The following is a 72,089-nucleotide window of genomic DNA, read 5'->3' as shown; positions in this document are numbered from 1 at the left end:
AAGATACAACCACATTTTATAAATCTATGGCATTTGTATCTTGCTCATAGTGGTTTTGACAAGATCATTCTCTGCAAAGAGTTAATATGCCTATATCCACTGAAAGTAATTTCATCTCATTCGTAGATGGATGTACATTCAGGGGTGGATATGAGTTTTCGTTGTATTCTTAAAACGATCACTCTAGATTTTACCTTATGCAAAAGAAATTTGAAATGTTTGAAAAATTTCATGAATTTCTAGCAATGGAAAGTGGTTAAAGATCTTGCGAACTGATAGGGGTGGAGAAAAAGTTAGTAGATATGCAGTTCAAAGATCATTAATTTGGTTTTTGAATTATATCCAAACTTACCTCCCCAGAAATTCGAGTTGCATATTGATGATTAGTTACTAGTAGTTGCCTAAATCCTTCTATGGAAATAAAATTTCAGAATAATGCAATGGTTGTATACTTAATGTAAATCATTACTAGATTCATGGATGACCTAATCGAAATCTTAAGAAAAGCTAGAAATGCTAACCCTGGTTTGCATGTTTGTTAGCTATTCTAAGTGATTAGGGGTGGAGCATCCCATAGTCATTAGATAAGAAAGTGTTTGTTTAAACAAATACCACCTTTTCTAAGAAAATGACTAAGTCTGAAAATAAAGTAGCAAATAAAGGAGATATTTTTTCTTGATTCAAAAAGTGTTCTATCATCTTATTTTACAAGATGATCCCACTGCCTCTGTTGTCTTAACACAACCGAAGAGGTCAATACCATTTAGTTTTCTTAGACATAGTTCACGGTACCTTGTGGTAGTGGGAGAGTTTCTAGGAACTCACCTTCTCATGACTTGGAAGACACTAGTGATTAAAATCCATTGTGAGTTTAAACAAGTAATGGATTGTCAAGATAAGAAACTAAGAAGAAAGCCAATAGAACTATGGTTTGATCCATTCACATGGAGTAACCTAAAGTTTTCTATTACAAGGACATGAAAGGAAATTTTTCATAAGTCTATTCAATGGACTTAACAAAACTTCCTGTTCCTAGTATTATAGGTTTGAGTTTATCTAAACCTATGGCTTGTGGTATACCTGGTAATTACTTACTCTAATGCAAGCATAAGATGCTAGAGCATTTTCTTTCCAATGGCAATCTATAGAAGCTTCACAACTTCTAAGCATAGATTTTATTTATCTAAGGAAAAGTCTCAGCTATTCCTGAAAAGATAAAGCCATCAACAGTGAGAGGTCTAAGATATGCTTTTGTATGCCTTAGACCAGACACCTGCTGTTGAGTGGGAGTAATGAGTAAGTATCGGATTAATCCAGGAGAAGAACATTGGAAGACAATCAAGTAAATTTTAAGATTAAGAAGAGGAACTATATGTTAGTCAATAAGGGTGGTTTTGAAACTCTTAGACTACACCACATCAGATTTTGAGCTTGCCTGTGTGCTAAAAAGTCTGCTGATGAGATGGTGATTACTTTGGGGGTGGAGTAGTGATTTTGGAGAAGTGTAAAAACCTATCTGAAATCTCTTGGTCTACCAGAGAGAGACTGAATGTTAAAAGTTGCAGGAAAGATACTTATTCAGTCTAAGGAAAGTTCTATACTTTTGTGGCACCGTTCCAACTTGCCTTAACTACTAGGGTTACTTCCTGAATAACCAAAGAGTAGTTGCCCAAAAGTATAGAATCCAGTATCCCAAGAGAGTAGACATATAGAGAGGAATTTTACATTATCAAGGATTTTGTGATTAAGGAAGAGTAATGGTGGAGAAGAGGTTGTGTTTAATTCAACCTGTCAGATCCTATTACGAGGAGTTTACTACTATTACACTTGATTGGTATATCAAGTTGTTAATGATTATTTGAAATGCACTTTTTGTTTTATATTAGTGCAAGTGGGAGTTTGTTGGGTTTTATGCCCTAAATAAAACTGATTTCATATAATCAGATTTACTTATTAATAAAGATCAGAAATAACATTTTATGTTGCATGGTTCACATGATTTATTTCATGATTATATGTATATAATGTATGAATTCTTTTTAAGTCCAGAACATATGAGTTGGTTAAAGATTATAGTGTTGTCAGCACAGTGGAATATAATCTTAATCATATGTTCAAAAGTTTATTCCCTGATTTGTCAGAACATTAGATTTAGACTGACATGGTATAATCAGCGATAGGTATTCTTACACCTTGGAAAAATGTTATGTCCTTTCCAGGACATTGGCAAAGTTTACCAGTATCGGATGTATGGAGTATACATCGGAAGGGACCGATATTGAACTTTGATTAGATATGTTAAAATTTACCGTAATATCTATTCAATTCAATATCACCTGTTGATCCTAGATCAAATGATCTTAATCTTGATATGGTTAGGTTCAATCTCAAGAGTGTTATTCGTGTTCTTTGATTTGTTAGTTAAGCCTTCTTCAGGGTCAAGGTAATACGTACATTTTGGGAACACGGTAGTGCAATTGAGTGGCAGCGCTAACATAAATATGGAATCTATAGCTTCTATTTGGCAAATAGAAGTAAAGGATGATTTCCTTCGAGCTTAACCAAACGAAGATAAATGGTGGAGATCTCATTTCACTTAGCTGAAATATCATTTATACAGGGTTAAGTGTTTTAAGGATAAAATACATTGAAGGTGTAGCGGTAACAATAGTGCCTTTTCAATGTAGATCATCTATATAGAGGATCATTGATCACATTAGGGTTATAACAATGGATAACTAATGACGTGTCTATATCGTGGAACATATAGAGCGTTCTATATGACTGAGAGTGCAATTCCAAGTTCTAAGTGTGGATTCAATGAGGAATTAATAAGTTAGGGAATTTACTTGGTAAATTCGGTTCGACTTATTGGAAGCTCGGTTATATAGATCCATGGTCCCCATACTAGTTGAAACCATACTGCTTGTAAGACTCAGTTAATTGATTTTAATTAATCAATTATAATTCTAAAAGTTAGACTTTGTCTACTTTATGAATTCTCACAGTTCAAGGATGAAATCGTAAAGAAAAGGGTTTCTAGGTTTAATTATTAATTGAGAGACTTTGTATGTCTAATTAATAATTATTTTAAATGACAATATTATTTAATAATCTATTTTAGTTATCAAATAATTAGTTTTGGCATTTAAATGATTAGAATTGGAAAAATGGCGTTTTTGGAGAAATAGAAATAAAATTGAGGAAACTGCAAAATCCAAGTGAGGCCCATTTCCCCCTATGGCCGGCCACATGGTTTGAGTTTCCCAATTATTATTTTCATTTTTAATTGCCATGTAATTGCTAATCAAAGCCTAGCAATAATAGGAAAGTGGTGGATCACACTAAATAAGGCAGTTAATCAATTACACAGTAAAAGAGGAAACTGTTTTATTTGGAAAGTTGTGCTCTCCCTTTTCCCTATAAAAAGCAACCTTTGTTCTCTTCTCTTGTAAGCCATAAGCCACGAAATTCAAGAGAGAAAAAGAGAGAAAAATTCGAAATCCTTGTGAGATGAGTAGTACCCACACACATCAAGTGGTATCTCAATCATAGTATGTAAGACTATGGAAAATCTGCATCAGAGAAGGAGAAAAGAAGATCCAGGTTCAGATCTTGGTGATGCTCTGCTACAGAAAGGAATCAAAGGCTAGAGATTTGAACGGAAGGAGTCATATTATTTCGCTGCACCCACTGTAAGGTTTTCTAACTTTATATGTGTTTATTTTCATTGTTTTAGAATTCATATTAGGTTGTTAATCCAACATACTTGTTAGTAAATCTAGATCCTGGTAAAATAATTTCCAACATTATACATGTTCTTTGATTTGTTAGTTAAGCCTACTTTTTGGTCAGGGTGATACGTACATTTTGGGAACATGATAGTATAATTGAGTAGGAGCGCTCACATAGATATGGAATTTATAACTTCTATAGGTATTTAGAAGTGAAACGATGATTTTCTTTGAGCTTGGTTAAACAGAGATAAATGGTTGAGTACTCATTTCACTTTGCTGAAATATTATTTATACGCAGCTAAGTGTTTTAAGGATAAAATAAATTGAAGGGTGTAACGTTAATTTGATCCCTATACAATGTAGATCATCTATTAGAGGATCATGTTGGAAATTATTTTACCAGGATCTTAGATCTACTTACAAGTATGTTGATTAACATCCTAAATATGAACTTCTAAAACGATTATAAAATAAACACATATAAAGTATGAGAAACCTTACATTGGGTGCAGCGGAATATTATGTCTCCTTCCGTTCAGATCTCTAACCCTTGTATCCTTTTTGTCGCAGAGTATTATCAAGATTTGAACCTGGGTCTCTTTCTCTCCTTCCTCTAATGTTGAATCTCCTTCTTGTTGAATGTCTTTCTTCACGATCTTCCTCACTATGATTGAGGTATCACTTGCTGTGTGTGGGCACTATTCTAACACTAAGAGGTTCGAAATTATTCAAGGAAGAAGAATAGTATGAAGGTGGCGGCTAGGGTTTAGAAAGAGAAGGCTCAGGTTTTTCTCTGAAGGAAACGAGAAGTAAAAGTGTTAATTTCCTGAAGCCTTCACTATCTATTTATAGCATTCCACATAGGGTTAGGTTTGAATTATTTGGCATTAAAATAATGAAAATATCAGATGATAAAGCCTATAAAGTGGCCGGCCATGGCTATATGGATTTGGGACTCACTTTTTGCAATTTTGCAGTTTTATCATTTCTACATCTCATTTTCTCAAAAATGCCAATTTTCAAATTCAACCATTTAAATGCCAATTGTAACTATTTAATAATTATAAATAATTATTAAATAATATTGTCATTTATCATATTTATTAATTGAACCATACAAAGTATCATAATTAACAAATATGCCCTAAAAACTCTTTCTTTACAATTTCGCCCTTACTTAGTGAAAAATTCACAAATAGACATAGTCTAATTTGAGAATTATAATTGATTAATCAAAACCAATTAAATGAGTCTTACAAGTAATATTGTCTCAACTAGTGGGGGGGACCATGGGTCTATATAACCGAGCTTCCAATAAGCAGATCAAGAATTTATAACCTAAATTCACTGACTTATTAATTCTTCGTTGAATCCACGCATAGAACTTAGAATTGCACTCTCAGTATATAGAACGCTCTATACGTTCCACCATATAGACACGTCATTAGTTATCCATTGTTATAATCCTAATTTGATCAATGATCCTCTATATGAATGATCTACACTGTAAAGGGATTAGATTACCGTAACACCCTACAATGTATTTTATCCTTAAAACACTTAACCCTGTATAAATGATATTTCAGCTATGTGAAATGAGTACTCCACCATTTATTTTCGTTTGGTCAAGCTCAAAGGAGATCATCCTTTACTTTCTATTCGCCAGATAGAAGCTATAGATTCCATATTTATGTTAGCGCTCCCACTCAATTGCACTACCGTGTTCCCAAAATGTGTGTATCACCCTGACCCAAAAGTAGGCTTAACTAACAAATCAAAGAACACGAATAACACTCTTGAGATTGAGCCTAATCACATCAGGATTAAGATCATTTGATTTAGGATCAACTAGGCGATATTGACTTGAATAGATATTACGGTAAGTTTGATAAATCTATGTCAAAGTTCAATATCGGTCCCTTCCGATGCATACTCCATGCACCCAACCTGAGCTTTACTTTAACCAATGCTTTGGAAAGAACATAGCATTTCTCCAAATGCAAGTAAACTCTGTTGTAGATTATCATATCAGTAAAACCCTGTGTCTGATAAATCTAGGAATCTTTATTCACATAGTCATGTTTACTTTCCAATGTGTTGACAGCACAATAAACAGAATCAAGTACGTGAAAAGGGTTTCAGATGAATTTATAAATCAAAAAGACAAGCAATTTATAAGATGAACCAAAACATACACAAATGAATGAAAGATACTTCTGTTTCTTTATTGATGTTGAATAAAATGGATTACATTGAAATGAACTTTTATTTAGGGCATAAAACCCAACAGATCATTGATCAAATTAGGATTATAACAATGGATAATTAATAGCGTATCTATATCGTGGAACATATAGAGCGTTCTATATAACTGAGAGTGCAATTCCAAGTTCTATGCGTGGATTCAACAAGGAATTAATAAGTTAGTGGATTTACTTGGTAAATTCTTGATCTGCTTATTGGAAGCTCGGTTATATAGGCCCATGGTCCCCATACTAGTTGAGACCATACTGCTTGTAAGACTCAATTAATTTATTTTAATTAATAAATTATAATTCTAAAGTTAGACTATGTCTAGTTTATGAATTTTCACTAAGCAAGGGCAAAATTTTGAAGAAAATAGATTCTAGGTTTTATTTGTTAATTAAGAGAATTCGTATGTCTAATTAATAAATATATTAAATGACAATATTATTTAATAATTAATTTTTAGTTATTAAATAATTGGAATTGGCATTTAAGTGGTTCAATTGGAAAATTGACGTTTTTGAGAAAATGGGATGGAAAAATGACAAAATAGCGAAATTGCAAAGTGGGGCCCAATCCACATCCTATGGCCAGCCACACTAAGCAATTACCATTTATTTTTCTATTATTTTAATCCCAAATAATTCTAACCTAACCTAGGTGGTTACCTATAAATAGATATTGATGGCTTAAGAGAAAGTGATTGATCAGACATCACATTCCTTCAGTAAAATTTTAAGCCTTCTTTCTCTATAGCCGAAACCATTCCCTTCTCTTTTCTTCTTCAACAATTTCGAACCTTGAGTGAATGAGTGAGTGCCCACACACATCAAGTGGTATCTCAATCATAGTGTGGAAGATTGTGAAGAATCCAACCAACAAGAAGGAGAATCAGCATCAAGGAAGGAGAGAAAGAGATCCAGGTTCAGATCTTGGTGATGCTCTGCTACAGAAGGAATCAAGGGCTAGAGATCTGAACGGAAGGAGTCATTATATTCCGCTGCACCCAATGTAAGGTTTTCTAAACTTTATATGTGTTTATTTCATTGTTTTAGAATTCATATTAGGATGTTAATAAAACATACTTGTTAGTAAATCTAGATCCTGGTAAAATATTTCCAACATTTGGATGGGAAGTTTATTGTATGTGTGTGGAAAAAAGTGTGAAAATAGAGAGAATATAAAAAAAAAATTAGATTGACAACAACTTGAAAAGAAAAAAAAAAAGAAAAATCTGACAACCAGTGTCAAATTCAAAAAAAAAAATATAAAATTGTTGCAATCTTGTTGAAAAAAAAAAACAAAAAATTCTCTCATGTGATTAGAAAAGGGAAATTAGGATTGTGTGTGAAAAATTTCTTTTGGGTAACATGATTGGAGAAGCTTATGGTATAGGAAAGCCTAAATGACCATTTCAACTACCCTTACCTAAGCCTAACATTACAAGCCTAAAAAGATCTTCTGATTCTTGGTTTTGCATTAATTTATATTAGTGGAGAATAGTGATTACTGCAAGCATATGAAATTTTGAGTTAGTGGATTGATGGTTGTAATTGACATGCATAAATTGATTCAATTGTTAGTTAATTGTGTTCTATGGTTTCATGAGCTGGATGAAATTAAATTGAAGTTTGTCAAGGGCGCAATGAAAATGAAATTCTAGATTGCATAAGTGAAAATGTTTCATAACACTATAAGAAAACATGCTTTTGTCGGTGCATTTTTGCGCCGATAAAAGTACAAGAAAATGTCAGTGAATCTTGGTCGGTAAAGGACTTTTTACCGACGCGTTAGTGAAATGCGCCGGTAAAACTACTTTTACCGGTGACAAATTGCGCCGGCAAAAGTGAATCGCCATTGTAAAAGGATACCCTTATCTGCTCTGAACCTCCTTTTATAATTTTTTGCCGGCGCAATAATGCGTCGGTAAAAAGGTTCGCGTTATTTCTCAGATTGGCGCGAGCAGTATTCCCACCTACCAACATTTTTCACGCGAGAATTTTTCCCCCCAATTTCTTGTAGGCGGTCAAGATTCCCACCAAAAATTTGTACACTTTTACCAGCGCATAACTGCGCCGGCAAAAGCCTTATAGATGTGGAAACGCCCTCGCGCCATTTGGCAGATCATTTTGAATCTTTCACCGGCGCATATGTAATAATACGCCGGTATTGACTTCCTTTGTGCCGGAAAAATTAAATGCTGAATCAAAGTGGAAATTCAACATTTTATTTATTCTAATAACTTTTACCGGGGCAATTGACCAATTGCGCCAGTAAAAGTAAGTTTTCAGTATTCTTTTCTTCTCTATTCTCTTCTCTTTTCTTTAAATTAATATGTGTGAATTTGCTACAATGAACATGAGTAGCTAAACATTTAATTAGGCTCTAGATGAATATTGTTTGACATTGTTTTATGGTTCTAATATGATTTAATTTTCTCTCTATTTCTATGGATTCTATTTCATTCGTACTTAATTACTTTTAATTGCCGGATCACCAATTAACTGCTTATGATATTTTGATGCGCCTGAGAAGTGGGTGTGAATTATGCTATTGTGAAATAGAACTGAATTTTGATATAGGACGAGAGTACCTGTATGGTTTAGATAGCTTATAGAGTTTGTATGTTTAATGCCTGTTCATGTTTAATTTATCATCGAGAGTAGAAAATTTGCATGTAATTGAGATTTATATATTTGAGAAGACTATAAATTACCTTAATAAACCTTCTATTGCATAGAAATTTGTAACAAGAAGATAATCATATTAGGTCATAATCAATAGATATAATTGAAATCAAAGCCCTAACTTTAATCATTGTTAATTTCTATTTCGAATTATTTTCTTTCTAATTTCACCGTCTTTTTAGTGTTATTAAATTTACTTTTCTCTTAATTTTGAATCTCCCAAATAAAAATAGAGATTTCATTTTAAAGTAATTAACTACAATCTCTGTGAGATGGATCTCACTCTTGGCGAGTTTACTACTTGTTACGATACGTACACTTGCGTGTGCAAAAATACCACAATATTGGCGTTTGGTTGGAGGTAATGAAATGGAATAGAATGGAAAGGAAACAATTTTCATTCCATTCCTTTGTTTGGTTGCATTTTAAAGTATTGGAATGACATTCCAATGGAATGCTCTTTCCACCATTTTGGTGGAATGGCTATTCCATTTTAAAAAAAAAAAAAGGAATGACCATTCCAATGTAACAAGAAAAAAAAAATTAATGATTTTTTTATCAATTTTTTTTATGCATTTTAAATTTTATTCCATTCCATTCCTATATCCTATTCCCATTCCCATTCCTATTCCTATATTTTCATTCCTCCCAACCAAACGCCTCAATTTTTTTTTTGATGAATCAGCAAGATTATCATTACTGACTCCAAATATCCAATTACAACTTAACAACATCTCCAATGAGACTTGAAAAATAATCTATACAACTTTTCAAACCATATTCTATTCTTGGCACTAATTTTCTTAGACCATACATTACAGTACTATTAAATTGCAGTAATTATTATGAATCAATCTAGCACGTAGGTAAATCTAATTATTATAGTGTTCTATATTATATACAAGATTATTAATTTTTTCTAACAGTACCATCATATAAAAAATTGAGAATACGTATTCAGTTATAAAAAAAATAATAGAGTGCATCGGGACATTCATTTATGGGACGAATTTTTTATTTTATTTTTAATTTACCTTTACAATATAATTGAAGAGAGAACATTAGCATAATAATTAATTGTGGAGTAAAATTTGAATTAATAAAGTTGAATATTGAAATATTTGAATTAATAAAATTCAGAAAAGGAAAACAAACCTAGTACAGTTTTAAAAAGAAAATCTCATTATATTTATTACTAAGTTTACATACAAAAATAAAAATTTGTAAGGACGCCATTTCTCTGCATTAGTATTGCTAAACTACATACTCATCCTTAAATATGTCCTCCTTCACAATATTCTTTAGTGTTTTAGAACACCTCTCCAATGAGTTGTCCTTAATTAGGGCACTGATCTTGACTTTCATACTCTTTTCCTTGACCTTCAATGGGTCCTTGCCAATTGGAATGGTCCTTTTAGTCCTCTGCAAATTAATAAAATCAACACAATCATGATCATGATTATTTTTTAAGGTACATAAATTTTTAAGATAAGAGAGGTAGGTATAAGTAGGTACCTCTTTTGGAAGAGGTGGGTTCCAAGCTCCATTATTCCATTCCCTATGAAGCCTTAAATTGCGGTGTAGACATACATTTGCAATTGATCGAGTTGAATCGTGCAACCTAACAGTGTACCTCAACTTCTCCTCATTCATACTCACAACCACACCACGAAACCATCTGTTCCGAAAGAAAAACTCCACATCATCGCCTGCGTTGAAAACAAGCTGCTCGGCCCGCAACAATTGCCTAACATTGTTGGCATTGACTATTTCCCTAAGGGGATTCTCCACTGGATGAGGAGATCCGTACTCAACGTAGAGGATATGGTAACATCGGTCTTCATCTTGACCGGAGAACGGATAACGGTGGCCGGAAAGTAAGGGCCGGTGGATGCATGGCCGGGTTAGTGAACCTCTACTCGATCTCCCAGTTTGATGGAACGTGAGAAGGGCGCCATTAATATTTGAAGGTATTTGTTTTGAAATGGAAATAACAAAATTAATGAATGTGAAGTCTCACGTTTATAACTTATTTATAGGTTGTATAGTTCTACTTGTAGTATTAGTAATTTACAATTATTTAATTGAAATTCATAATAAATATAAAAATACTCCTTACAATTAAACATGTCTAATTTAATTCAAATATTAGATGAGTCGGTCAATCCTAGTTCTAATAGTAATAGGACAAGAATTACAGATATAATGATATATGTATTTCTCTTTTTTTTTTTTTTTTTTTTTTCTGAAACAGAAATATTTATTTTTAAATTGTAAATGTGTAATATTTCAAAAATATAAATTCACTTCTATATTCTATATTTGAAATGGTACATGCATGCAATTTTAGTTGATATTTTTTTTTACAATATATCATTTTGACATTATTATTGAGTTTTATAAAATTAATACAAGATAATTACGAAAAGAATTACAAAAATTAATAATTTTTCCTTTTTTGAAATATAATTATTTTAAAATTCAAAAAAGTAAATATAATACTCAAAATTAAAAATTCACTTACCGCTAAAAAAACTAATGACGTCGCAGTTTCATTTCCATATTATGTGAAATAGAATTTTCTAAAATTTAAAGTGTGGTTCTCCTAACTAACTAACTAACTAACGTATAAAAATATAAAATATATATATATATTTATATATATATATAAAAAAAAACGTATATACATAAAAAAATATAGACTAAAAAATAATTCTCTTTATCTCAACAAAATAATTCTCTTGAATGCCTAAACAATTAAGATCTGTATTTGAAACAAATGATGTGATTGCATCTTTGATGTGATAAATTAGTCATGTATTGCTAATTATAAGGCAACTCCAGTGGGGAAAGCCAAATTGAATGTTAAATCAAAACTAAAATGATACTATTTCAACATTATTTTTTTTTTCAATTCCAACCATAACACTAAAAATTACACTAAAAAATATTCTCTATTATTATATTACTTTATTAAATTATATCTCACACTATAATATATATAAAAATATAAAATTTAATCATAAACATATTATTTTAATATTAAAAAAAGAAAAAAAAAATTAGTGTGATCTATAGTGTCCCACTAAAAATAGTGGGACACTATACATATATAGGATAACATTTAATGTTCCATTAGAGTAATTTTGTGTCATAACTCTACTTTTTTTAAAATTTAAGTGTCCCATTGGAGAAGCCCTAATTTACTAGTAAACAATTCTTACTTCGTGGTGGATTTTAACAAAAATATAAAATTATTTACATGAAATAAATTATATCTTTTATTTAATGATAACTAAGTCCTAAAATTGTTTAAGATTTTAATATTACTAATGGAACTCATAGAAGCTTTCACGTCACCACCCTATGTTTCATCCTTTATATATGTATATAGATACAGATTACTAAAATTAACACAATGGTAAATACTATTTTAGATCTTGTGTTTTACAAAAATTACCGATTGAAACCTTTTATTTTATTAAATGACGAAATGGACCCTATGTTTTTCAAAATAGTTAAATTAGGAGTATTTCGTTAAATTTTTCAAAAAAAATAAGGACGACCCTAATATGATATCTTGCCCATGGCTACTGTATGAAAATTTTAAATTATCAAAAAACTAACATATTAATTTACTCTTATGCTGTAGTGTGATGGTAAGACTGATATACAATGGATGATATTAATATTGTGCGTGAAGAATGAGACGACTACTATACTGAGTATTTTCCAGCATACTTTTACTATTTTTTTTTTCTAGCAAGTATATATAATCTTAGCTAGATTTAAGTTAGAATATGTAGTTGTTGTTAGGTTATTTTTAGCATTATTTTTAGGTTAATTTTTAGTGTGTTTTTATTTTTCAGCATACTTTTACTATTTTTTTTTTCTAGCAAGTATATATAATCTTAGCTAGATTTAAGTTAGAATATGTAGTTGTTGTTAGGTTATTTTTAGCATTATTTTTAGGTTAATTTTTAGTGTGTTTTTATTTTAGTTTTACTATTGTTTGGAGCAATTTTACGCTTTTTATCTTTTATTCTTGCAGATTTAAAATAGAAGAAGATTAAAAAATATTAAAGGAATAAGATGGAAAAAAAGATAAAAAAAATCTCACAAAAAGATGATATATATAAAATAGAGAAAATTGTCCAAGAAAATAAAGCTGAAACTTCATGCTTGAATTCGACTATGTTCTGATTAGATTTTGGAAAAAGTCAAAACATAAAAGTTCTAGATCTCTCTTTTATCTTTCCAGAACATCTTGAATCGTCTTATTTTGAGCAATGTAGAGAGAAATGGCCAAAATACTATCAGTCAACGCAGCAGAAAAGTCACCTCCTCTTCTAATCTTAAGTAGAATAGGTTTTCTAATGATCCTAAGAAGAATAGGTTTGTTTTCTTCAGTGCATTTTATTTTATTTTATTATTTTTTGGGCATAAAATGGACTTCAATAATTTTGGGGGAATCAATTCGGAGGGAAATAACAGCAGAATATAGAGCACGAATTTCAGAGATCAACTACAATAGTAGAGGCATTCTTCAGAGGGTTTTCGACATTCTTTTCTTCTCTATATTCCTCTCCTTTCTTAAAGTTAATATGCATGATTTTGCTTTCATAAACATGAGTAACTAAACACTTAATTAGGGTTAGATGGATATTGTTTGATATTTCCCCCAATTTCTATGTATTATATATAATTCGTGCTTAACTATTTTTAATTGCCTTATCACCAATTAACTGTCTATGATTTTGATGTAAGATCTGAGAAGTTAGTGTCAATTATGCTATAGTGAAATAGAACTGAATTTTGATATAGGACGAGAGTACCGATATGGGTTAGATAGCTTATAGGATTTCTGTGTTTAATGCCTATTGCATGTTAAATTTATCACAAGAGTAGAAAGTTTGCATGTGATTGATATTTATATATCTTAAAAGACTATAAATTACCTTAGTAAACCTGCTATTGCATAGAAATTGATAATAGGAAGATAATCATATTAGACCATAATCAATAGAAACAGTTGAAGTCGAAGCCCTAGTTTTAATTAACCGTTAATTTCCTTATTAGTTTAATTACTTATTCTTGCACTGTTTTTATTTTCCTATTTTAATATTTTCTTAATTTTTATCCAACCAAATAGAAGTAGAAGTTTAATTTTAACGTACTTAACTACAATCCTTGTGGGATCGACCTCACTCTTGGTGAGTTTACTACTTGTAACGATACGTGCACTTGCGTGTGCAAAATATCACAGCAAGGATAATTGACACTCACTTCTCAGATCTCGCATCAAAATCATAGACAGTTAATTGGTGATCAGGCAATTAAAAGTAGTTAAGCACGAATGAAATAAAATACATAAAAATTGGGGGAAAATAAATCTTATTAACACCATAAAGCAATATCAAATAATATATCCATCTAACTCTAATTAAGTGTTTAGCTACTCATGTTTATGAAAGCAAAATCACACATATTAACTTTAAGAAAAATGAAGAAAAGAATGTTGAAAACCCAATGAAGAATGCCTCCAGTATTGCAGTTGATCTCTAAAATTTGTGCTCTATATTCTGCTGTTATTTCCCTCCGAATTGCTTCCCCCAAAACTATTGAAGTCTACTTCTTTTATAGCCAAAAAATGATAAAATAAAATAAAATTCGCTGAAGAAAAAAAACCTATTCTCCTTAGGATTAGACAACCTATTCTGCTTAGGATTAGAAGAAGATGTGAGTTTTCTGCTGCGTTGACTGATAGTATTTTGGCCGTAACTCTCTCTATATTACTTGGAATTGGACGATTCAAGATGTTTAGTGAAGATAAAAGAGAGATCTAAAACTTTTATGTTTTGACTTTTTTCAAAATCTAATCAGAACATAGTTGAATTGAAGCATGAAGTTTCAACTTTATTTTCTTGTATAATTTTTTCTATTTTATATATCATCTTTTTGTGAGATTTTTTTTATCTTTTTTTTCCATCTTATTCCTTTGATATTTTCTAATCTTCTTCTATTTTAAATCTGCAAGAATAAAAGATAAAAAACGTAAAATTGCTAAAAACATACTAAAAATTAACCTAAAAATAATGCTAAAAATAACCTAACAACAATTACATATTCTAAGATTATACTTGCTAGCAAAAAAAAAAAAAAAACAATAGTAAAACTATGCTGGAAAATACTCAATATAGTAGTTGACTCATTCTTCACGCACACAGTATTAATATCATCCATTTTCACACATTAGACATGGACAAGATATCATATTAGGGTCGTCCCTATTTTTTATGGAAAATTTCATTAAATACTCAACAGTCTCTTCATATCCCTTAGACAATCTATTTTCTTTAATCTATTTTTTCTCCATATCTAACTAAAATAACTTAAAACAATTAAATCACATTATAAGTAAGCTAAACGATCAATCTACTGAGTTTTCAAATTAATTTTTTGATTTGAGTACTAGTTATTTTAAAAAAATTAGAGTTTTAAAATTTCGGTAGAGTTAGATTTTATCATGGTAAAACACTTAGGTCAAATGTGACCTTTAACACCACAAAAATGACATGTGGAAAATGAATTTTTTTCTTCTTTTATAAAAATTTTCATTGGTATCTGATTGCTCCTTTTCTTTAAGAACATAAGGCTCATATATAGAAACAAATTCCTACAGTGTTAGATCAGAAAAACTAGAAGGCAATGTTCAGATTTAACAAATTTAGTATCCAATTTAGATTGATATTCAACACATTCCAATCGAACATGATTTATTTAACCTATATCCTGAACCTGTTCAAAAATTGAAGAACTTGGATTTACCATAGTTGCATTATTCTCAATATGGTCAAGTTTATTGGATAATCGTTTAATTTTTTTATTTTTATTTTTCTCAACAATATCATTTTCAAAAATTTTAACATTTAGTTCAAGCTCTTCATTGCGTTGAGAAAGAGATTTAATATCTTTTGTCAATAAACGATACTTCGAACACCATTTCAACCACTCACCATACATACTTGTGTATGCTTCTTTCAAAGAATCCTCATCCAAATCTGTTTCATCACAATTTGTCCCTAAACCATCATCAACATCTTTATTTACCAAAATAGTAATGTCAAGACATACAAAGTTCTTATTTTCCTACAAATGACATGGAACACTAGAAAACACAAATGTTAATGCAATATTATTAGATTCATGTTCATCACTACTTTTAGAGTAAGTACTATTCTAACTTTTTTGGTTTTTGCACATTCAGATTGCATGTATCCAAAATTATGACATTTTCTGCATTGTACACCATTTTATTGTTGGATGTAAAATATTTTGAAAAAATATAACCTCTCGATGACTTAGACATGCCTTTCTTGTTGCCAACCTTTGAAGAACGAGATATAGAGCCACTTTTTTTGCAAAGAACGACATTTGCACAGAAAACACAAGAAAATGTTAAAGGACCACACTAACACTAAGAGTTTAGTGTCTCGCTCTGATACCAATTAAAAAATTATGTTTTTGCAAATGTCAATATATAATTTTCTTTAATAACATGAGTAAAGAAAAAAAAAAGAAATAACAGTGCAAAATTTAAAACTTGACCCAAGAGAATTGTACGTGGTATCAGTGTTCTTTCAAAAAATTGTAGTCAATGGGGCCACGCCCAGAGAATGAAATCAATTAGTAAAGTATCAATGATTACAAAAGCAATTGACTTAAACAAATTTAGACTCCCTCTAATGATTTGTCGCAACCCTTTGTATTCCACCTTGCTAATCTGATCTCTGAAACACACCAAGTAGTGAACTCTCTTCAACTATTGATGTGTGCTTACTTCCTCCCGAAGTAAGACTTAAATAAATCTTCTCCCGAAGATATATGCTCACTTCCTCCCGAAATGAGACTTGGAAAAGTCTTCTCATGCACGCGAGGACCCACACTTGTTCGAAGTTTCTCTTCAATCTATTTTATGAATAGTATGAGATATTCATAACAAGAAAACCAAAACCTAGTTGAACACTCTAGGTTTTTAGAAATAAAACACTCTTCTTACAAGGAAAGATATGAAAATATGAGACTAGAAGAGATAAAATCGTTTGGATGCTCTCTAGGTCCTATTTATAGAACATAGCAACTCTAGAGACAGCCACAAAAATAATTTCCCTGTTGTAGAAAACTTTTTTAAAAATTTCCTAATTTGCAGTATCAAAATCGAGCTCTACAGCAGCAGATCAGGATGAGAAAGGAAACTTTCCAAAATAGACCAACATAACGAATTTGGACTTCAAACCTGCAAAATGAAATTTATTTGATCTATTCTAATAAAGGAAAAACCGAAATCATCAATTAAAAAAAGAGAAAGTCAAGTTTTCCAAAATTAGACAACTTTCCATGAGAAAATTTCTTCTCTTACAACAAGTTTTCTAAACCAAAACAGACCATCTGTGAAAGAATCTTTCCTTAGAAGAAAAGAGTAATTAGAGGAACAAAATTAATGTAATAAAACCAATTTAAATGCTAAATAAAAAATGTATATTAATTAAAAATATATTTTGACAATTAAATTGCCAAAAAAAAAAGGCCTAACATATTTAATTGTAATAATGAGACAAAAATATATAGATTGAATTTAAAGTGTAAATCAACCACTATACAAAACATATTAGTTTCAACTTTATATTTTTATAAATAATCATATAAATTATATGATATATAAATGTGTATAATAAAAACATATCTTTATATATTAAAAGTGCCTATCTAACGGCAATTCTTGGTTTAACGATTCTTTTTGGTTTATCTGTTTATTTTAACAGAATATACCATTCCTTAACAGAATATCCATAATTTATTTATATTATTTTATATATTATTCTAATAAAAAAAACTTAAAATTATAAATATTCTTCACAATCGTATAAAAAATATTTCACTGGTCTTTATTTACAGGGTCACACATTATTGAGAAACCTAAATCCCCAAATTCGTTCTATTGCTTTCAAAGCATTAAGAGTGGAGTTTCCTCGTCGATCTTCTTCTTCTCCTTTATCAGACACCATGCCTCAACAAGATTTCCAAAGTAGATCTTCAACTCTGTAGTGGCAGCAATTGATTATCTTTCTTTGGCTTCTTCGATTTCTCTATTCGAAACCTCAATCGTGGTCTATCTTTGATTTTAGTATGTTTCTATCTTCCTTTGAATATTGTTGCAGATACAAGTCTTTGTTTTGGATAATTAATCTATATCTTCTTTATTATGCTTTCTAGGGTTGAGAATTCTCACTTCAAAAGATATTGAGTTTGCATTTTGTATAAAAGATAGAAGAAGGAAGAAAGTATTGGCTTCGATATGATCAGGTATGAAAGATGACTTCCCCTTCGAGAAAGGACTTCCTTTGATCTTTATGACAATCTTTTATTATTTGCTTTATTCATGATTCAACTCTTGTCTCATACGTATGAAAGCGGTGCGATAGTCATTTTCACTTTCATTTCTACTTTAGTTATTTAATCGTTTTGCCATTTTGATTTCGTTATTGTGTTTTAGTTCTCTTTGTTGAATGTTTCGGTGTTCTTCTTCTTTAAATGCTAGATTTCTTTACTCTGAAATACATAGAATCTCAGGTTTTTTTTTTAATTGACTTATTGTTCTTCTATTTCATTTTTAATTTATTTATGTATGTGTTTATTTTATTTTGTTTGGTTAAATTATCTAATGATTTGTTTATTTCATGGATGTTCCAATTTCACAATTCTTTTATTTGTCTCAATATATGTTTTTTTGCTGTTTTTCTTTTCAATGTTAGAATTCAGACCATTTTTTTAAAATGTGTGAACCCATACCCAACTTAGGGAAAAATGAACACTGCCATATATATGTTCCTGACTAATTACTTGCTTTTCACCTTTAGTTTAACTCTAATGCAGGGAGGAAGTAGGTATCTTCAATTTATTTATATATTTGCTGTTCTAATTAAACAACTACGTACCTCCTATATATATTAGTTTTATTTTATTTGGTTTTATCTCAATATATATTTTTTCTGTTTTTCTTTTAAAAATTGGAATTTAGACCATTTTCTAAGGTAAGCTTTTTTCGTTCTAGCTTTTACATTTACAAGCTTTATGTATAATTTATTTTTTAAGAATGGGTGAATACTAATGTATGTGTGAGAAGGTCTTCACATTCAATTTATCTATTCTAATGCAGGAAGGAAGGAGGTAGCTTCCATGGCATGAAACAAGCAGTGTTGGTGGTGTTAGATTGTAATTTCGTTCGTTATAATAGTATTCGCGGTTGGTTTACACTTTTGTTTTGTTTATTTAGTTTACAAGCAATGTTTGAGTGTTCTTCTTCTTTAAATGCTAGATTTCTTTACTCTGAAATACATTCTCTATGTCCATGTGCAGGAGGTACTTGTTGTAATTTTATGTCTTAATTTCAGTTGCTGATTACTTTCAACAGAAGTATAGAATCAGATTGAGATATGTGACATGGCCTGCTCTACAAGCAGGAAGTGCAAACAAGCTTATTTACTGATTACGTGTTGGTTGCTCAACTTTTTATAATTATTTAGGTGATTTTGTCCTAGAAATTAATAAATATCAGTTAGCCTTATTTCTGTACCATTCTATCTTTACAAAAGCATAAGATCAAGCATTATTTTGGGATCGATAATGCCTGACTCTTTTTCTGATGCGTTGGATCCAGCTCATCATGGTGTACTTCATAGTGCTGCACCAGCAGAGTTAAAAGGTTAAGATTTCAGATTATTCCAATGACTTTGAGAATAGTTTGTATTCGTCCTACTTTATCATACTATGTCTAGGTTTTTGACATAAGAGTTAGTGCAACTTAATGCGAGCTTTAAAATTGTTCTAACTCGGTTCATCACCTTGTGAAAATTCCCATAACACATACTTGCTTACAATTATACAAAGATTTTAGATAAAGTTATATTTTTTGGGGAGTTATTTGTTACACACTAATGTTTCTAGCTTTCGGGATTCTTTAGGAATGATCACAAAAGCGCAGCCATTGAGAGTACTTACTATAGCATGGAAAGTTATGCTTATGGCTCTTTTTTTTTTCTTGATGCAGGACCTGGAAAAGTTGAAGCCTGTAATTTGAATTGGTGATCTAAACTGCGCTCATCAAGAAATAGACATATTTAACCTTGCAGTAAGTGCGATTTTCTTTTTCTTGTAATTCCTTATTGTCTGATAGATAATTTAACCTTTGGAATGGGAAGTCTACATGCTAAGAAATTTGAAAACTTGTTAAATAAAGTTAAGGACTTGAGTCTTTGGTTGCCACATTCACATTATTCTTTTTTATTTCTTGAGCCACATTTGTTCTCGTCGAAGAGAAAAAAAAAATACTCGGATAGAGAGACATTGAGAATGTTTAAAGGGCTAAAGTAAACTGTTTTTTATATATGTTTACAGCTTTGATCCAAATATGATTTGCATTTCAGGTTTGTTAAAATATAATTTTGCACAGAGCAAGATAAATGATGGCTCTAATTTTATGTTTCACAGAGCAGATAATGTGAAAAATGATGTGATATCCATTTCTTTGCATGGACTAATATCAGTGGTGTGAAAGTTATATAAAGAACAAGGGAATTAGAGGAACAACAAGCCAAAAGGTAGGTTCCATCCTTTTTTTTTTATTTTATGGATTATTTGGTGATTTATTTATCGTATTTGTTTTCTTTATTGATCTTTGTGTTATTTGCCGGATAAGGAATGAGACTTTGTATAGTACTTCATGATAATTTTCCTCTGTTCTATTTGACATTGTTTTTATTTGGCCTTTTCAGTAAAATATTTGATTTGATTCAGCCTGTCTATAACAGGCTATTTATTTTGGTTGATGATTTAATTGATGTTAGTTAAATTTTATTTGATTGTATAAATAGGTGAGGCCAGGGCAATAGAGTTTTTGGGCAGAAAGTTAGAAGGAAAATTCGAGGGGAAGCTCTTGAATCAACTACCCATTGTACTGTGTCGTTCTCAAGATTGACATTTCCTACTACTTTATAGAGGAATTTCAAATCTGTTTGTAGTTTTCCTGCTCAGTTCTTATTGGAATATATTCTCAATAAACGAAGGCAAACAATCTAGCAATATTAAAATCATATATTGTTAGCTACTTTATCGGTTGTTATTGGAATTTCAAATCGGTTTGTAGTTTTCTTGCTCGGTTCTTATTGGAATATATTCTCAATAAATAAAGGCAAACAATGTATAAATGTTAAAATCATATATTGTTATGATTTATTATAAATTATTTCTTTACATTAAGGATAATAATAAGTATGTATATATTGAGATTAACGTACTTTTTATTATTAAAAACAGACATATAGTTTACTTTTATAAAACAAATCGTTCAAATAATCATGCCACTTTAGTTACAAAAATCTTAAAAAGAAAATAAAACCTCAAATAAAACTATCAATACGTGGTTCGCCACGTAACATTCACCTAGTAAATATATATATATATAAAAAAATCCTTTTAATCGGATTGGTCGGGTTAGTTTAAGTTAATTGGGCAGATCATTGGTATTATTTTCAACCCGCCCAATATAATGATTGGGTAGGTTATAATTTTGTCGAGTTTTTGGATTTGTATTTTTCGTCTAGTTATCTCGGTTTGGTTTAGACAAGTTATTCGGGTTGAGCAGTTAACAAAAATTTATGTACAACCTTATTATGAATGACGAGAAGAATATCGCAGTAGAGCAATGACCACTAGATAATGCATCAACAAAATTAATGAAGAATGAGTTCGAGAGTATAACCATCAATCTCGATTACTTGTTAGCAGATCCAAATTTACAAAAAAATTTAGATCTAATTTTTTAGAATTAATGAAAGCGCTCATAAACATAATAAATTCCATATTGCCAGTAACAACTTATCCTTTACCAAAAATATTAAATCAAAATCATAAACCATATATAACAGAATTAATTGCGTTTCTTTTCTCTTTATATTAATTCCAATCCTTAATTAAACCATGTAATGATTTTAGAATAGAGTAATATGAAATTGTGAGCACTATAGTATCATTACGGTGGTGTTTTTGCACCTACTGATCTCTATCATTACGGTGGTTATGGTGTTAACAGATGAGGTGTACTTATCTATGGGAACTCATCTCAGAAATTTGTTTGGGACCAAATTGAGTGATGTGAATTTGAAGATGAACGAGCTGAGGATAGAAGTTGCTTTGCTGTTGTCCAAAGTCATAAAGATGAAAATAAACTGGATTTTATGAAGGAAACAATGGGTTTAGAAGTTCAAAACATATGGAACAAACTTGAGCTTTAAGTAGTCATAAAGATGCGAATTAATACGAGTTTTTTTTTTTGTATGTATGAATTTTATTCAAGTTTGCATTTGTCTTTTGACTAATTAATTATTTTTTCTCAACAAATCCCAAAGTGATCAAGACATATTATTAAGAGTAATTTGCGGCATAACCTCCCTAAGTAGCGAAGTTTTTGCAACTAACCTAAACTCAAGTTCTATTAACACTTAGCCATTTTCATCTATTTTTTGGTGTTAAGTGTGAGGTTAGAATGTCCACGTATACACAGCGTACACGTAGCACAGTTTAATTAGTACACGTAATAAATATTTAAAATTAAAATTAAAAAATTAATTATTTTAAAAATAAAAAAATAAAAAAAAATCTTTTTCTTTAAAAATTAAAAAGTTTAAAATTAAAAAAATAATATTTATATTTTTTTTCTTTTCTTTTTCTTTTCTTTCTCTTTTCTTTCTTCTTTTTCTATCCTCATGCCTTCTTCTTCTTCTCTCCCTAACTTTTCATCTTTGAAACCCTAATTCCATGACTTCACTTGCCTCTGAAATATGCAACCAGATATCCTCCATATTCTCCAAATCCAGTTCCCACCCACCAGTCTTGGACATCTTAGTCAACGAGATCTCTTCCACCGTCGCCAAAAACGGTCGAGTCTTTCTGTACGGAGTAGTGCGCGAGGGCTTAATGCACAAGGCCCTATGTATGCACCTCTTCCACCTTGGCGTCTCCGCAGCGACGCTTTTCTTGGTTTGATTTCTGGGACGATTGTTGCCGCTTAGGTTTGTCCTCGTATTCTTTGTGCTTCGTGTTTTGAGATTTTCTTTTTCTGGTTGTGGTTTGGTTTGTAAACCTTTAAATTCCTTTTAGGTTGGGGACTTTTATTGTTATTTTCTGATTGGCGGTGGTTTCGAGCTCCAAATTAAGGCACCAGGACGCTAATTAGGGCTGTGGTAGAGGTGTTGGTTGTTGTTTGGTGCGAGTCAAGGAATGAGAGATTGGATGATCGTGATGATGTGGTAGTTTTCATGTCGTTGGTGAGTTTGGAGACTGGGAAGGATATTGATAATGGGGACGATGATGGGGTTGATTTTGGGGGTTAGGGTTTCAAAGATGAAGAAGTTAGAGAGAGAAGAAGAAGGAGGTGTGAGGATAGAAGAAGAAGAAAGAAAAGAGAAAGAAAAGAAAAAGAAAATAAATATAAAAATAAATTTTTTTAATTTTAATTTTTTTTAATTTTTAAAGAAAAAGAAATTTTTTATTTTTCTATTTTTTATTTTTAAAATAATTAATTTTTTTATTTTAATTTTAAATATTTATTACGTGGACTAATTAAATTGTGCCACGTGTACACTGTGTACACGTAGACATTCCAACCTGGCACTTAACTCCAAAAAATGGATGAAGATGGCTAAGTGCTAACAGAACTTAAGTTTAGGAGGTTTTATCACCAAAATTTTAGAATTCGAGATTAGTTACAAAAATATCGCCACTTAATGAGGTTATGCCGCAAATTACTCTATTATTAAATATATAAACGGCATTTGACCGTAAAAATCGAAAAATAACACTACAGTTAATGTAAAAGAAAGAAAGGTTAAAAACAAACGACATGTCGTTTAGTAAATGATGATTCAATATACACATCAGCATATGACGTGACTAATCATATAAAACAGAAATAACTTACCCTTAAACCCTCTCTCTAAGGGCCTTTTGACTCTCTCTTTCCCTCTCTCACTAGAAAGAATTACAGAAGAAATTGAAGAAGTTGAAAGTGGCATGCATGGCAGAAATGAAAGATAATAATCTTGCAATGGATTTAGCAATGAGATATGTCATAAAAAAGAGTCCCAAGAAGTTCATAGAACTGGAAAACTCAGAATATTCTCAGTACTTTTTGGAAATAGCAAATGAATATAGGTCCTTGCTTGCTGCTGCATTAGCCCTTTTGGGGAATAATAATGAAGATGATCATCTGGAATTCAAACTCAAATTCCTAGACATGACGAATCAAGCCAAGTGTCTTACCAGACGCGTCGATGAGTTTCAGGACAAACACTTCAAGTACAACATTCCATATCTTGATCATCGTTCTTTCAAGGATTACTTGAAAGATTTAGAAGAGTTCATGACAATTTGGCGTAAAGAAACCAAAAAGGGAAGAAGAAAAGGCGAAAAGAGTTTGATTAAGTGGATGCAACAGCTTGATCAATCTCAAAGAAAGACTACTTTTGAGGAAATGAAGAAAGTGGTGATTGGTCTTGGCACAAATATCTCTTGGATTATCATTGATTTTCTTTTTGTGGTGATGATTTTGGGTGATAGGATAAACATAATGAAGAATCTTGATTATTTCAAGGCTATGATAAAACTCTTAAACGTTGAGAAAAATAGTAATGATTCCATTGTGATCAAGACTTTCTTATGTGTAATTCAATTAGTAGAAAAAACAATGAGAAAGAACAAGCAGAGTTTGATTGTGAACAGAACAGCAAAGAATGATGATGGCATAGAATTCGAGCTCCTTCGAATGATCCTCAAAGAAGTCTTGCGCCTTGAAGTTGCTCTTTGTTGTCCCGACTTGCCAATGGTGTTGACAGATGAGGTGTCCTTATCGATGGGTAATCACCTCACAAATTTCTTTGAGACCAAATTGAGTGATGTAAACTTGAAGATGAATGAGCTGAGGATGGAAGCTCTTTCGTTGCATGTTGTCCGAAACCATAAAGAGGCAATGAAATTGAATTTTGCTAAGCAAACAGTAGCTATTGGGACTCGAAAGATATGGAATAAACTTGACCTTTGATGAATTATGCTAATTAAGATGGTGATTGTATCAAACTATTGTTTTCTTTTCCTTTGATTAGTGATCTTCAAATTTTATATTTAGTTGAGTAATTGACTGATTTGTAATTCTATAAAGAAAACATTTGAACAAATATCCTTAAGACTTAACCAAAAAACCAAATCCTTTGGATAATCCTCATCTTCATCTTGCACTCGAATACTCGATGTTGAGTTAAGATCAATTTTGTTCCATATGTTTCAAATTCCTTCATCTATGTTTCTTCAAGAATTTTTGTTTTCTTTATATCAAGCAGACACCGAAAACATTTGCACTATCAACTCATTCATCTTCAAATCAAAAGAGTTCATTTTGTTCCACAAGTAATCATCAAGATAGGATCCTTATGATATGTATTGATCATCTATAAAAAGCACATTCATCTCAGGATAACAAAAAGTAACTTCATGAAGCAGCTCAAATTCTATGTCCCCATTATAACTCAAAAAGTAACTCCTTTGTATAAAAACTTAGAGCATGTTTAGTGCATGTTTGGCATCATAACTAAAAAACTATTTTTTGTTTTTAAAAACAGAAAATTGTTTTTGAAAACAATTTGGCATGTTTGGCCTTGTTTTTTTAAAACAGTTTTCAAAAAACAAAGTTACAAAAAACAAGAATTTTGAAAACAACAAAATGTTGTTTTCTGTTTTAAAAACGAATTCACTTTTAGTCAATATTGTTTTTAAAAAATACTAACCAAACATGACTTGTTTTTAAAAACTTCAAAAACTATTTTTTGTTCTCATTTTTAAAAACATTTTTTTGAAAACAAAAAACAAAAAGCAATACCAAACATGCTTTAGTATTGTTTTCTGTTTTTTGTAACTTTGTTTTTTGAAAACTGTTTTCAAAAAACAATACCAAACAAGTCAAATTGTTTTCAAAAAACAAGGCCAAACAAGTCAAATTGTTTTCAAAAAATAATTTTCTATTTTTAAAAACAAAAAACAGTTTTTTAGTTATGATGTCAAACATGCACTCTTTTTCACTATTGTTTTTGTTAATTGGATCACAGATACAAAATAATGAAATTTGAGTTATTCTCATCATCATCCAAACTTAGTAGTTTCACCGTAGTCTTGAAATTTTCAAGATTCTTCATTACTCTTTTCCAATCACCCAAAATCACAATTATCAAAATAAAATCACTAATGACTTCAAACAAATATGTACCAAACGAAGTAAACGAAAATAAACAAAAAATCTTCCTAATTTTGAGTAATTTAGTAAACGAAGTGTCGTTCATTTCATCTTTAATAATTAATTAAACAATTATTTAAGAATATTTTGAGACAATAGATATAAAGGTTACTTTTTTAGTAATGTATGTTAGTAACTACGTGTAGTTTTGGTGAAATCTCTACACTTACAAATGAGTTCAACTGAATACAAATTAAAAGGAAAACAATAAATGCTAGTGGCTAGTGGAGTAGACAATTATTTTTGAAAGCATGAACATTCAGGATTTTATAAAGAGTACATATAAATATTTGCAACTGCTCAAAAGAAGTTGAAGTGCTGCTATGGAAGATGAAGTGTGGAAAAGATTGTAAAAAATCAAAGTTCCTGCCAAAGTACTACACTTTATGTGGAAAGCCCTTACAAGTTGCTTGCCCACGAGGTTGCAACTTCAGTCCAAGCATGTCCTAGTTCCGGTGTCGTGTGTCTTCTGCCAAACACACGAAGAATCAATTTACCATGTTCTGGTTGATTGCTGGTTTGCTCAAAGCTGTTGGGTTTGGTTTGGTGTGAGCTCTACATCTGCTGTTTGCAGTGATTTTAATCTCTAGTTTGAGAATCTTCTTCATAAAGGGCGGTCGAGTCTTTTTGAGGAAAGCTTAATGATGGCATGGTCCCTTTGGGAAGCCCGAAATGAGGTGTTATGGAAAGGTAGTAGAGTGCGCACTGCTGCTGCTAAAGTTGTCACTAGTGCTCGTTTTGTCCTTTGTAAAGTCCTTTTTTAGCAAGTTAGTTGACAAAATAATTTTTCCACTTATGGTAAGATTGTTGAGCATTCATTTTCAGATTCTTATCTTATAAATTCGATTTTTAGTTGCCCTTTTCCTTGTTAGGAAAGTTGCACTTTCAGCTGAACTTTCCTTTGTTGAAAACTTCTTAAAAGAGAAGAAATTCTCTTTTGGAAAGTTGTCTTTTTTAGGGAAACTTTGATTATTGCCTTTTCCTTATTGATTTCGATTGTATCTTGATACAATCAGAATATCTAATCTGTTTTTGGCAGGAATCAAGCTTTGATAGAGGATCGGACCCGATTTTACCAAGTTTCCTGTTTCTGGTCAGATCTGCTGCGTCAGCATCCGAATCTGATGTAGCAGATCGTGTTTCTTTTGGAAAGTTTTTGTACAGCTGTAGATTGGAACTTGTGGTTGCCTCTTTGGTTTCTATGTTCTATAAATAGAGCGTAGAGAGCAACCATTCGAATTACCTCTTCCATTATTCATTTTTTGCATTTATCTTTTGAGAGAAGAGAGTGTTTCTTTGTTTTGTGAGAGCCTAGTTGTTCATCTAGGTTCTAGTTGTTTATTTCTGTTCTTACTCTGTCCTAGAGGTTGTGAAGAACTACTTGACTGAACAAGAGATTGGTCTTCGGGAGAAGACTTGATAAAGCCTTACTTCGGGAGGAAGTAAGCACTTGGTCTTCGGGAGAAGACTTGTTGAAGCCTTACTTCGGGAGGAAGTAAGCACTCACACTTCAAAGACGAAGGGAGTTCGGGCTTGAAGGTGTTTCAAGAAGTCAGATTCATAAAGTGGATTACAAAGGATTGCGGCATTACTTTAGAGGGAGTCTAAACTTGTTTAAGTCAATTGTCTTTGTAATTTTGATACTTTATTAATTGATTTCATTCTCTGGGTGTGGCCCCGTGGACTAGGAGTGTTCGTGAGAACACTGATACCACGTATAAATCTCACTTGTCAAGTTATTTATTTTTCTGCAAATATTTTATATTCTGCCTGTTCAGTTTTGTTGTAGCAAAATTACTTTCTGCTGCTGCAAATGCTTACAATTTTTATATTTTCTTATATACAACTGACATTTGCAAAAATACGGTTTTCCAATTGGTATCAGAGCGGGACACTAAACTCTTAGTGTGGTCCTATAACGTTTTTGTGTTAAAATGTCATTTTTTGTAGAAGGAAGTTCTATTTCTAGACCACCGTTGCTTAATGACTCTAACTATCCTTATTGGAAAGTTAGAATGAGGGCCTTCATCAAATCTCAAGATGAGAAAGCTTCGAGAATGGTTCTATCATGTTGGTCTCTTCCAGTTGAGGCAGATTCTTCAGGTAATACTACTATAAAATCTGAACTGGAATGGTCTATTGAAGATTATAAACTTTCTGCCTACAATAGCAAAGCCTTGCATGCTATCTTTAATGGTGTAGGTGAGGGTTACATTAAACTTATATCATCTTGTGTTTCTGCTAAGGAAGCTTGGGAGATCCTTCAAACTGAGTTTGAAGGAACTTCTGATGTGAAAAGATCTAGATTTATCATGCTTCAAACTAAATTTGATGAACTTAGAATGTCTGATAATGAAACTTTAACTGAATTCTATGAAAAATTATCAGATATTGCTAATGAATATTTTGCTCTTGGTGAAAAGCTTGATGATTCTGTTCTTGTGAGAAAAATTGTTAGAGTTCTTCCAGAAAGGTTCGATACTAAACTTTTGGCAATGGAGGAAGCTAAAGACTTTAGCACAATGAAGGTAGAAGAATTGATGGGTTCCTTACGTACTTTTGAATTAAATCAACAGATTAAACAAAAGGACAAACCCAAATCCATTGCTGATAAAGGTAAAAGTGTTGCTTTGAAAGTTGTTGATAATGAAAATTCTGATAGTGAATGTGATGATGAGATTGCTTTATTAACTAAGAATTTTCAGAAATATATGAAAAATATGGGAAATAAAAAGAACATTTCGAAAGGTTCAAAAGGTAATACTTTTATTAAACCATCTGTCTCTAACAAAAAGGGAATTCAGTGCAGGGAATGTGAAGGTTTTGGGCATATTCAAGCTGAGTGTGCAAACACTTTGAAAAAGAATAAGAAAAGTTTCAATGTCACTTGGAGTGATGATGAAACCGAAAGTGATGAAGATAATTCTGAAAATATTGCCCTAACCTCTGTTATGACTAATGTGTTGTGTGATTCACAGGTGAAAGCTAAATTGGTATGTCTGAATAATACCACCGAACAAGAGGAATCAGATTCAGATGAGTCTGAAATCTGTGAAGAGTCTCTTGCTGAATCATACAAAGTCATGTATGAAAAATGGATTCAGGTTGCTTCTGAAAATAGAGAGTTCAATAAATTGAATAAAAAATTGTCTCATCAAATTGAAATGTGTGAATTGAAAATAAAAGAGTATGAGACAAGTGTTTGTGATAAAGATGAAAAAATTACTCTCTTAAAAAAGGAACTTGAAAATTTTAAGAAAAATGTTCAAATGCTTAACCCTGGATCTCTATTTTTGAAAAAGCTCAGAATGCAGGTCAAAGAGGTTTCGCAGGCCTTGGTTCAAATGGAATGGAAAGTTCTGGAGTCACGAAGTTTGTAAAATCCAGTGTTCCAACGAACCACTCTGAGGCTACAAAGTCTGCTGTAACAGTTTCACAGCCTGTTGCAGCAAGAGCAGTTTCTGATGCTGTAAAATCTCCAGGATTTTTGAAAAGAGTAAGATCTCAGGTAAAAAGATTTGTTCCCACTTGTCATTTTTGTGGTAGAAAAGGACATATCAGACCTAAATGTTTCACGTTGAAAAATCTGTTTAAAACAAATTATTTTTCTGTTTGAAACAGATATGGGTGAAAAAGAATTGTCTAGCTGGTTTTTCTGATAAAACTGCTGCATCTCAAATGTGGTATTTTGACAGTGGTTGTTCTAGACATATGACAGGTGACAAGGACTTTTTGACTAACATTCGTCCTATGCAATGTGGAGAAGTCACTTTTGGTAATGGCTTATCTGGAAAAGTTGTTGGTGTGGGAACTCTAAATTTTGAAAGGTTACCTAGACTGAAAAATGTGATGTTAGTTGAAGGACTGAGGGCTAATTTACTTAGCATTAGTCAAATTTGTGACCAAGGGTTTACTGTTTCATTTGATAGTGACCATTGCTATGTTCTGAATGATGATAATGAATGTATCTTGCAAGGATTTCGATCCAACGATAACTGTTACACTCTAACCCCTGTGTTTACTTGTCATTCAGCTATCAACAACACCACAGATTTGTGGCATGCCAAGCTTGGGCATATTAATTATAAAAACTTGAAAAAATTGTCAAATGCAGGTATTGTTCGAGGACTTCCCAAGCTTGGTAAGGAAAGTGTTGTTAAGTGTAAACCGTGTCAACTTGGGAAGCAATTAAAAATCACTCACAAGCCTGTGTCTGATATCAATACCTCAAAAGTATTGGAATTGCTTCACATGGATCTTATGGGTCCAATCCAAGTTGAAAGTTTGAATGGTAAACGATATATCTTTGTTTGTGTTGATGATTTCTCTCGTTTTACTTGGGTAGATTTCTTAAGAGAAAAGTCTGACACTTTTGATGCCTTTAAAACTCTTTGTTTGAGATTAAGAGTTGAGAAAGGATGTAATATTGGGAAAATTGTTCGAATTCGAAGTGATCATGGTAAGGAGTTTGAAAATTCTGTGTATGATGATTTTTGCAAGTCTACAGGTATAACTCATGAATTTTCAGCTCCCAAAACTCCTCAACAAAATGGAGTTGTTGAGAGGAAGAATCGAACATTGCAGGAAATGGCAAGAGTGATGTTAAATAGCAAGAAGTTGACAAAGCGCTTATGGGCTGAAGCTATTAACACAGCTTGCTATATAATAAACAGAGTGTTTATTCGTCCAGGTACCTCAAAAACATCTTATGAAATCTGGAAAGGTAAGCGTCCCAATGTAAGTCATTTTCATATTTTTGGATGTGTGTGTTATGTTTATAGAGACCGTGAGCATATTGGTAAATTTGATGCTAAACGTGATGTTGGTGTGTTTATTGGATATTCCTTAAACAGTAGAGCTTATCGTGTTTATAACATGAGAACTCAAACTGTTTTGGAATCAGCTAATGTGGTTGTTGATGATTTTAAAGATTTTTCAGAGTTTTCCACAGAAGCCAAGATAGATAGTCTCATGGATGCTCCTCCAGAAGCAGCAAAAGCAGATCCTGATGCAGCAGAACCCATTTCTGATGCTACAAATGACGAATCTGCTGCTGCAACTGAGACTGAAGATCCAGAACCGTCCATCTTGACTCATCCAAACATTATCACTGATTCTATTCAGAAAGAACCAAGCACCAGAGTCAAATTGAATCATCCAAAAGATCTCATTCTTGGAAATCCTGAAGAAAGCATGGTAACTCGCAGAAGGTATGTTAATTTAATCAGCTTTCTTTGTTTTGTTTCTCAATATGAATCGAAAAATGTGAAGGAAGCCATGAACTTTGAGGAATGGCTCAATGCAATGCAAGAGGAACTCAACCAATTTGTTCGCAACAAGGTATGTATTTTGGTCCGAAGACCAAAAGGTATAAATGTAATTGGAACAAAGTGGTTATTTAAAAATAAAAGTGATGAGTTCGGTACAATTGTGAGAAACAAGGCTCGTTTGGTGGCACAAGGATACACACAGGTAGAAGGTATTGATTTTGATGAAACTTTTGCTCCTGTTGCAAGATTAGAATCAATTCGTTTACTTTTGTGTATTGCTTGTATTTTGAATATTAAATTGTTTCAAATGGATGTGAAATCTGCCTTTCTAAATGGTATTTTAAATGAGAAAGTTTATGTTGAGCAACCAAAAGGATTTGAAGATCCTCAATTTCCAGACCATGTGTACAAACTTGAAAAAGCTTTGTATGGTCTAAAACAAGCTCCTCGAGCTTGGTATGAAAGGTTGACTCAATTTTTACTTTCTCATGACTATCAAAGAGGTAGTGTGGATAAAACTCTTTTCATCAAGCATATAAAATCTGATTTTATCATTGCTCAAATTTATATTGATGATATTGTTTTTGGTTCTACATCTAACCATGAAGTGCAGGTATTTGTTGATCAAATGAAAAGTGAATTTGAAATAAGCATGACTGGTGAGCTTACTTTCTTTTTGGGTCTTCAAGTGAGACAAATGGAAGGAGGTACATTTGTATCTCAAAGTAAGTATGCTAAAAACCTTGTCAAGAAATTTGGCCTTGAATCGGCTAAGCAGGTAAGTACTCCAATGAGCATCACATTGAAATTGACAAAAGATAAGAATGGAGTAAAGGTAGACACTACACTTTATCGTAGCATGATTGGAAGTCTTTTGTATTTAACTGCTAGTCGTCCTGATATTTGTTATAGTGTGGGAGTGTGTGCTAGATATCAAAGTAATCCTATGGAATCTCATGTATCAGCTGTAAAAAGGATTATTAGATATGTTAATAGCACTTTTGATTATGGAATTTGGTATTCGAAAGATACTAAGTCTAATCTTGCTTGTTTTAGTGATGTAGGTTGGGCAGGCAATGCTGATGATCGAAAGAGCACAAGTGGAGGGTGTTTCTTTCTTGGGAATAATCTAGTATCTTGGCATAGCAAGAAACAAAATTCTATCTCCTTGTCCACTGCCGAAGCTGAGTACATAGCTGCTGGCAGTTGTTTTACTCAACTGTTATGGTTGAAACAAATGTTGATTGATTATGGATTTAAATTGGGTGTTTTGACTATTTTTTGTGATAACACTAGTGCCATAAATATTTCCAAAAATCCTGTTCAACATTCTAGAACAAAGCACATTGATATAAGGCATCACTTTATCAGGGAACTTGTTGAAAATAAATCTTTGCAATTAGAATATGTTGATACTGAAAAACAATTAGCTGATATTTTCACAAAGGCCCTAGATGCAAGTCGCTTTGACTCCCTCAGAAAGTCTTTGGGAGTTTGCATTGTTTAAATCTCTCTTGTTCATATTTTTGTACAATATTGGTATGTGATTCTTCTCTAGCTTTTAATCTTCTTTCATTGTATTTTGACAAATCATGTTTATGCTTTTGGATTATAATTAGTTAGGATCTCATTCTTATCATACTTTGTGATATTGTGTTAAAAGATTCATGTTACTCTTTATTTGTGTCTAGGATTAAATAATGTACTTATACAGAGTTGAGCAATTTTTGTTTCAGTCTTGTCAGGCCCCTTGCTGGAATAGAGCTACCCATATTGAGGTGTGAAAGCCATCTTTTGAGTAAGCTGGAACATTGTAATTAGCAACTATGATGCCTTCAGTATGGTGTGATAGCATCCAGTTGCGGGATCAAATTAAAAAAAAAAGGCAAAAATGAAAAATATTGCCAAGGACAATGATCATATTTTCACTGCACACACTTATGTCTGACAAGTGTGTTCAAATTTGTAAGTCTCCTCTACTAAATTAAATTGATAATCCTGGTTCACAATCTTTAGTAACATGCATATCTTTTTCCTCAACATCAATTAAGTATGATTTGCTCCTAAGATACTAATTAGTTATTTTCTTTAAAAGCATAACATGTATTTTATTTTGTCAATTTTCAATGATATTTGATTACATTGCTTGTTTAGAATTTCATATATGTATTGTACACATTGTATTTTATTTTCGGTTTCTTATAAAAAAAATAAAATAAAAAAAAAGAGAGGGAGGCGTGTAACTTGATTCATGGGCTAAGGAAATTAAATTTTGTGCAAAAATGGTAAGTATCAATATTTATTCTTCCTTGATTTATTTTGATATGTTTCCATTTAAAGTTTAATCTTTTATATGGTAATGTGTCTTTAATCTTGAAAGATTGATTTATTTTTGGGAATAATGTTGGTATTTCTAGTTTCCTTCTATTTTTTTTTTTAAAAAAAAAAGGGGGAAAGGAGTTGAGGAGTGGGCGGTTTCCTTTTATGTGTTCATGGGCTGGCGGTTACCATTTAAATTTTCAAAATTGGTTTTCTTTTCTTGTCTTGCTTCCAAGTTTATATAAACCAATCCATGTCATTTAACTCACCACCTACCCGAACCCATTTTCTTGTTTTCTTGTGTGCTTCTGTTCATCTTCTCTTTCAGATTCAAAATGGTGAGAACCAAAAATCTAGGGCACACTAAAAATTGGAAGAAACCGTTGCAACTCCTTCCAATGCACCCCCTGCTGCCTCAGTTCATCCTCCTGCTGTTGCAAAGCCTAGAGATTCATCGCTTCCCCAGCGTGAATCTCAAACCGAGAAGCCAAAACGTCCACCCAAGCAAGTTGCTCGAAAATCGGTAAGACCTCTTCGAACCTGGTCTTCTTCATCTGAATCTTCGAAGGAATCTCCTCCTCCGTTGGTTGTTCCCCCTCCTGCTGCATCAATTCCTGGCTCCACTCCAACAGGCCCTTCTACTCGAACTCGAGCTTAGCAAGCCTCTGCAGAGAAGGAACTTCGAGCTTCTCAAAGTCAAGAGAAGGCTGTTCCTCCAGCCAAGAAGAAACTCAAGATCAATCCTCCCTCGGCTTCCTCCAGTTCAAGTTCAGAAGAAGAAGATCCCTTGGAAGTCTCTTCAGACAAATCAGTATCTCTTCATTCGGAGAAAGATAGTGAGGAGACAGAACTCGAGCCAGAGCCTCCTCGTTCAAAATCTGCTACTGCAGCAAAGGCCTCTGCTGCTGCCAAAGGCAAGCAGCCTATGGAAGAACCTTCTTCTAGTAATGTCCCTTCATCTCTCTCTGGCTGCCCTCGATTTTATTATCGTGATAATGAACGTGACTGGAATTTATATGCAAACTGTAAGTTTGAAAGTGAGAGGAACTATGATTTGCATGCTCATCGTGTTTATGGTATTGTAAAGTTTATTCAATTTCATCAATGGGAAAACACTCTCACTGGTTTCATTGGATACATTGCAAACATTGTTAAGGATTTCTATGCTAATCTCACTGATGATTTCCTTGATGAGAATTCTAGACTATATCGAAGAGTTTATGTTAGGGGTCATTGGTTCTCTTTTTCTGAAAAGGATATTGCTCAAGCTTTACAATTGCCCGAGAATGTCTCCAATGCAGTGATGTCCATGGATCGTGAGTCGATGCACTCTGAACTCACGGGTGCTCGTTCAGATTTGAAACCAGGAGAGAGTCTTCGAATCACTCACCTCACTTTTGCTCATGCATCTCTTATGCGGTTCGCTTTAAGCAATTGGGTTCCTAATTCAAACAAGACTGTAGTGTCTCAAGATGTGGCTTCACTCTTATACCACATCACTTTTGGAACTTCAATTGATTTGGCCTCCCACATTCTGAACCAGATTGTTGTTGGAAATTATTTTACCAGGATCTTAGATCTACTCACAAGTATGTTTATTAACATCCTAAATATGAACTTTCAAAAACGATAAATTAAACACATATAAAGTTTAAGAAACCTTACATTGGGTGCAGCGGAATATATTGACTCCTTCCGTTCAGATATCTAGCCCTTGATTCCTTTCTGTAGCAGAGCATTATCAATATCTGAACCTGGATCTCTTTCTCTGAATCCTTGATGCTGAATCTCCTTTGCTGATGATCTTTCTTCACGATCTTCCTCACTATGATTGAGGTATTGCTTGATGTGTGTGGGCACTACTCTAATCACTAAGGATTTCGAAATATATTGAAGAAGAAGAGAGAGAGTGGTCAGCTAAAGATAGGGAGAGAGAAGGCTCAGGTTTTTCTCTGAAGGAAAAATAGAAAATTTAAGTGTAGAAATTTAGTGTAAATTTTCTGAAGCCTTCACTATCTATTTATAGCATTCCACTAGGGTTAGGTTTGAATTATTTGGCATTAAAATAATGAAAAAATCAGTTTAAATTTCCTACAAAAGTGGCTGGCCCTATACAAGTGGATTTGGGCCTCACTTTTTGTAATTTTGCAGTTTTATCTTTTCTGCATCTGATTTTCTCAAAAACACCAATTTTCTAATTCAACCATTTAAATGCCAATTCTAACTATTTAATAACTATAAATAATTATTAAATAATATTGTCATTTATCATATTTATTAATTGAACCATACAAAGTATCATAATTAACAAATATGCCCCTAAAACTCTTTCTTTACAATTTCGCCCTTACTTAGTGAAAAATTCACAAATAGACATAGTCTAATTTGAGAATTATAATTGATTAATCAAAACCAATTACATGAGTCTTACAAGCAATATTATCTCAACTAGTGGGGGAAGCATGGGTCTATATAACCGAGCTTCCAATAAGTAGATCAAGAATTTAGCACTAAAATTCACTAACTTATTAATTCTTCGTTGAATCCACGCATAGAACTTAGAATTGCACTCTCAGTATATAGAATGCTCTATATGTTCCACCATATAGACACATCATTAGTTATCCATTGTTATAATCCTAATGTGATCAATGATCCTCTATATGAATGATCTACACTGTAAAGGGATTAGATTACCGTAACACCCTACTATGTATTTTATCCTTAAAACACTTGACCCCGTATAAATGATATTTCAGCTTATGTGAAATGAGTACTCCACCATTTATGTTCGTTTGGTCAAGCTCGAAGGAGATCATCCTTTGCTTACTATTCGCCAGATAGAAGCTATAGATTCCATGTTTATGCTAGCGCTCCCACTCAATTGCACTACCGTGTTCCCAAAATGTACGTATCACCCTGACCCAAAAGTAGGCTTAACTAACAAATCAAAGAACACGAATAGCCTCTCGAGATTGAGCCTAATCATAACAGGATTAAGAACATTTGATCTAGGATCAACTAGGCGATATTGACTTGAATAGATATTACGGTAAGTTTAATAAATCTAAGTTAAAGTTCAATATCAGTCCCTTCCGATGCATACTCCATGCATCCAACCTGAGCTTTACTTTAACCAATGCTCTGGAAAGAACATAGCACTTCTCCAAATGCAAGTAAACTCTGTTGTAGATTATCATATCAGTAAAACCCTATGTCTGATAAATCTAGGAAACTTTATTCACATAGTCATGTTTACTTTCCAATATGTTGACAGCACAATAAACATGATCAAGTATGTGAAAAGGGTTTCAGATGAATTTATACATTATGTACATATAATCATGAAATAAATCATGTGAACCATGCAACATTAAATGTTATTTCTGATCTATAATAATAAGTAAATCTGATTATATTGAAATGAGTTTTATTTAGGGCATAAAACCCAACAAACTCCCACTTGCACTAATATAAAACAAAAAGTGCGTTTCAAATAATCTCAACACCTTGATATACAAATCAAGTGTAGTAGTAGTAAACTCCTCGTAATAGGATCTGAAAGGTTGAATTAACCACAACCTTTTCTCCACCATTACTCTTCCTTAATCACAAAATCATTGATAATGTGAAATTCCTCTCTATATGTCTACTCTCTTGGGATACTGGATTCTATATCTTTGGCAACTACTTTTGGTTAATTAGGAAATTAACACTAGTAGTTTAAGGCAATTTGGAATGGTGCCAAAGATGTATAGAACTTTCCTTAGACTGAATAAGTACCTTTCCTGCAGCTTTAACATTCAGTCTCTCTCTGGTAGACCTAGAGAATTCAGATAGGTTCTTACACTTCTCCAAAATCACTATTCCACCCCCAGAGTAATCACCATCTTATCAGAAAGATTTACTAGCACAAAGGCAAATTTCGAAATCTGATATGGTGTAGTCTAAGAGTTTTAAACACACCCTTATAGACTAACATATAGTTCCTCTTCTTAATCTTAAGATTTACTTGATTGTCTTCCAATGTTCTTCTCCTGGATTAATCTGATACCTACTCATTACTTCCACTCAACAGCAGGTGTCTGGTCTAAGGCATACAAAAGCATATCTAAGACCTCTCACTGTTGATATAAGAAATTCTTTCATGGCTTTATCTTTTCTGGAATAGTTGAGACTTTTCCTTAGATAAATAAAATCTATGTCTAAGAAGTTGTGAAGCTTCTATAGATTGCCATTAGAAAGAAAATGCTTCAGCATCTTACTAAAGTAAGTTGCTTGCATTAGAGTAAGTAATTACCAGGTATACCACAAGCCATAGGTTTAGATAAACTCAAACCTATAATACTAGGAACAGGAAGTTTTGTTAAGTCCATTGAATGGACTTATAAACGAAAATTTCCTTTTATGTCCTTGTAATAGAAAACTTTAGGTTACTCCATGTGAATGGATTAAACCATAGTTCTATTGGCTTTCTTCTTAGTTTCTTATCTTGACAATCCATTACTTGTTTAAACTCACAATGGATTTTAATCACTAGTGTCTCCCAAGTCATAAGAAGGTGAGTTCCTAGAAACTCTCCCACTACGACAAGGTACCGTGAATTATATCTAAGAAAACTAAATGGTATTAATCTTTTCGGTTGTGACAAGACAACAGAGGCAGTGGGATCATCATATGTCAAATAAGATGATAGAACACTTTTGGAATCAAGAATTAAATATCTCCTTTATTTGCTACTTATTTTCAGACTTAGTCATTATCTTAGAAAAGTAGTATTAGTTTGAACAAACACTTTCTTATCTATTGACTATGGGATGGTCCACCCCTAATCACTTAGAATAGCTAGCAAACCATGGTTAACAGTTTTAGCTTTTCTTAAGATTTTGATTAGGTCATCCATGAATCTAGTAATGATTTACATTAAGTATACAACCATTACATCATTCTGAAATTATATTACCATAGAAGGAATTAGGCAACGACTAGTAACTAATCATCAACATGCAACTCGAAATTTCTGGGGAGGTAAGTTTGGATATAATTAAAAAATCAAATTAATGATCTTTGAACTGCATATCTACTAACTATTTCTCCACCCCTACCAGTTCGCAAGATCTTTAACCACTTACCTTAATGGTTTTAACCATTGCTAGAAATTAATGAAATTTTTCAAACATTTCAAATTTCTTTGCTAAAAGGTATAATCTAGAGTTATCGTTTTAAGAATACAACGAAAAACTCATATCCACCCCTGAATGTACATCCATCTGCGAATGAGATGAACTACTTTCGGTGGATATAGGCATATTAACTCTTTGCAGAGATTGATCTTGTCAAATCCACTATGAACAAGATACAAATGCCATAGATTAAAAAAAATATGGTTGTGTCTTTTGATGACTTAGGTATAGTTACATCAAAGAGTTCTTAGAATACTGCAAGTGGATCCTGGTCACAGAATACCTAACTCATATTCCATACAGTTTTAATCCATTAATAGAAGATGGATATTAAACACTTGAGAAAGTGTAACTGTATTGTATTCTGGAATTAGAAATATAAGAAAATTTCTATTTGGAATCTAAAATTAAAGTCAAAGACTTAAATTTATACCAAATATAATGAGTAATTCTATCTTGGACCACCACTAATAATTTAACTCTAAGTCGGATTTGCCCATACAAGCAGGAGATTTCTAAGATTGAGGATTTATATCAATTGGGAATAGAATTTCGGGATTATAATCATATGCGTCATTTAATTTCTTAAGAGAAAATATAGAATGACATAAAATGATTTATAGACCATTCATCCAATGATATGTTTTGAAGCTAATTCGAAATGAATAAGCTAAGAGGAATTAGGATAATTTCGTTTAAAATAAGAATCCAACGATGCTTCGATTAGCGAAAGTCAAAGTAATCTTATTTATACAATCTTCTTGTTTCATATCGTAAAAATACTAGTCTAAGGTGTCATCAATTGATGAACAGCTAGATGTCGCATATACAATACTTATCTTTCGAGATCTAACACTATTATGTATGTCTAATGGTGAAAATCCACTAGGGATTTATCTCATTAGATAAACAAGCCAAGTTAGACCAACAATGAAGATTCGAAATTAAACTACAACTTAATAACAGAAAATAACATGGTTCAATATAAATTCATACACAATTCAGAAATTATAAGCATATAGCAAGTAGGAATGACAAGTGAAAATACTAAAACATACAATCCTAAATAATTTCCAAGGTTTTTAACAAACTGATATCAGTGTCCCGTTTAGGCGAGAGTCAAAGCTACCATTCATTGAATAGAGTTGTCAGCTCGTCTAAAATGTTAAACATTCTAGCAACCTTTTATTCGATCAAGATTGGAATTCAGCGTTGTCCCGTTTAGGCGAGAGTCAAGGCAATTCTATCTTATGAGCTTCCACCATTGTTTCATAATTTGCAAGTCAAGTATGGTCGCCACCATTAGGGTGATCCATACCATACAAAACACTTACAAACTACTTATCATGCGAGGTTAAACGGTGCGAAATTGCTAATGAACGTTCCTCCATTAGGGAGGATTACTCACTAAAACAAACGCGGTGTAAAACCCACAATGGAGATCGAATGTCTTAATAATAATCAAGCTCATTATTTAAAGTGAGTTGTATTTTCTTTGATTCTCTTTATTTATTCTATTTATTTAATTAAAATTTCCAATTTAGAATGAAAAATTCCAAATATAAATTTTAATTTAATATTTATAAATTTTACTTAGATGGTTATGAAAATAACATGAATTATTTCCATCTTAGTAATAATTTCCAATAAATATTTAGAAAAATACCAATTTAAGTTGTTACAAAATTAATTTAAATTAATTTACAACTCAAATTTAATTTTCTATAAATATATATTGCATTTCGAAAAATTAAAGTATATAAGAATACAATTTTCGAAAAATGCATATTAAAATAAAAAATAAATCCTGGAAAAATTATTATAATTTAATGTTGGCCCAAAATTAATTAATAAAATTAATTTACAACAAAAAATATAATTTTCCTATTTAATTAAATATATAAGAAAAATTTCAAATATTTAAGTATGATGATGAAAATCAACTTAAATATTAATTTTCTATTTAATTAAATACACTAGAAAAATACTTCAAGCAAAAATATCATCTATCTAGATTTTCCTTTGACTAATTAATTCAATTTCTAATAATATACTTTAATTTAATTTATTTTAAATTAATCAATAAATGAAAAAATCATTGATTTAAGTTGATCCAAGAATTAATTAAAATAAATAATTAATTTACAACTTAATCTATTTTTCAAGATAAAATTCAAAATTCTAGCATTTAAGAAATGCAATTTCGAAAATTGATTAATAAAATTAAAAAAAATATATTTTGAAAATTATTTAAATTTAGTTGAAAAAATAAATTTCAACTAAAATAATTTTCTATTTAATTAAATGTCATGAAAAAGAAATATTTAAGTATGATGATAAAAATCAACTTAGATATTTAATTTTCAAATTAATTAAATGTATTAAATTCAAGAAATAAATAATTAAGTGTAGAGAAGGCTTAATTATTAATCTCTAGTTTAATACTAGGAAAAAATATACTTAAAATAAATTGTACCAAAATTAATTATATAAATAATTAATTTCACAATGTATAATATTTTCCTATTTAATATTAGAAATAATAAGTAGTCTAGAAATAACTATCTAGAAAATATCTTATTTGACTAAGTATCTTTTCCACAAAATTTGAAAAAATATCTAATTTAAGTTGTTATTAGAAAAAATCTAGAACTTAAATATTTTTCAAATTTAAATTTAATTAAATATTAAAAATTAAGTTGTAACCACTTAATTTTAAGATATTCCATTTTAAGTTAATATTTGAAAAGATATTAACTTAAAAAATATCTAAAGAATCTTAATAACCAATACCTAAAATTCCTCAACTTAATTTTGAAATTTGAAATTCAAAAGATATTCAGATTTAAGTTGGTTAGTTGTAGATAACTAAATATCAACTTAAATAGGAATATTTAATGAAAAATTTAAATTAAGCTCCAAAAAGAATCTAGATGGTTATAATTCTATATTTAATTAAATACAAGAAAATACATATAGTTTAGCTTAGAATAAAAAATTCTTTAAACTATAATTTTCTTAAATTAATTTCAAAATAAATGAAATTAATTATGTTGCTAATCAATTTTATTAGGTTAAACTAGTTTAATTAACCTAGTACAGTTATTCAAATCAGGCAAATGGGCCTTCACAATTGGGGTGGTTTGTGTGAGGGGGTGCTGGGTTCAGTATTTCGTACCCACTTCTATGGCTCCCAACTCTCACACAAGGCCCAAAAGAGAGGAATTTAACCTTAATAAGAACAACTGTTATTAATTGAATAGGCCCAAAAACTAATTGGTCCTCAATAAATTCTATCAATAACTATGATAATTTATTTTAGCAACATTAACCTATATGCATCCAGATGAAAGAAGATTGTAAATATACCTGTTACAAATTATTATCTTGACCAAGGGAGCCATCAGATCATTAGATCTGGCAAAAGGTAACCATGGCTATTTGCAATCAAGTAATAATAGGTTTTAAAAACTTACACATAAGCTAAAACACATACTCCTGCAACAAGGTTAGCTGGATAGTTGGATGTAGGATTTATTTAATTTTAAATTAAATAATTAATTTCGAAAAATAAATAATTAAATAAATAAAAATAAAAAATTTCGAAAATTTTTAAAAAATTTGAAAAAAAATTCGAAATTTTAAATAAAAATTTAAAATTAAACCTACAATTTTTGAAAAAATTAGGTTTCAACCAACCTAAATATCATTTCAAAAATTTGCTAACTACTTTTAAATTTTAAATGTTATTTTATAAATAAAAATTAAATAAAAAATTAGAAAAGATAAATAAATATCTTTTTCAAATTTTAAATGTAATTTAAATAAATAAAATAACAAAATTTAAAAAATTAGCAAAATATCCTATATCTATTTAAAATTACATGATTATAAATATCTTATTTTAAATTTAAATAAGGTCAAAATATCTAAAAAGATTTAAAAAAAATCTTAAAAGATAAGATATAATTAAAAATATCTTAAAAGATAAGATATTTTAAAAAATATCTTAAAAGATTTTATAAATATCTTATAAAATCTGACCTTAAATTAAAAAAAAATAAGATATAATCAAATTTAAAAATGAGATAGATTTTTAAGCAAGAAGATAGATACTAATTCTATTCAAATTCAAATTACACTAATATCTTGAATTAAATTTAAAAAATATTAAATTAATTCAAAATAATAATTAGAATTGAATTAGGAATAGTAATAGTACAAATACAAAACTATACAAAAAATTGGAAGTTAATTCCATGGAAAAGCATGAAAAATTGAAGAAAAACAAAAAATTTCGAAACTGTACGGACAGATTTGCGATCGCAGGAAAATATCAGCAGAGCCCCGATTTTGTTAAATCTTCAAAAAATCATAACTAATTCAAATAAAATCCAAATTAAGTTCTGTAAAAGGCTAACTTGCTTAATTTTTTCCATACTATCCAATAAAAATAATTCCAGAGATAAAATCGCAATTATTTTTCACGAAAATTTCACAAACATCAATCAATCATCAAATAACACTCAATACAACATGATACCATCCAAAGAACATACAAACAATCGTTTTAAAGTCCAAATTTCTTGCAAGTAAATCAATTACCATGGCTCTGAGGCCAGTTGTTGGAAATTATTTTACCAGGATCTTAGATCTACTCACAAGTATGTTTATTAACATCCTAAATATGAACTTTCAAAAACGATAAATTAAACACATATAAAGTTTAAGAAACCTTACATTGGGTGCAGCGGAATATAATGACTCCTTCCGTTCAGATATCTAGCCCTTGATTCCTTTCTGTAGCAGAGCATTATCAATATCTGAACCTGGATCTCTTTCTCTGAATCCTTGATGCTGAATCTCCTTTGCTGATGATCTTTCTTCACAATCTTCCTCACTATGATTGAGGTATTGCTTGATGTGTGTGGGCACTACTCTAATCACTAAGGATTTCGAAATATATTGAAGAAGAAGAGAGAGAGTGGTCAGCTAAAGATAGGGAGAGAGAAGGCTCAGGTTTTTCTCTGAGGGAAAAATAGAAAATTTAAGTGTAGAAATTTAGTGTAAATTTTCTGAAGCCTTCACTATCTATTTATAGCATTCCACTAGGGTTAGGTTTGAATTATTTGGCATTAAAATAATGAAAAAATCAGTTTAAATTTCCTACAAAAATGGCTGGCCCTATACAAGTGGATTTGGGCCTCACTTTTTGTAATTTTGCAGTTTTATCTTTTCTGCATCTGATTTTCTCAAAAACGCCAATTTTCTAATTCAACCATTTAAATGCCACTATTTAATAACTATAAATAATTATTAAATAATATTGTCATTTATCATATTTATTAATTGAACCATACAAAGTATCATAATTAACAAATATGCCCCTAAAACTCTTTCTTTACAATTTCGCCCTTACTTAGTGAAAAATTCACAAATAGACATAGTCTAATTTGAGAATTATAATTGATTAATCAAAACCAATTACATGAGTCTTACAAGCAATATTATCTCAACTAGTGGGGGGACCATGGGTCTATATAACCGAGCTTCCAATAAGTAGATCAAGAATTTAGCACTAAAATTCACTAACTTATTAATTCTTCGTTGAATCCACGCATAGAACTTAGAATTGCACTCTCAGTATATAGAATGCTCTATATGTTCCACCATATAGACACATCATTAGTTATCCATTGTTATAATCCTAATGTGATCAATGATCCTCTATATGAATGATCTACACTGTAAAGGGATTAGATTACCGTAACACCCTACTATGTATTTTATCCTTAAAACACTTGACCCCGTATAAATGATATTTCAGCTTATGTGAAATGAGTACTCCACCATTTATGTTCGTTTGGTCAAGCTCGAAGGAGATCATCCTTTGCTTACTATTCGCCAGATAGAAGCTATAGATTCCATGTTTATGCTAGCGCTCCCACTCAATTGCACTACCGTGTTCCCAAAATGTACGTATCACCCTGACCCAAAAGTAGGCTTAACTAACAAATCAAAGAACACGAATAGCCTCTCGAGATTGAGCCTAATCATAACAGGATTAAGAACATTTGATCTAGGATCAACTAGGCGATATTGACTTGAATAGATATTACGGTAAGTTTAATAAATCTAAGTCAAAGTTCAATATCAGTCCCTTCCGATGCATACTCCATGCATCCAACCTGAGCTTTACTTTAACCAATGCTCTGGAAAGAACATAGCACTTCTCCAAATGCAAGTAAACTCTGTTGTAGATTATCATATCAGTAAAACCCTATGTCTGATAAATCTAGGAAACTTTATTCACATAGTCATGTTTACTTTCCAATATGTTGACAGCACAATAAACATGATCAAGTATGTGAAAAGGGTTTCAGATGAATTTATACATTATGTACATATAATCATGAAATAAATCATGTGAACCATGCAACATTAAATGTTATTTCTGATCTATATTAATAAGTAAATCTGATTATATTGAAATGAGTTTTATTTAGGGCATAAAACCCAACAATTGTCTCCTTCCGAAGAGGTAAAAAGCCAACCTTTAAACTTGTGTTTCCAAATCTAATCTATAAGGTTTTATCTTCTCAGAAGAATGTGGCCCAATCTCATGAAACACTTGAGCCTCCTATCAGTGGACCTACATTCCAGCCCTCTGAATACTTTGATGGTGTGTTTCAAAAACGGCCTAAGGCCGGTCTTTGCTTCGCCTGGCTGCCGCAAGTTCAAGTTTTCTTGACGGGGAACTCCTGGAAGTAAAGTCCGAACTTCAGAATGTGCATAATCGCCTTGGAGCAATGGAAGAAGTCCAGCATGAGATGTCCAAGCAATTGTCTTCTTTGATTAAACTCTACCGAGACTAAGTTGTTTCTTCTTTGCTTTTGTTTGAACTTATCTCTATTTTTCTTTCTTTATTTACTTTGGCACTCCGATAAATAAAAAGGGGGAGAGATATCTATTTTTAATTTGTTTGTTTGCCCAACTCTGGACCCTTTTTCCAGGGGGAGTTGTGGTTGCTTAGTACTTGTGAACATATCTTTTAAAGTTAGCTTGTTTTTAAGTTTCTTTGTTATATTCGATTGTGTTACTCAGGGGGAGTAGTTTCGTTTGCTCTTGCTAACTTTGCCTTGCAGGTACTTTATGTTAAAAATTATTTTGTTCATCTAAAGTGCCAAAGGGGGAGATTGTAAAGTCCTTTTTTGGCAAGTTAGTTGACAAAATAATTTTTCCACTTATGGTAAGATTGTTCAGCATTCATTTTCGGATTCTTACCTTATAAATTCGATTTTTAGTTGCCCTTTTCCTTGTTAGGAAAGTTGCACTTTCAGCTGAACTTTCCTTTGTTGAAAACTTCTTAAAAGAGAAGAAATTCTCTTTTGGAAAGTTGTCTTTTTTAGGGAAACTTTGATTATTGCCTTTTCCTTATTGATTTCGATTGTATCTTGATACAATCAGAATATCTAATCTGTTTTTGGCAGGAATCAAGCTTTGATAGAGGATCGGACCCGATTTTACCAAGTTTCCTGTTTCTGGTCAGATCTGCTGCGTCAGCATCCGAATCTGATGTAGCAGATCGTGTTTCTTTTGGAAAGTTTTTGTACACCTGTAGATTCGAACTTGTGGTCGCCTCTTTGGTTTCTATGTTCTATAAATAGAGCGTAGAGAGCAACCATTCGAATTACCTCTTCCATTATTCATTTTTTGCATTTACCTTTTGAGAGAAGAGAGTGTTTCTTTGTTTTGTGAGAGCCTAGTTGTTCATCTAGGTTCTAGTTGTTTATTTCTGTTCTTACTCTGTCCTAGAGGTTGTGAAGAACTACTTGACTGAACAAGAGATTGGTCTTCGGGAGAAGACTTGATAAAGCCTTACTTCGGGAGGAAGTAAGCACTTGGTCTTCGGGAGAAGACTTGTTGAAGCCTTACTTCGGGAGGAAGTAAGCACTCACACTTCAAAGACGAAGGGAGTTCGGGCTTGAAGGTGTTTCAAGAAGTCAGATTCATAAAGTGGATTACAAAGGATTGCGGCATTACTTTAGAGGGAGTCTAAACTTGTTTAAGTCAATTGTCTTTGTAATTTTGATACTTTATTAATTGATTTCATTCTCTGGGCGTGGCCCCGTGGACTAGGAATGTTCATGAGAACACTGATACCACGTATAAATATCTTGTGTCAAGTTATTTATTTTTCTGCAAATATTTTATATTCTGCCTGTTCAGTTTTGCTGTAGCAGAATTACTTTCTGCCGCTGCAAACGCTTACAGTTTTTATATTTTCTTATATACAACTGACATTTGCAAAAACACGGTTTTTCATGCTTGATCAATGGAGTTATGCTCAATCTCATCGATTTGAGCCCTTGTTGTAACCTGTTGCAAAACACAGCAAGGAGGAGCAATGGTCTAAACCAGAAATCAATAAAATCAAGGTAAGCGTGAATGGTGCAATTTTTCAAAGTGATGGTACATATGGCATGGGGTGGTGGCTCGAGGCTCTGATGGTCAGTTCATAGAAGCACTTATTGCGCTGAGATATGGCAATGTTCAACCAACCTTTGTTGAAGCTTTCGAAATCAAAGAGGCTTTGAGTTCGATCAAGATAAAAAAGTGGTCTAATGTGATTGTTGAATCTGATTCACTTGTTGCAGTTCAGGCTATTACAAGTTTTTTTTTTTTCTATGCCTTCCGTTTTTGGTCTTTTGATATCAAATTGTAAACAATTGTTAGACTGTCTAGTTAATGTGTCTGTTCTTTTGTTACGCGGTCTGCTAACAAAATTGCTCATTGTCTTGGTCGCGGTTCTTATTATTGGTCAGATTGTTCCTTTAATATCAATAATATTCTTAGTGCTGTACATTCCTCTATAATAGCTAATTTGGCTGTTATGTGTTAATGAAGTTCATCTTCTATTCAAAAAAAAAAATGTTAACTTGTTCTACTATAGGAAAGAGTTTTGTCAAAACAAAACTAACATTAGGTATTAATATATATGGATGATTTCATAATGGGTAATACCTATTAATGGATACTAAAAATTATAATGATGTGGCAATTGGTGACTTATTATAACAAGTCACCAACAAGTTAATTCCCTTTTTTAAAAGATTTACATTTTTATTTTTTTATGGCTATCTAATAAAATTAGATATCCTCAAATAATTATAAGAGTCCATTAAGGGAAAAAAAATATCCCTAAATAATTTTCTTGAAGCACGTAAAAGCTTCAAAGAAAAAACCCTCTAAACTAAGGATATCTTGAGGTTACAAGCTAATAATTAGCAAACCTTCTCAAATTCTTTAATTTTTTAGTATTTCTTTGATGGGATTCAAAGCTTGGGACATCATTAAAGATAGTAGCTAGGACATGAAATTTATCTGCGAATAGTGGGCTTAACTACGCAGAATAGAGGTTTAATGTGGACTAATAAGTATCTAATATACATACATGTATAGCCTTGACAAACAACGTGGCGCTTAAATAATAAGATGGGAAATTTCATAAATAATATATACAAAGCAAAAATGGAGATCAATGGAAGAATTATTAATTTTCGTGTTTGCCATTAATTTCCTTTATCATTTAAGAGGGTTGAATAAACAATTAGGAGGAGAAATATAATTTAAATTATTGATAATATACATCCCAGTTAAATTTAAATTGTGAAAGATCCCATAATCAATGGGACCATCAACAATGCTGTCATAGTTTGCATTCCTCCCATAAGAGCTGGTTGAAAGCCATCGGTACTAGAAGGCCACCGCTTATACATTACCAACATCCCTAGTGTAAAAATAGCTTGTAACTTCGTTGAGTCGCCTTATACAAAAATGAAAAAGAGCATCAAAATTAGGAACATATCAACACTAAATAGCATGATGTAGAGTACTATAGTCTATATCAGCCACATACCAATACCCAAAAATAAGCAAATAAAATAAAGAATATACCATTGTCAAGGTAAATATTGTGGTAGTATCAAGCAAAATCAAATGTCTACTTTGGACAGTTAATAAGGTTCTATCGATTCCATATACCAAAAGATCATGTCTGAAAATTGATATGAATCTCCCTTAGAGAATTTTACCTTCCATTAGTTACTAAGGGTGGACGTGTGCTTTTTTGTTTTTTTTTTTTTAATTTATAATACTTCCATTCAGAGTTATTCTTTTTAATAGTTTCATTAGTTTAGGAATGAAGAAGGAATATAAAATATGGAAAGAAAAAAAAAATGACTGCCATGTCATCAGGTAATAAGTTAAAATTAAAAATATTAATTTTTTAAAATTAATTAATAATTGTAAATATAAACCATTAGATTTAATCTAATGGTACCCTTTTATGGGTAATAACCATTTAGAGCATACCCTAATATATATATATATATATATATATATATATGATTGTTTATTCTGAAATATCATTCTTGTAGAATTTTATCCTTTAATTTTTTTTGTTATAAAAAATTCCTCTAAGTTTGGAAAATTATAACAAATATATGCTTTTAAATACATTATGCATATTTTTTAAAAACAATTTGCTATACTAGTATAGTTGCATTATAATTATTTAAAAAAATTTAAACTACTCCAAATCTTATTTATTAACATTAAACATATAAATTAGTTCTGAAAATACATATACTTATTGTTATAATTTATCATTAGACTAATATTTATACATTTATCTTTTTTTTTTGAACTCTTAAATTATGTCGGCTTAATCATAAATTAGTACATTAATAAATTGTTTAAGGAAATAAAAAAATGTAATTAGAAAAACTGCATTTAGGGGTTTCTCTCTCGATATCCTCTCTAGCCATCGAGTGGGTATTCTCCTCTTCTATCAGGGCTCCCAGGTTCTTTATAGAGGTTGGGTGTGACTCTGTTCGGGGGTTCTGATTCTCCAAGTATAGACTCTTTGGTTCAATCTTGGGTTTGGTCTCTGGTTTTTATTAGGTTTATTTTTATGCATTTTTTATAGTCCAATTGATGGTGTGTTTTATTATTTTTATTTTATTTTGTTTGATTTTGTTTTTGTAGGAGAAATATTTGGAGATCTTCAATTTGGGTAATTTTATTGTTCTGCAAGCCTTTTTGATAAAAAAAATGAGAAAAATATAATGAAGAAAGAAAATTATTTTTAGCTTAGATTGATTTCTTATTTCTTAAAATGGGTCAAAGATGAAATTAATTTTTAGCTCTTCATTTCATGCTCAAGGGTTAATAATGGGCACTTTCAAAGTTTTAAAGTGGAAAATCAAGAAAAAGGGAAAACTTGCCATAAAGGCCGCAACTTTGTAAGGATGGCCGCCACCACCTCCACCATACTGATGTGGTGTGTATCTCAGATAAGTTCTCTTCCTTTGTTCTTATAGTTTCACATTGTGAACAATGTGCATATTTAATTTGGAGAGGGGAACTTACAAACTTTTAATTTTTAGTTAGTTATATTTATTTTTGTTCTTTGTGTTTGTGTTTATTTGTAAGCCATATTTTGTCTATATTCTATTGCTTTTCCCCTAAAAAGAAAATTATCAATAACCGTATACTTGGATAATTGTGTTAGCGTTTAATTTAAAAGTTCCGCATGAAATTTTTAATTGGCCTTACAAATGTAATATTTTGGATTTTAATATATATATACTTAACTAAGATTTGTGGTATGATAGTTTGAATTTGATATAACTTGCATTATTTGACATTTGAGACAAAATCTTTAATGACTTATGCTTTGAAAGATGATTTAGGCAATTTCTTTGTAATATTTGTGGCTTTTAAACTAACTTATTTTGTGATTATCCATAGTTTAACTCTTTTGAGTCTTAACCTAATTTTTTCTAATACACATTTTTATCTCTCTAAGCTAAAAATTTACTCATTTATTATTTTCTTTTATCTTAACTATACCATGAGTTTCACATAAGTTTGGAGGGAAATTATAATTAAATATTGTGTCTTGAAGAGTTAAAAGATTAAAAAGTGTTAGAGAGAGAGAGTGTGTGTGTTTTAATTAGTTACAATCATTTTCTTTAATTTCAATTTCTACTTTATACAAAAAATAAAATAAAATAAAGAAAAGTGAATAGTAAATAAATAGAAGTGTTGATTGCAACAATATAAATCTTTTTTGTGTATTGCATTAAGTGGGAATTGAGATAATTTCATGGAATAAAAAGTGAGGACCTTGAAATGTAAAAGTTTATATTAAGCCTAAATGACTTTTTTATCGACCCTTACCTAAGCCTAACGTTATAACTTTTTAAGGGCTCGTTTCGAACGCCGTATTAGGTCGTATTGTATTGTATTGTATTATATATATTAAATTGGATTATATATCATATTTTTATATAATACTATGTTAAACTTTAATTTATACTAAAATATTATATATTTAGGTGTCCATAAAAGTTAATACCACATATAGTTTTACATAAAAATATTGCATAAAATACAATTCAATATAATACAATACAATACAATACAACCTAATACGGCGTTCCAAACGAGCCATTAAAATATTGTTGATTTCAAAGCATTTGTTATTGATATAGGTGGAGAAGGTTAAGTGATGCAAGCATATGGAAAATTTGGTTGTGGAATTGTTTGGTATGAGTTGAGCATATATGATAGAGTTTAAATTATTGTGGTCAATTGTGAGTCATATTAGTTATTTTTATAAGGGATATTGGCGGCTAAACCACCTAAACTTTACGGTTTGTAACACTTAACCACCAAAACTGAATTTTTGGCGGCTAAACTACCTAAACTCTGGTTCCGTTTTGCTCTGCACACCTCCGTCCAAAAATCACCGTTAAGTGCCACAGTGGACTGTCCACGTGTACACACTTGTACACGTGGCAAATTTTTAGTGGTCCACGTAATATTAATTTTTTAAAAAAATTAAAAATATTATAAAAAATTAAAAAAATCAGAAAAAAAAAATTAAAAATATTTTTTTTTACTTTTTTTTTTCTTTCCTTTTCTTTTCTTTTTTTTTTCTTTTTTTTCTTCTTCTTCTTTCTTCTTCGTTTTTCTACAGGCCCTCTCCCTCTCTTTCTAACTAAAACCCTAAAATTTCTAACCTAAGTCTACCAGTATTCCAAAAAAAAAAAGAAAAAAGTGTACCAGTATTCTCTCTCTCCCTCTCTACTTCGTGCGAACAAGAACCCCAAGCCCCCTCCATTAATCCGAACCCAAGCCCCTCCAGTTCGAACCCCAAAGCCCACTACAGTCCGAGAACCCCAACCGTCACCTTCTTCCAGTCCAAGAACCCCGACGACCCACCTTCCTCCAGTTCGAGAACCCAACACCCCGAATCGAACCAAATCCCAGTAATGGTGGTCGAATCTGACCACAAAATCAAGCTCGACGCCTCGTGTTTCCCTCTCTTCATGGGAGAAGACACCGACGTTTATGATTTTATTTCATTTTTTTGGTTTTGTTTTTGATTTGCAATTTGTAGGCGCCGAAGAAGGAAATGACTCCTCCACCGTCATCAAAGCCCGCTAAGTCAGGGGGAGGCAATGTTTCTAATAGTTCATGGTTCTTCTTGCAGCCCCTAAAGATGAGGCAATGAATTTGTGTAGCTAAAGATGAAGAAATTGTGTTGTGGCAGCTAGAGGGAGAGGGCCTGTAGAAAAACGAAGAAGAAAGAAGAAGAAGAAAAAAAGAAAAAAAAAAGAAAAGAAAAGGAAAAAGAAAAAAAAAAGTAAAAAAAAATATTTTTAATTTTTTTTTTTGATTTTTTTAATTTTTTATAATATTTTTAATTTTTTTAAAAAATTAATATTACGTGGACCACTAAAAATTTGCCACGTGTACAAGTGTGTACACGTGGACAGTCCACTGTGGCACTTAACGGTGATTTTTGGACGGAGGTGTGCAGAGCAAAACGGAACCAGAGTTTAGGTAGTTTAGCCGCCAAAAATTCAGTTTTGGTGGTTAAGTGTTACAAACCGTAAAGTTTAGATGGTTTAGCCGCCAATATCCCTTTTTATAATTGAACTTTAAGTTTGTACTTTGAGGCAGGTGAGCTGAAAATCTAAAAACACAATTAAGATTTCATGGAAAGACAATGTAGTATAGATAACAGTAGTGGCTTACTTTTGAAAGGACCAGAAGTGATGTACTACAAAGAGTTAATGCAATATGGCCGAAAAAGGTATCTACTGAAGATACCAACTGGTTTCAAAGATTGTAATTGGTAGTAGAGCTTAGTGTTTGTACAGATTGTATAGATTCTAAAAAGGAAAAGAAGAGATTTATATCTGTATAGCAGTGTTTGTTGTTTTTTAGGCCCTTTTTGGGTGCTATTTGATTGTACAAAATAGATTTTGAGCAATGCAATTTTTCTGATTCATCAAAAAAAAAAAATAGTGGCTTACTTTTTGTCTGTTTGATGTTTTTTGGGTTAGTTTAACTTGGAAGAATAAAGTTTAACTTTGAGGGAATTTATTAGGTTTATTTTTATGCATTTTTTTAGAGTCAAATTTAGGATGTATTTTAGTATTTTTATTATTTTATTTATTAATTAATTAGGTTATAAGAGAAAGAAAACACATATGTGGCTTAGCAGTACTTGCCTTCTCTTAGCCAGAAGGTCTTTCTTTTACTCCAATTAATGTTACACGCTTTTTTTTAAGTGTTTCAGTGTCGCTCTATGTGTGATTGTGTGAGTGGGAAAGTCTTCTCACACGCGTATTGGGAGACAATATAGTTAATTAATTTTTTTCAATAAAGAAAAAAAAGTAATTTAAAATTTCAGAATAGTTTTAATGACACGCATGTTAGCAATATTACATTTATTTTAAAGCCCTATAATGCGGGTCACTGAAAATTCTTTGAAATATAATATTTAGTGACGTGCACCTTTTGTGCGGGTCACTATAGAGTGTGACTAAAAGTCAATTTTGTAGTGGTGGTTTCTTTTTGTCGATGATGCTTGTTTAGGCACGAGCGGCAGTGACATGTGAGTGTCAAGCTATGACATGGACTCATTTGATTAGGCGACACAATACATTAGTGCCAAATTGAGGCACGAGCTCTTCTAGTTAGATGATATGATACATATCGGTGCCAGATCGTCGCACAGGCTCATCTGATTTGGTGATAAAGCAACATTATGTATGATGCTAGATTATGATACGGACTTGCCTAATTAGGCAATGCAATAAATGATTGCTTTTATTTCCATGCATATGGGTGATTATGTTACTCATTCTTAAATGTTATTGCTTAATCATTTTATAATAGTGAAAAGAATAATTGGTTATTTCATGTAGTTTTTTATTACTTTTCTTGCTAAGTCCTTGTGATTTACGAGTGCTCTGTGGTGCAGGTAAAGGTAAAGAAATGCTAGATCAGCCATGAGGTGACATTCTTCTCCTAGAATGTACATGAATCCTACCGGTGAGTGTGTCGAGTTGTCAGGAATTGTTTTTGAGCTGTATGTACCATATATTTTGATTTAATATTTTGACTTGTTGTCATATTTAGTCTTTTTGTAAAACTTTTACAACAGAGATCCCTGAAACACAATTTTAGTATCGTTATGATATCCACATTTAATATTATCATAGATTTTAATAATTAATAACTTTATTTTAGTAATAAATAACTAGTTTATAAAACCACACACATGGCGTTCCTATAGGATAAGGCGTTACAAAATACTTCTCTCTCTAGCTGTCATGGCGTTCCTATAGGATAAGGCGTTACAAAATACTTCTCTCTCTAGCTGTCATGGCGTTCCTATAGGATAAGGCATTACAAAATACTTCTCTCTAGCTGTCATGGCGTTCCTATAGGATAAGGCGTTACAAAATACTTCTCTCTCTAGCTGTCATGGCGTTCCTATAGGATAAGGCGTTACAAAATACTTCTCTCTCTAGCTGTCTTGGAGCTCAATCTTGCTTAGACTGCGATAATCTACTGGGTTGAGTGGCTCTCTCCTATTTATAGCAGACTTGGAACTTGATGAAGTCGGTTGTTACAGTTAGTTATAACTGTTAGCAACTAACACTAAGTGAGATGAATCTAGATCCATAAAATCTACGTGTGTATTGAGCTTGTAAAGAGATTTAATCCAACAAAAATGAAATTTAATAACGTTTTTACGTATCAAAACTAGAGAATTAGCGTGTGTCAATAATTTAACATGTTTGGAATAAAGTAAGCTCTTTCATACAAAGTACAAGTTAGTTTGGTTCTTCATAGCATATCAGCTTATTTGTTTATATAATAAGTAATTGATATAATAAACATGGCAAAAAAATCTTTGTGTGCTTTAGCTCAATTTAATGTAATTAAGCTGGTTATTGGGGTAGGCAAATTAGCTTTATTAATCTGTATTGGTAAAGAGGTGAATGAACTCTTAACTGTAATACATGCTTATTGGTTCATGTATTTTAGAGAGCTTAATGAAAATCTTGTTTACTTAAAACAGTTAAAAGTAAACTATATATGCATAATGGTCTCAAATTTTGACCATTAGACTAGATTTGCATATATGTAGCCTTAGTAAGATCTCAGATTCAATCTCAAACAAAGCAGAATTATGTCCTGATATTCTCAACTGTTCTTTGACTCCCATCATGCATAATAATGAACATTACCCATTCAATTTCTTGTACCTTGAACCATTTGTTGTTCTCTAACAGAACACTAACATTGATTGTTCATATATGAAAAACAAATCCAAGTCAAAGAAGCACCCAGTATAGAATTCTTTTGAGTTGAGCACTAAAGAATAGCAATAAAATAGAGAAGAATGAAAATTTACAAAAATGTTGCATCTTCTTCAAACAAGCCAAAATATAATTTACAAACCAGAGAGTAAAACAAAGAAAAACTTCTCTTAAAGCCATCGACCCTGAACTCCTGTTTCCAAATTCCCCTGGCCAATGAAAACACTTGAAATGTGTTTTACTTTTAAGTAGTTCTCATGTTGACTTCCACTATATATAGTTTCTGTCAATTCTACACACAAATCTACCAAATAAAGATATTCAAGGCTTCTTAGGTATTCAATTCCAAATGGTAATTTGTTCAGCAATTTGCAATTCTCCAAACTCATAACTTTGAGATGAGTCAATGCTTTGTCTTCCACTATCACCCTTCTTAAGTTGTCCATTTCTACAACATAGAGCTTTTCAAGCTTTAAGAAACTCCCAGCTTTAAAACATAGCGACTCCCCATCATAAGCTCCTTTCAAAAACGCAAGTAATACTAAATTGGGCAAATTTTTTAATGACTCTAGAGGATCTACTTGCAACCTACAACCAGTCAAACGTAATCTAGACAAGTTTGTAAGGTTTTGTAATCCTTCTAGTGACTTTTCCACACGTCCAGTTATATATAGTCTTTGAAGTAATCGAAGAGATGAAAATGATTTAAACTTCAAATTGAGGACTTCATCTTCTGTCCTTGAATCAAAACGTAATGAACTAAGAAACTTTAATTCATGAATAGAAGAAAATAGTGAATCTACATGCTCAGCTCCAAGTTTTAGGATGCCTAACATAGTCAGTTGTGTTAATTTCCTATGGACACTAGAAACTCGGTATCACCAAGTTTTGCCTCAACACAGTTTAGTTTTCTCAAGGAAGAAAGAGAATCTATTCCTTTTAAAGCCTTAAAACCTCGCATTACTGGTGAATTTTTATAATCATAAAGTAATACATGCCGTAAACACTCTAAGCTTAAAATCTCCTTAGGCAGCTCTTGTACAAAAGTATTTTTGAGGTCTAGTGTTTCAAGATGTCTAAGATTAGCAATAGAAGGTGGAATTGAACTTACATTGGTGTCTCTTAAACACAGGTATCGTAAATGGTATAGCTTTGTGATATCTTTTGGAAATGTGGTCATTGGTACACTTGTACAATCCAACACCTTGACAAGTCTTGACCCCTTTTGAGAAAATGAAACATTAATTTCTTTGGTGAATACGAGAAAAGAACGCAGTTGGGATAGTTGATTCTCCCGTAATGTATCTATTTTTGTTCCTTCATGGACACATAGTCTTCTAACACTTTTGGGGAGCCTTCTACTACTCTCTTTATTAGTTATTGTTGCGAAGCTTTGATCTTTTGATTTAAGAAGCATAGTTTCTCTTAAAATGTCGTGCACTCGACAACTATTAACTCTTCCATCTAAGTATCTTTCAGTCACTTGGAGTAAGCTTCTATTAATAAGCTCATTGAAACAACCATGTCCCACTTCTTCTAACGATCTTCCTTCAATTTCTTCTATAAACCCTTCAGAAATCCACAATCGAATCAAAACATTGTGTTTAATCAAGTAATCCTCAGGGAATAAGCTTAGATACATGAGGCAATGCTTCAAGTGGTAAGGCAAATCATTTAAACTAAGTGAAAGTATGGCTTGCATGCCTTTCAGTTTTTTATTGCCATACAATTCAGCTTGTAGAGAACGCTCAACAATCTCGAATTCATCAACTCGATTCATGTCTTTTGTGGCCAACATGCTTCCTATTGCCACAATGGCAAGAGGCAATCCTTCACATCTTTTAAGGACGTTTCTTGAAATTTCCTCCAAATGAGAAGGACATGGACTACCTTGAAAGGCTTTAGCACAAAACAGAGCCCAAGAATCTTTAGAAGACAGAGGATTTAATGTCAAACTCTCACCACCAAGATCTTTAGTAGAGGAAGAAGCCACCAGTGCAATACGAGCTGTGATAATTATTCGGCTACCGTTGTTGTTATTCCTAAATATAACTTTCAATGCTTCCCATGCATCTACATCCCAAATGTCATCCAATACAATCAAATACTTTTTGTTACAAAGAAAATGAACAATGATTGTCTTTAGGAAGTGGGTGTCTGTGGACTTGTCAACTTCATTAGGAAGTGGTTGGTTAATAGCTTCATATAATTGCTGGATGATTTGCTTCAAAACTTCATCTAGCTTCAACGATTGCGAAACAGTAACCCAAGCTTGGATTTGATGAAAATGGGTCTTTACTTTTAAATCACCATAAACTGTATTCACCAAAGTGGTTTTGCCCAACCCTCCCATTCCAACAACTGCAGCCACTAGTAGTTGAGAAGTATTCTCCATAAGAAAACTCAAAAGATGTTGCTTTTGTGACTCAATTCCCACCAGCTGATCATCTTCCAACAACCGCGCATCATTTCTAAGCTCAGAAAAGTAACAAGGTTTAGTTCCAGAGCTCGGGCCAAGCCCGAGCTCTTTGAACCCATATCTCTTTCGCCCCTCAGAAATATCAGTAACTCTGAGTTTGATTTTTTTCAATTGGGAGGCAATACTACGACGAGCTTTCAAATTTTTTATTCCTTGAGTTGTCTTAGATAAATAAGCATAGAATCCAGTATGTCGCTTGGAATGCTCAAATCTATACAAGAAATCATCGATGATGTCTTCTGCATCGTAAGCAACCTCTCTAACTTGCTTAACCCAAACTTTGATTTCCTCATCTTCATCTTCCGCAGCATCAGCAGAGTGCAAGAAGGCTCTTATTCGATCCAACTTATTCTTCACAAAAGCAACGTCATTTCGAAATCCCCTCATGAGTTTCACCTCATCTTCCAACAACGACGACAGTTTCTTAAGTAGAAAAGTTACCACACTCTCTGCCATGATAATCCTTATTCAATCTCTGCCCAAGAAAACCTACTTTCGGAACTTGTTGGTGCTCTCTATGGTTTGTAAACTAATTACTTAATTGAAACAATACCGTTATTAGTGTTTTTGCCATTTTTATTGGATCGAGCTTATGTTTAAATTATTTTATTTAATCGAATAATGCATGTGACGACCATCCATTGTTTTATTTTAAATTATGAGGCTGTATTGCATGTGTTGTGTTTCTTGTTTAATGGTTTTGTTATAGGAGACTGAGTCTTAATTAACGTGATTTCACGTGCAATTATTGTGATGAAATTGTGTTTCTAAAATTTTGTTTATTGTGATTGAGTAGATTTTGATTTGTGTGAATAGCTGTGTTTCTCAAAGAAATAAGGAAATGTTCAGAGGTAAAGATAAAATAATATTATGGAAGAGGTTTCAATGGTTACATTTTTATTGTAACCATCATGGTTATATTTTTTTAAGCCATTGGATTACTATTAAATGGTTGTGATTAATTTGGAAATTAAATAAAAATAAATAATAAATAACTTGTAACCTGAAAGTAACCTAATCACTTATTTCCTTATAAAACTTTAATTAAGATTAACTATATTTTAAAATTAAATTAATTATAATTATTAATTAATTTTTTGCAATTTATTACTATATAAGGATCTTTTAGTAATTTATTTTTTTATACTTAAATTATTTAAAATTTTATAACAAAACTTTTTATAATTTAAAATTATACACATAAAATTTCATAATTTAAATTTTATTATACTTGTAATCTTAATTTTAAATTATTACACTTAACTATTTAATTTTTTATTTAAATATTTAAAAAGTAAAAAATGAAATAAGTTGAAGGATTTTTTAGAAAAAAAAATGGCTGCACTTGTTATCGATTGATTAGCTTGAGGCCTGATACTTAGTTCATATAATTGTAACAAAATAATTAAATATCATTTAAAAATAATTAATTATTTGAAAATTTATTATAAGAAGAGAATTTTAATTTGTGTCAAAAGAAGTTTAACTTTTGTAAAAAAAATAAATTTTATTGTAAATATTATAATTAAATAGCTTAATTATTAAAATAATTCAAGTAAGGATTTAAATATAAATATTATTTGCTAAAAGAGGTCTTGTTAAATATTTAATTAATTATTTTAAGAAAATAGTTAATTATAATTAAATAATTCTAAAAAAAGAATGTCTATTTAGTTAATTATTTTAAGAAAATAGTTAATTATAGTTAATTAAATTTAAAAAAGGAAAGTCTACCTATTAGTAACCTGCTATTACAGGTTAAAGAAAAATGTAACCATATAGTTACAATAAAAATGTAACCATTGAATAGTCACCCATAATATTATATAGTAATTTGCATTGCAAATACTTATGTTTAATTCTCAATTGTTGATAAATATATAAGTTTTATTTATTTTTAACAGTAATAATATTTAAATTATATTTTTTGAACATCAATAAGTACCTAGTTATTAAATTTCTAGTCATTATTCATGTATCATTTTTCTATGGAAAAAAAACAGAAAAATACAAAAAATTAAGGGAAAAAATTCAAATTTACTATGGGCTGGCCCATTAAACATTTATACAGTCCACATACAAATATTTACAAAATTACCACATGCTCTAAACCTTCAGTCGCACGGAACGAACGATGAAGAATAACATACCTCAATCGTTCAAATTAGCAACACAACCAAAATAAAACTAAACCGAGGGAAATACCACCATTAATTCCAGCGAAATAAACTGGAAAAGAAGACCTACAATGATCTAAACAGAAAATTACGAAAAAAAAACCAGAAAAATTGTGAAGAAACTGAAATTACACATTTGTTTTTGGTTTTATTCAATCAAAACAACTCCCCCTAATATCGTAATCCAGATTCATGAAATGTAGATCTTTAACAAACAGATTTAGAGCTCCTCCCGAATCCAAAACAAGGTATGATGTGAGAAATTTTAAAAAAACCTCATGAATAATATATCTACGTTATATACAGTTGCATTTCGGTTGATTACTGGTTTCCAATGTGGAATATATTTTTTAAAAAACACAATAAGAAGAGCAAATTCGAATTAAGGTACAACCAGTTACGTATAAGTCTGTTTATTTTTTGTTTTAGTTTCCTTATAGTTGCATTATCGTTTTATGATAGTTAATTTATATATTATGCATGAATTTTATTTGACGGGGACCAAGAAATAGCAGTTATACGTGGTAAGTTTTGTGCAAATAGTTGCATATTAGTTTTATAATAGTTGAAAAAAAATATCTGATTCAAATAGAACTGATGAAAAACACAGGGTTCACAATTGGTAACAACTGACTTGAAATAACGAAAAGATCAGGAGCTCCCAATCAATCCAAATCTGGTATAAACAATACATGTAAGGTATATTCAGTTGCATAGTCGTTTTTTTACGATTTCAAAATATAATCAAGCAACAACTATGTTAATTGGAGTTAAGTTGTAAGTTTTTTCAAGTTGATTTATAGTTGCATCATTATTTCATAATAGTTGTATTCAATATTGTAGGAATTTATTTTGATAGAGAAAAAAGAGAAAACACTCAGACAAATAGTTAGTTTGTTTAATAAATTTAAAATGTTTCGTAATAGTTGCATCTCAGTTTTTTCATAGTTTCATAACATTATTAAAACAAAAAAAATAACAAAAACAGGGTTCAGAATTGGAAATACAAGACTTGAACAGAGGAAAGGAAATAGAAGTAAGTTTCTATTCTATTTCATAAATATCATTTTATTTTTTGTTATAAAAATCAGTATAAAAAATGTTTGGATACATTACTAACATTAGCAATAACAGAATCAAAACAGTTTCAAAATTGTTGCCTTACACTAATAATAATTTCAAAATCACAGGAAAAAGAAGATATTCCATTCATAGTCTTTTGCAATAGACAATTTGATGATCGAATGAATTATGAAAATTATGAAGCTAGTGGACAATACATTTCAATCAATTGTAGGTACGAAGAATTACAACGGAAGCTGAAAGAGGTCCTGGAATGCAACCAAGAAAACACTGTTCTGCAACTGAAATACCAAGGGAAAGAAGGATACCAACCGTTGAGGATAAAGGATGATCAAAGCCTGCATTTTGTAACAAAATACCTCAGATAGATCAGTAACAAAATCCCAGGATTTTGACTATGATGTTGAATGGTTCATAGCAACAGAATGTTGTAATGGTTTGTTGATGGGAACTTGAGTTAGGGGTGCAGTCACATGATGTAGTTTTGCTGGTGTAAAGTGAACCATGGGCCTTAACTCAATACTGGCTGGTGTAGTAGGAAATCCTGCAAATGCATTCTGGTGATTTCCCAGTTCAGAGTTTAAACTTTGACAACCAAATTGAATGTTGTGTTGTGAGGATGCTTCAGATGTTGCAGGTGTTATGGTGGCTGTTACAGATGATGAAATATGACTTGGTTGAGAAGATTCACCGCTGATTAATTGTCTTGGATGTGGTTGATCTTGATTTTTTAAACTTGGAATTGAAGAGATCAAAGAATTTTTGGCGAAACGAGTGAGTAATGGCCAAGTGTTACCCTTTGAGAAGTTAGTTCTATAGCGGTCATAACTTGAAATTGGAAGTGTCGAACCTTTCATTGTAGTTCTATATTCCAAATTTGGTTCTTCGCCATTATCTATCTTTTCAAGATAGATTAGACACTTATCAAAAGGATGTCCTAAGCACCCACACTCCATACAATATTCGGGTAATCTTTCATATTTGAATACTACCCAAAACTTTTCTTTTGCTTGTTGTAAAGAGATCATTCTTCCTCTCAATAATGGCTTTGTTGTATAATCTTAACTTTGACACGCATAAATGGTCCCCACCCTTCGTTTAGAGAATCCTCATAGACATCCACATATTCGCCAATGATGTCACTAAGAGCTTTAGCAAGTCCTTTTGTTTTGCTAAGAAAAGGAAGCCTATATATCTGAACCCAAAAAGGGGTGAAGATGAGAGATTCAGAGTGAACACTCTGTCTAGGTGTAGGTGAGTGTAACACAATATGATGATTTTGAAAGTGATATGGCTCACGAAGCAAAACTCTTGCCTTGTCTCCTGCACAACCAAAACTAAGTGAAAATATGTCTGAAGAATCAGTTATTGTAACAGGATACCGGCCAGTCCAGTGTTGTGCCATTTGATTCCTTAAGGTTGATATTGGGGTGCACTTATTACTTACTTTATGGAGTGCAAATAAAATTTCTCAAATAAAAAACAGAGAAACTTAGGTGCCGTTTGGTAATACTTTTGTTTTTTAATTTTTTAATCACAAAATGAAAGTAAAACTTTTGTTTTTAAAAAAATTATTTTTGAAAAACAAAAATACATTCTCTAACCACTTTTGTTTTTCAATTTTAAAAACAGAAAATGTTCTGTAAAGTTCATTTTTATTTTTATGTTTTGATTTTATTTAAGTCGGGTCTAGGTCCGGGGTCGGATTCGGGTTCAAGTCAAAAGACGAGTTTAACGCCAGGGCCGTTGGGAGGGGATTTGGGTCCGGCTCTGATCGTAATCCAAAAGATTGATTAAGGAAAAAAAAACTGTTTAAAAAAATATTGTAAGTGATTTTTTTTGTTTTTAAAATTTTGATTTTTAATTATAAAATTGAAAAGTAAAAACACTTTTATAGAACATGTTTTTGAAAAATATTTTCACTATTCTACTTTTAAAAACAAAAAACTAATTAAAAAAGTGTTACCAAACGACACCTTAGTTAAATTTGAGCAAGTGAAATGACGAAACTACCCCTCTCTAGTCCCTAAAATTCTCTTGCTATGATAATGGACAAACTTTGCCTGATGACTCAGTCTATATCGTTTAATCTTGGGACTGAAAGATAGAAACAAATTCTAAGTGGGTTTTGGTCTAAAGTGAAGTTTTATGATTCTTTTTTTTTTTTAACAAATAACAATATATACATTAGGGGTGTTCATTGGATGACATCCAATGTTTTTAGGCCTATCCAGATCCGATCCAATCATATATTGGATGTTAGATTTTACCATCCGATCCGATCCAATTAATTTCGTCATCCAATCGATCCAACATCCATTGGATGTTGGATTGGATCGGTTCTATCCCTTGGATGTATTTCATATATTTTTTTTTGTTTAATTTGGGTTTATCTAATATTTTAAACCTAGTATTTTTTGGATTGGATCGGACCCATCCAATATTTTAGATCCAGTATGTATTGGATTGGACTGGATCCATCCATTCCAAGAAAAGAAAAGTAATACTTTAATGTTAATTTTTATATATACATATAGATTTGACGTATAACAATATAAAATCTAATTATTCATCCAAACTAAATGAAAATACTAATTAGTTCGATTGGATGTTGGATGTATTGGATTTTTAGACACCCCATCCACCATCCGATCCGATCCAATTGGATATTTAAAAATAACATCCAATCCGATCCGATCACAATTGGATATCCAATATTTGGCGGTCGGTTGTAATTGGATCGGTCGGTTCTCATTGGATTGGATCGATTTATGCACACCCCTAATATACATTAAAAACTCAGCAGGAACTATATACATTTTGTTAAAAAAAATATATAGCAACAATATTTATTGTTTTTTTTTTTTTTGAAATTAAGCAATATTTATACTATGTTAAAAGAAATAGCTATAAAACTCACGAGGAACTATATATACATTTTGTTAAAGAATATATACATACATTAAAAACTTTAAAGAAACTGTAATTTAATAAAATTGTACTATGAGAAATAAACTAACATTTAAAATCAAGGTTGGCTATAATGGTAACGGTTTTATATATGAAGAAGAGTAAGGATTAGTATGCTAAAACATAACAGAAATAACTTCCTTTTCTTTCCTTTATATTCCCCTGCCTCTTAAACCCCTCCCACTCTCTCTCTCTCTTTCTAGAAAGAATCAATCATTGATGTTGTTGCAATGGATGTAATTGAAGCATGGTTTGTTGTCTCATCAAATATTAACAAGACATTAACATATCACCTACAAGAAATTGAAAGAAGCACCCCGAATTTACAACAAGAATACTCCTCTCTGGTTAAGGCTGCACTAAGAGTTTTTGAGAGTAAAGATCTTAATAAGTTTGAGAAACAATCAAAATTCATAGAATTGATCAAACAAGCTATGTCTCTTCAGAAGCGCGTTGACGAATTCAATGACAAATGCTCAAACTACAACCTTCCATTATTTCTTGGTGATGGTGAGCATGAAGATGATCAATCTTTCAAGAATTACTTGAGAAATATACAAGAGTTTATGAAGAATTGGAAGAGAGAAGCCGGAAAGAAAAGAGAGAATGGAGAAAAAAGCTTGATTGAAAGTTTTGATGAATCTGAAAGAAAGAATGCATTTGAGTACATAAAGATGTTGTTAAATTATGCTGGTACAAGTTTGTCTAAACTCATCACTGATTTTATTTTGATGATTGTGATTTTGGGTGATAGGAAAAAAATATTGAAGAATCTTGAAGATTTCAAGAATATGGTTAAACTACTAAGTTTGGATAATAATGAGAATAACTCAAATTCCATTCTGATCAAGAATTTGGTATCTGTGATCCAATTGATAAAAACAATTGTGAAAAAGAATAAGCGTTTGGTTTTGCCAAAACCGGGGAAGTTATTAAGCGATGATGGGGACATAGAGTTCGAGCTGCTTCGAATGATACTCACAGAAGTTTTGTGTGTTGAAGTTGTTTTTTGTGGTCCTAGGATGATTGAGGTTTTGACGGATGATCAATTCGGATTATATGGATTTTATCTTCATAAATACCTTAGGGAAAGATTGTTCGCTTTGAATTTGAAGATGAATGAGATGAGGGTGCAAATATGTTTGATGCCTTCCGTAAATGAAGAAACCGCAAAGAAAGTTTCAATTCTTCGAAAAACAATAGATGAAGGGCACAAAAACATATGGAACAAACTTGATCTTAACTCAACATCAGCAGCTGCATCATCATCCTAATAATTTGGTTTTGTATTCGAGTTTCAAGTATTCTTGTTCGAGATGAAGATGAAGATTATCCGAAGGTTTGGTTTTGTTTTGTAACTTTCTTTTAACTGTAAGTGATTCTTTGTTTTAGTATTTGAAAATATGAGACATGGATTTGATTTAATATTGAGAGTTTATGTTTTGTTTGTTTTATCCCAAGATGATTTGCTTTTGCTTGAGTTTCATTTGAGTATTGTTACTGGCTCAGTTTATTGGTTATGAATGTTCAAACTTGACTACCTTCACTACTCATTTTATCCAAATGGTTTAAGCTCAGATAAGATATGATTGACATTCATATCTGAACATTTTGAGTCTTTATTATTTTCATTGCCCATTTCAATTGTATTTCTTTTACTTGCTTGGAATGGAGTAATATAATAAGTAACTGGGGTAAATATGTTCATGAGACTTGCAAATTGAGAGAGGAATCTAAGATCACTATGCTTAATTAGTTCTGAGTTATGATCTGAATCAAGCTTAGATTAGGATAGATTAGTGTTGTTTGATGATGATTATTGGTTTATAGGGAATAATGCTACCTTGGACTTGGAAAGAGTTGAAGAAATATGCAGTACAGCCATTTGAGTTGGCATTTGCTGATGCGTACCAAGGCTTTTAACAGTTTTTCTAATTCGGCTTAGTTGCCACTTTTACTTAACTGTCCTAACTCTATAAATAGACTTACTCACATTCATTTTAATTAGAGATTAGAAGAATGAGAGAGGGAGAGAGAGAGAGAGTGAGATACATCAATGCATTTCAATTCTAAATTTTGCAGTCTTTTAGCTATTGAATGGTATTTTCATCTTCCTGATCAATTTTATTGCTGCTATGTTCACTTGGTTTTGTTGTTGAGAGTGATATCAAATCACTACAATGATCCCATACAGAGGCACACATACATCATTTCTCAACTTGAAATGAGTTCCTCAACATGCATATTTGACTAGAACAACCATCTAAGTCTTAATTTTTTCATTTATAAACTGATTATTGATCATTTCCTTTTGGTACAAAAATGAATGATTCTATTTAATTACTAATATATAAAAGCAAAATTACAAACATATATACCAAAATTACAAACTGATCAAGTTTGTTCCGTTAAGTACTATTTGAATTTAACACAAAAATATAAATTAAAGTAAGTAAAATAAATAATAAATGTCAAAATCTAATAGTGGGCACTTAATGTTGCTAAAGAAATAAAAGTTTGGGTATCAATTTATCAAAATATAAAGTTTGGGGACCAACTTGTCAAAACTTATATAGTTTGGAAACTAATTTGTCAAAAAATAAAATTTGAGGACCAGCTTGCCAAAACATGTATAGCTTAAGGGCGGTACAAATAAGCATACAATAATAAATATGTCTTCAATCATGAAAAATTGCAATGTATATTTTTAAGAGATTTTTATAAAAATATTGGATTTTGGAGAAAAATTTACAATATTATTGTCACATAATTTTTTAGGGTAATTATCTCATATACTGTTTTTTTTAACTTTTTTTTTTCAAATTTACGGTTTGGGTTTCTAAAGTGATTTCTCCGGTAGTTTCTATGTGGGTTGCTATACGATTTTTTGTTGTGATTTAGGTTGCAACGCCGGTTGCAATAGGAGTTTCTATGTAGAATTCCGTAAAAATGTCAAAAAAAAAAAAACTATTTTGAAGGATAAAAATAAAAAAGTTCCTATTTTTATAAAAAAAAAATACCGTCTTTTTATAAAATAACAGTAAAACAATTACAACAGCAATGCAACAACTAAATAAAGCAATCCTACAACAACCGTGATAACTTTAATTAATTAATGAAATAATAATAATTGTGTGTACAATGTTCACTTTGGCAACTCTTTCCAGACTCTAGTACTTTACCCAAACCAAATTGTCTTAATTAATTTCACTCTAATCTAATCAACCAAATTAGTTAATTAATTTATTAATGTGTTTTTAACTGATCAATCAACGTAACAAGTTGAGCGAGAGTGAGACGAGACCTTTTTGGCCTACTCTGTTTTGGAGCTTCAATAAATATTATCATCAATGGCGGTGACAACCTTTTTGTGTAAACCTTTTTTGAGAGTAGTCCCTCAATTTGCAAATATAAAGCTTGAAGAGTAGGAGAGTAGTAGGAGAGGTTTGTGTTTTTGAAACACAACTTTTCTTGATTGATGGAGTGGTGATTGTTAATGTCCAAGGCAAAAAGAAATGGAACGAGAGAGAAAGAGTGAAATGAAAACAGAGCATTTTCCATTGAATGAAAAAGAAGAAGATGAACTTCTTATATACAGGGAAAAGCACCACGTGCCAATTAAAGAAAGCAACAGAAAAGTTGTTGCAACCAAAACTAAACCCCAGCAACTGAATTAACAGACTTAACTAACTACCGTTAGCATTAGGACCCTTAACAACCCCCTTCTAACTTAGTGTGGTTGAGCAAACCACACCAAGTTTGTCCCTTAGCAAGGAAAACCGAGAGCTGGAAATTGGCTTAGTTAAAGAATCTGCAAGTTGATGCTCAACAGGGACATGTTGAACATAGATTTGCTTGTTGAGAACCTTGTCCCTTACATAGTGCAGGTCGATCTCGATGTGCTTACTGCGAGCGTGCAGAACGGGATTGGCAGAGAGATGCACGGTGCTGAGATTATCACACCAAATCAGTGGTGGAGTAGATTGAGGCAGACGTAGTTCAGTCAGTAACGATTGAATCCAGTTGAGTTCAGCAACGACAGCAGCCAAGCTTCGATACTCAGCCTCTGTGGACGATCGAGAAATTGTAGCTTGTTTCTTTGATTGCCAGTAGATCAAATTTCCACCCAGGAAAATGCAGTAACATGTGGTTGATCTGCGATCGTCAGGATCAGCAGCCCAATCCGCGTCACAAAAAGCTTCAAAGTGCATGGATGAGGGACATTTAAGTTGAAGACCGTAGTCTAAAGTGCCTGCTAGATACCTCAGGATCTGTTTAACAGCCACAAGGTGAGACTGCAATGGTTGCTGCATAAACAGGCACACCTTGTTCACACTAAAAGCTATATCAGGCCGTGTAATCGTAGCATATTGTAAGGCACCAACCAGAGACCTATAGGTTGTAGCATATTGAACCGGTTCACTACCATAATTAGACAATCTTAGCCCACTGTTCATAGGTGAACTTTGAGTTTTGACCCCTTGTAACTCAGCCTTGCAGATTAGATCTTGAATATATTTTTGTTGGGATAGGATGATGCCATCTGAGGTGTGAACAATTTGAATGCCAAGGAAAAAAAATCCATTATACCCAAGTCTTTTAGAGCAAACTTCGAACTGAGAGCGTGAATGAGATTGCTGACTTGGTTAGAATCACTCCCAGTGATTAGGATATCATCTACATAGATGATAATGTAAATGACACTATTGGGACAGTATAAAGTGAAAAGGGAATGATCTGTTTTAGCAGAAGAGAACCCAAGGTTCAGCAGGACAGATGATAACTTTTCAAACCAAGCTCGAGGAGCTTGTTTGAGTCCATAAATGGCCTTGTGAAGCTTGCACACTTTGTTGGGATGTTCATGGTCAACAAACCCTGGAGGTTGCACCATATAAATTTCTTCTTGAAGATCACCATTGAGAAAAGCGTTATTGACATCCAATTGTCTTACATCCCAACCCTTAGATAAGGCAATAGTGAGGACAACCCGAATTGTGACTGGCTTAACCATCGGACTGAAGGTTTCATTAAAATCAAAACCAACTTGTTGATGAAATCCTTTCACAACAAGACGAGCTTTTAGCCTTTCAACAGACCCATCTTTGTTCTCTTTAACTCCAAACACTCATTTACATCCAATCGGCTCTCTGTTAGGAGGTAAATTGACAAGAGAGTAGGTTTTGTTCTTCTTGAGAGCATTGTTTTCTTCTGACATAGCATCAAACCATTTGGCATCTTTGAGAGCACTTTTAAGAGAGGCAGGAGTGAGAGATGCCATAAGAACCTTTGGTTTTCGAATGCCAGATTTCCCTCTTATTTTCATTGGATGCTTGTTGACTGTAGTTGGTGCCTAACAGTGTTATGGATATGTTTAGTCACACCAGCAGTATTCGAAGGCCCAGTTGGGACAGTTGGGAGAGCCATTTGAGAGGCACTTGAAGTGGATTCCACCTGTATATTGTTAGTACCTGTATGCTCAGCAGCTAAATGATCAACATAAGTATTATGGGCAATATTATTAGTAGCTGTGGCAATATTATGAGCACCAGTGGCAGTGTCAACGACACCAGGTGCTATAATATTGGTTTCAGTAGCTATATGCACATGATTTGTTGGACAGGCAGTAGTGGTGTGAGATCTGGGAAAGTGAGTGAAGCCAGGGGGAGGAAATGGGAGAGGGTGTCTCTGCGGTGAGATAGCAGTAGGAACTGCAGCAGTACTTGGAGTAGACAGAGAAGTGGTGGTGGATGACTGCATAGCCTCATTGGCATAGGGAAAAATTAGTTCATCAAAAAGAACATCTTGAGAGATGTAGACACGACCTTCTTTGGAGAGGCATTTATAGCCTTTGTGGGAGAGGCTATAGCCAATAAAGGTGCAGGGCTGAGCTCTATACTGCATTTTCACTTTGTTGTATGGTCTCAAATTGGGATAGCACAAGCATCCAAACACTTTTAGGGAGTTATAGTCAGGTTTAACATTGAATAGAATCTCAATGGGTGATAGATGGTGTAAGGTAGGAGAGGGCATTCTATTTATGAGGAAGACAGCAGACCTATAGGCTTCATCCCTGTCAAGACCGCTTAGTTTAATTTGGAAATTAGCAGTTAATCACGTTTAATTATGAAATTATTTATAGCTATTTAAATAATTATTTATACTGTTATTATTGAATTCAGAGATGCATTTTTATGTCATTTAGTAGTTTTCATAATTTTGCATTTCCGGTGCCCGGTATCATGTAACTCGGTGTTTGGCTCAGTAAAATCACAACTTAGTATGTTAGTAGTTTGGGACGGTTTATTAAACATTGGGAATGTCAGGAATGGCCGGGGATTTAGAATTTCCCAAAAATACCCCTTTAGTGTTATTTATGTGTTTTTAGTGTGAAGGGGCAAAATGGTCATTTTTCCCCATCGTTAGTTTGTCCTTTAGTGGACTTAGAAAATAAATTTATTAAGTGTTTTATTATGTTTTGTTGGCTGAAATAAAGGATATGATTTTGCAAGTTTCTCATTTATTCAAAGTTAGAAAAAATTACAATTTCTCAAAAAAAAAAAACACTCTCTCTTTTCCTCTCTCTTTTTCGGCCCTTTGAGCAGCAAGAAAAGAGTTTTTCCTCTTGGATTTCAAGCTGATTTTTGCATTGATTTTGACCTCTTGTTGTTGGTATGTTTCCTCTAGCTTCTCTTTTAAATTTTCTTGATGAATTTTGATGAAAAGGATGTGTTGCATGCTTAGTTTTAGGTCATTGTTGTTGCTGGGATGTTGTTGACATTTTCAGAGATTTAAGCTTGTTTATTTGAGTTGATTTGAGCTGTTTGTGATGCATGATAGTTAGGTTGAGTAAAATTATAGTTTTTCTATGCAAAAATTTAGTTTTCAAAGAGAAAATTGAGAATTTGGTGGCTGTGAGTATTGCATGAGTTTAAGTTTATTTTCTGCAGTGTTTTTATGGATGCTTATGTAGTTCTAATCTAGTTTTGAGGGTTGTATGTGAGCTTTAGCCAAGTTTGAGTTTGAAACTCAAAGCATGGAGCTCTCATGGCACTTTTTGTTTCTGTGCAATCTGGGTGAGTTTGATGCTTTAGAATTGTTCTATATGATGTTTAGAACAGGTCTGGAAGGTCTTGTGTGATTTGGGTTGGATTTGATTAAGTTGTGAATTTTTGAAAAGTTCCTGCGAGGAACTAGAATTCCGGTTGTGCAACCGGAATTCCGGATGAGGGTTCAGGAATTCCCAGAACCGGAATTCCGGTTGCAGAACCGGTCTACCGGTTGGGGAATTTTCAGGAACCCTAGTTTTCCTCATTTTTATGTTATTTGGGGTATTGCCATGCTTTTTCTCGATAGGGAAACTTTTAGTTCCTAGTTTAAGTCCCCGGGAAGTGATTTAGCGTATCACTTATAGTGTTGTGATTTTTATGGTTTAGGAGCCTGTAATCCGCCGCGCTGATAGTTCCAGTCAGGTTGACCGGCACACCTGAATTCGAAATCCATGTAAGATTAGTATAACAGTATGCATATGTAGATTACATGTTTAGCGTGCATGTAGGAAGCCTGTTAGATTACATTAGATATGTATATTGGCTTCGAACCATGCAACTGTGTCACGTCGGTACAGGCTGGAGTATGACCAGCAGCCGGAGTATGACCGGTTCGACGAATTAGGCTGACACTTAGGTTGGTGGTTCCATACGATTTGACATATCACGTCAGTACAGGCTGGAGTATGACCAGCAGCCAGAGTATGACCGGTTCGACCGATTAGGCTTATACTGTAACACGTCGGTACAGGCTGGAGTATGACCAGCAGCCGGAGCATGACCGGTTCGACCGATTAAGCTG

At 31.9% G+C, this 72,089-nt stretch overlaps 1 protein-coding gene and 1 long non-coding RNA gene across 8 annotated transcripts; one reads left to right on the top strand and one right to left on the bottom strand.

The window, feature by feature from the left end:
* Positions 1 to 17,592: 17,592 nt before the first annotated feature.
* Positions 17,593 to 20,982, top strand: LOC115697108 (uncharacterized). 7 transcript variants are annotated; one of them, XR_009688834.1, is made up of 8 exons: positions 17,596 to 17,756; positions 17,945 to 18,034; positions 18,888 to 18,973; positions 19,088 to 19,223; positions 19,324 to 19,433; positions 19,779 to 19,859; positions 20,219 to 20,328; positions 20,602 to 20,982. It is a non-coding gene; the product is annotated as an uncharacterized LOC115697108 (long non-coding RNA). The 7 variants fall into 7 exon arrangements; XR_009688837.1 differs by having other exon boundaries at positions 17,595 to 17,756; positions 19,123 to 19,433; XR_009688832.1 differs by having other exon boundaries at positions 17,597 to 17,756; positions 19,088 to 19,433.
* A 35,397-nt stretch (positions 20,983 to 56,379) lies between these two features.
* Positions 56,380 to 58,467, bottom strand: LOC115696702 (disease resistance protein RPM1-like). Its single transcript, XM_061118696.1, has one exon. The coding sequence runs from the start codon at positions 58,465 to 58,467 to the stop codon at positions 56,380 to 56,382; it is 2,088 nt and encodes a 695-aa protein (XP_060974679.1).
* Between the last annotated feature and the right edge of the window lie 13,622 nt (positions 58,468 to 72,089).

This window comes from Cannabis sativa, chromosome 7, assembly GCF_029168945.1.
Source record: "Cannabis sativa cultivar Pink pepper isolate KNU-18-1 chromosome 7, ASM2916894v1, whole genome shotgun sequence".
Classification (NCBI taxonomy): domain Eukaryota; kingdom Viridiplantae; phylum Streptophyta; class Magnoliopsida; order Rosales; family Cannabaceae; genus Cannabis; species Cannabis sativa.
This window is presented reverse-complemented; position numbering and strand designations above follow the sequence as displayed.

Coding starts and splice junctions, on each gene's coding strand:
- LOC115696702 (XM_061118696.1), bottom strand. CDS start 58,467: ATGGCAGAGAGTGTGGTAACTTTTCTACTTAAGAAACTGTCGTCGTTG.